At 40.2% G+C, this 72,089-nt stretch overlaps 1 protein-coding gene and 1 pseudogene across 2 annotated transcripts; both read left to right on the top strand.

The window, feature by feature from the left end:
• The first annotated feature begins 22,304 nt into the window (after positions 1–22,304).
• On the top strand, positions 22,305–24,038 carry LOC127214629 (E3 ubiquitin-protein ligase MSL2-like; annotated as a pseudogene).
• Positions 24,039–42,015: 17,977 nt separating this feature from the next.
• Positions 42,016–45,109, top strand: LOC127214628 (probable bifunctional dTTP/UTP pyrophosphatase/methyltransferase protein). Of its 2 annotated transcripts, none has more exons than XM_051174966.1 (8): positions 42,016–42,417; positions 43,185–43,399; positions 43,494–43,625; positions 43,721–43,765; positions 43,851–43,915; positions 44,056–44,280; positions 44,417–44,616; positions 44,749–45,109. In XM_051174966.1, the coding sequence occupies exons 2-7, from the start codon at positions 43,397–43,399 to the stop codon at positions 44,595–44,597; spliced, it is 651 nt and encodes a 216-aa protein (XP_051030923.1). In that variant the 5' UTR covers positions 42,016–42,417; positions 43,185–43,396; the 3' UTR covers positions 44,598–44,616; positions 44,749–45,109. The 2 variants fall into 2 exon arrangements, with proteins under 2 accessions (XP_051030923.1, XP_051030922.1); XM_051174965.1 differs by having other exon boundaries at positions 44,417–44,624.
• The last annotated feature ends 26,980 nt before the right edge of the window (positions 45,110–72,089 follow it).

The raw sequence follows: 72,089 nt of genomic DNA, 5'->3' as shown, positions 1-72,089 counted from the left end.
TCTCAAAAATTTCTATTCGTGTTTCCTGTTAGAAACCTGTTTAATGCAAGAATAGAGCTAAAACAAAAATGGTTTAAACATTTTTGCTGTCCAATGCTAACAGCCCTCATCTCAAAATTTATCTCTGAGCACTGGCCATTAAATTCAGATTATCAGAAAATCAGATGCCCTTTTAATGTAGATGACACTAATACTGTTTTATGTCTAAAGCGTTAAAAATTGAAACTAGTTAAACTGTTACAATTAGTAACACTGGTAATTAACATAAATTTAACAGTCACCAATGTCATAATGGGTTTAAAGACATAAAGGGTGCTTAAATTTGATATTACAAAAAGAAATTACACGATATTTAATTGCTTTATAAGACAGTTTTTAAATGTTTAAATTCAGAAAGTTACATTGTATTTGTGCTTCTATTACATTGTTAATGTTTGTAGTTAAATCAAAGGGATAAACATTAAGATCACAGCCATACAGTGCATATACTAACCAAAAGTTGAGATGCTCATTTTTTATGTTACAGAAGGCAATCCATCCTTGCATTTGCTAAATTTGGAAACGTAAGTTATTTAGATAAACTGAGACACACAGTTGTTTTATGTTTCCCTAAAAGGAGTTTCAAATTAAAATCAGTATTTTTAAAGCTAAAACTGACAATGCAAAGTTCTACTTTTATAAAAGCTGGTAACTTATTATAAATGTTAAGAAACACAAGTTACCAGCCATCCTTATAGATTAACTGTTGGTTATAGTCAAACTAAGTATTAATGATTAATAACAGTAATACACATCACTCTGTCTCCTATACATGTTCTAAATAATTAAGGTTAAAACAAGTAACTGAAAGCCAAGTTGTCTATTCAGATCTACCTAGAAAGACTTTGAATACTACAAAGATCTGTAGAATAAGGCATTTAAATGTTAACTAAAACACTGTAATACTATCAGGCAAATAATCAGAGAACCTAACAATGACCCAAGGTCTCTAAAGATGACTATGGGGCAGCATAGATTGTGATGACACTGAACAGGGAGCAAGATGTTCAAATACAATGCCTGCTGCAAGACAGGACCCAGCTCAAACTGTGTAAAGGCTACAGGGTACTGGAAAATTGTCTGTACCATCTTTGCCTAGACAAAATAAGGTGAGACATTTCCAAGTCAAAGTTCCACAGAGAAAAAACAAAAAACAACAACAACAAAAAAAACAAAAAAACAAAAAAGAATAGATAAATAAACCCTCTCACATTATGTACTTGGTGAAAAACTTCTCCCCTGAATGCCATAAACAATTGATTATGGCTAGTAATATAATGAATGGTCCCTGTCATTTTTTTAAATAGATTCAAAAGTTAAATAAAATTTATCCTTCTCAGGTCTCTGATACTATTGATGTCTTAGCTAACCAAAACTTTGTGAGCTTGGCAGTAAACGCGCCATTAACATGGCTCCTAAAAAGGATCTAAAAATATGAAGACATATGTCTTTTTTGAACATTTATTTATTAATTATGCATAAAGTGTTCTGCTTGCATACATGTCTGCATGCCCAAAGAGGGTACCAGATCTCATTATAGATGCTTGTGAGACACAAAGTAGTTGCTGTGAATTGAACTCAGGACTTCTAGAAGAGCAACAAATACTCTTAATCTCTGAGCCATCTCTCTAGCCCAAGACATATAAGTCTTAAAGATAGAAAAATAATTTACAATATAAAAATGCAGAGCTTAACATTTAATTAAGTTCTCTTAAGCTATTGGGCAGTGACTCCCAGCTGTTTAGACAAAAGCTCAAGGTTTTATGATTTATTTTGGTTGTCATCTAAGTGTAAATGTGAAGGACTTTTCATCAGGCCTAATGTACCTCTGACCAGTCTGTACATGGATCTCTCTTGACAGAAGAAAAATGTATAAGCTTTTCCCCTTGTTGAGATAATATATCAAAAGGTAACTCGTATACATACGGGACAAGATGACTAACCTTTAGGCCAAAAATCACCAGAAGACTTTTGCCTATTGGAGGCCCAAAAATTGGGCCTCTCATGTCCATAGCAAAGAGGGAATGTGATGGAAAAATTAATAACCAAAATGTATAAAATTAGGGCTTATTGGAAGAATAAAGAGAACAAGAATTTCTGCCAGTAGATAAATCCCTGATTAGAGTACAGAGCCCACAACCTGTTCTCAGGGGAAGAAGAAAATCCCCCAACATTTCAGGTGTGCTTATCAATCCTGCATAAACAAATGACAGACACTATTAACTTAGATCCATGATGACCTTGTAAATTAAATTTGTACTCTATGAACTGCCTGTATTTTGGAAACCTTGTCTACTGAAACTAATGGTTTCAAGCCTCCCTGTCTGTTTATCCTTTTAAAAACACTTCACTATTTTAGGCCACTACCTTACATTTCCCATAGAGTGAGGTCCCAGCTGGCTTGATTTTTAGCAATACAAACCTTTTGCTTGTGCAGTCAGAGTTACTTCCATGGAGGTTGAGGAAACTGGTAGACATAGAAGTAACAAGCTGCTCAAGGAGGCTTTATAGGCTATAGAACTCCAGGTGACAGCTATTTGAAAATCAAAACACTATTGTGTCAGGGATATGCCTGTATTACTTCATGCTTAATTTTGCTGTGTTTTCTTAGCTGTAAGTAGGCTAAAATGCTAGACAATACCAACAAAAGGAAGGGGGATGCAGGAAATGGAAGACTTATCACAGGCATTGGTTTGTAGACAATGTTGAAGATTCACATGGGCTGCACTGGTTCACCATAAGTCCAGGGAGAGCAATATTGAGGAGCAGGCTTTAGTCAGCAACTGATTATCATTTTCCAGAAGCACAAATCAGCTGAAACATGTTCAAACTGGGAACAGAAGTTAAAATGTATCTATTTAATTGCAACTCTTAGTTCCTTACCTTTAGTGATCAAGAAGGTCAGCAAGACCAGGGAGAAAATTCCATCCTCAGAATAGCTGTACTTATCTGCAGTCCTTTTGTCCTTTAAGCAGTGGATCCAAACTTTATGACATTTGATCCTCTGAAGCCTATATGAACTATGTTATATAAAAGGACATAAAAGTTTTAGATATATTATCATTACCAATATGTGCTGAAATCCATATTGTAGAAAAAGTAGATATTAGGTATCTGTAAAACAGCAGGCATGCACCTATGCCTTTGAGACATATATGCAGGCTGAACACTGTATGCATAATTAATAAATAAATGTCCAAATTAGACATTTATGTCTTTATATTTTTAGATCCTTATTTAGGAGCCATATTAAGGCTGCCTAATACTGACAAGCTGACAAAGTTATAGTTAGCCCAGCCAACTGAGAAGGATATATTTAATTAACTGTCCAATCTACAAAAAAAAAAAAAAAAAAAAAAAAAAAAAAAAAAAAACAGGGACCATTCAATATACTCCTAGCCATAAGTAATTGTCTATGGCATTGAGGGCAGAAGTTCTTCACAATGTACATAATGAGAGTTTTGTTGTTGTTGTTGTTTGTTTTTTTGTTTGTCTTTTCTCTGTGGAAGAGGAACATGGAAATTTCTGACCTTATTTTATCTAGGCCAAGGTGGTTCAAGCAATTTTTCAGTTCCCTGCAGCCTCTAAAAAGTCTAAGCTGGGTTTAACCTGTCAACAGACATTGTATTTGAGCATCTTGCTCCCTGGTCAGTGTCATAACAATTCATGCAGTCCCATAATCTTCTTAAGAGGCCTAGTGTCATTTTAGGATCTGTGATTCTACGTCTGATATTATTATTGCTTTTTAGTTAACATTTAAATGCCTTATTCTACAGATCTCTGTACTATTAGAAGTCTGTCTAGGTATAGCTAAATAGACAAATTTGTTTCAGTTACTTGTTTTAACCTTAATTATTTAGAACATGTATAGGTGACAGAGTGAAGTTTATCCCTGTCATTAATTATTAATACTTAGTTTGATTATAACCAGGAGTGAATTGATAAGGATTTTCTCATCATATGAATTTAATGACCAGAGCTCAGAGATAAATTTTGATCTGAGGGCTGTTAGCATTAGACCCCAAAAATGTTTAAACCATTTTTGTTTTAGATCTATTCTTGTAATAAAACGTAGGTTTATAACAGGAATCACACAGATAGAATTTTTTTTTCCAGTCCATTAACATTTGTAAGATATAAGGGAAATATTCTATGATCTATCCTATCTTTGTGAGTATAAAGTCCTATATGCCACTTTAAACCCAACCAAGGAATACTATAACCTTAACTATCAGTCTTCAACTCCTTCAAAGAACACAGAAGGATAATATATAAAATCTAGAATTGAAAGGGACAACTCCCCTGGTCAGATCCGATGTTCTTCTGTAATATTTCATCTTAAGCCTATAGGCCATAGTTTATGTATGGCAGATTTTTCAGCCAAGCAAGAAATATAAAAGTGTCCTACCTGTGTTGTCAGGTTGTCAGTACCTTTCCTCCACATCCTTCAGACTGTCTAGCAGACTCTTCCATGAAGAAGGAACCATATAACAATGTCCATCTTGTATCAGCAGTCACTTTCCTGTGTGTCCTGCATGTCCAGTCCATACAGCATAAATCCAAACAGTCCAGGGAAGAACAATATTTTGCCCAAATGGCTGGTCTTGCCATATAGGAGGCAAAATCCAGAACTTTTCAACAAGTACATATAATTGTCTTTAGAGAAATAAATGGAACTTTTAAGCAATTAACCTGGTATGGTCAAAATTTTAATGCATATTACTAAATTTAAATTTATATTTGTAGATATGAGAGCCCACAGCAAACAGTTTACATCTTCCTCTGACCTATTTACGAATTTTCTTTGAACCTCTATATTGCTTTACATTACCTTTTGTCTCTTTCTCTGATTTTGTCAAACATCCTTAACATTGACAACACTCTCCTTTTCTATTTTTCATTTTTCCTCTTATCAATGACTCTTACTAGTAGGTTTTGTGGCTGAAGTGAATATCTTATTTATTTATTTATTTATTTAAATCCTGAGTGTACCTTCTTACTGTGGTGCCTTCCCCTGAGCATCTCTGCACCCTCTGCACTTTTAACTTTTGGGTACACCAGCTCTCCTTTGTTGATGCTTAATAAGGATAAGGAGAAACAAATAGGCTGAATCGATTCAGGGAGAAATAACTTACAATATAGAAATAGGAATACTAGCTGTTCCTGGTCCCAAGTATGCCTCCAGATGTACTCCTGTCCCCGTGCTGCAAGCAATAGAGCTCTTTGAGCCTCCTCTTCAAACTTAGTTCCCCCATGTAACTCCTGCTCTGTCTCCACCCCAATTGACATGGTCTATGCCACAGGTGCAAAAAAAGTGATGATCTCACCAAAATCCCCATTTTAGTCTAAAGAAATGATTTAGCCTTGATACAAAAACTATATACAAAACAGTGAATAACAAGTGTGCTCTAAGAAAAGGAAAATTGAGGACATATAAACTTAAGACATAACTATCTAGAACTAGGATTAAGGCAAAATGGGGATTACAATAGTGTTGTCCAAAGCTGGAAAGCTTAAGTCTACGAAGAAATATATCTAACTAGGAAGAGAGAATAATACTTGTGATAATTTAATATTCAAACTCATCAAAGACCTGGGAAGAAAAATAACAATACTAGGGTAGGCAGGAAGTGTGGGTGGACAACTTCAAATGGTTCAGCAAGGACAGAAACAGCTACCTGGATAGTCAAGGTCTCACCTCAAGGTTGGTACAGCCAATTATTGCTAATGCCTAGAGTACCTGAGAGACCACAACAAAAGCAAGGAGGTAAAAAGTCTGTCTTACCCTAACTTGGCAAGGCTCAGCAGTCTTCTAAGGCCTGAAATCTACTCAGCATTGTTTCCTTGAGTATCTGATCTTGAATCACAAAACTTTCTAGAGACTTCATTGAATCAGTAAGGCTCTTGCTTTCTCCAACTACAAATGATTCCCTATTTTTAATATTCTTAGGTATTATCTGAATGGCATGTAAACTGCCTTCCAGAAACAATGTTCTATCTGATAGCTTTCCATTATCCTCAGACATGGAATGGATTCTGCTAGTCTTTCCATCTGATATTCCAGTTTTTTAACCTTATTAGCAGCTTCGTTCAACCAGGAATTAGCTGTTTCTGCCAGCATGTTAATGCAGTGCACTGTTTCTGTTTTGGTTATTGAAGCATTTGACATAGAACAAATTCTGTTTTCTAGTTGGTAATTTTTATGTTCCATGTTTTGTATTCTAGATGTCAGCTCTCTATTTGCATCTCTAATATTCTGAATCTTTTTTTCATCAGGTTGATACCCATTGTCTTTACAAAAAAAAAAATGTATATATTGGTTAATCCATGATTTTCTTCTGTTAAAATTCCTTCTATATATGAAGTAAAGGAATTTCCAAAATCTTCTATCATAAGATTACCCACCCTAGGTATGGAACAATTGATCTCATATATTATATCATCTTAAATTGTGAAGAATATTGTATTTACCTTAGGTGGAATTCTGCTGTCCTCGAACTTTGACGGTTTTAGTTGTTGAACTCAGCTTGTGGTGGTAATGCCTGGAGGTGACCCACCAAATCACATCTGGCAGCAGACAATCCTTCTGATCTTGGTCTCTGAAGAATAGCTCTTAACAAAATAAGGCAAGCAAAATTTTGTTAAACGAATGAGTGAAAGGAGCCTTGTGCAAATTTCTGAGGACCACAGAGCTAACAGGTGTTGCCTCTTACTGGCGCCTTTGGGCCTCAGGAAACACACCAGCTGGGCAGGCGCCAAGTGAGCCACAGCTGCAAATACAAAGTGGGGAATTGGCAAAAGATGAGCAGTGTGAGCTTTCTCAGGGCTGCGGTGGAGGTAAAGTTGTAGGGCAGTGGCAAATATTCCACAAGCTGTGGTGTGTCCACCTGGTTACTCAAGGAACCCTGCCCATTCGGGGATGATGTGAGAAGTGAGCGGAGTCTGCCACCTTGGTGAAAACCAGGTCCGGTAAAAATCCGGATTCCGCTTCTGACACCAGATATTGATGTTTGATAAGGATCAGGAGAAAAAAAATAGGCTGAATAGATGTTTATTCAGCGAGACATAACTTACAACATAGACAGATGAACTACAGCAGTTTCCTGGTCCCAAAAAGCTGTTCCTGTGCTGCAGGAAAGAGAGCTCTCCCAGTATTCTCCTCAAAATCAGTTCCCCCGGGTCACATCCGGCCCTGTCTCCACCCCCCAATGGGCGTGGTCTATGCCACAGGCTGGGACAAGGTGAATATCTCACTATGAATACTGAATGCTCCATTTAATTCATATGTCAAAATTTAGTCAACCAATGGTGGGGCAATGGCAGAGGTGTTCTATTAATATGTATAAAGAGTAAATAGAAATTGCTTCCCCTAATACTAAAGACACTCCATAACTGCACATATTATCTGCCTTAAGGAACCACATATTTGCACATATTCCCTGCCTGAAGGGTGTCTATAAGCCTGTATGTGCCCAAATATATTGCTTTTAGATAGGAGATATTCACCAAAAAAGGCCCAGAAAACCTATGGTAGGAAAGGTAATATATTAGGGACAATAGATGTTATTTGTGCTCTCTGTACCCATGACAAGTTGGAATGGGTTCCCATATAGGATTTCAGACAGGACAGGCAGGCAGAGTTTGTTCCAGAACTGTCACAGGCACTCAGAGAAGCTTTACATGGAATTAGATGATGAGATCCATCTTTAACTACTTGGTGGCAGTGCACATGTTTAATATCAGAACTAAGGAGGCTGATAGTAATCAAAAATGAAATACAATAATAAAATAAAACACATAAGGAAGAATTAGATTCACCTTAATATGAGTCTCACCATCTGGGGGTATCCTGCATGTATAAAGGGAATTGAATGAGTAGGCTCTCCTTCAGTTACTCCTTGCCCTATTTATGACTACCAAGTTTATAACTTTACTAGCTTTAGAGCTTTCTTCTTTGTACTTGAAGAGTATAACGATGACCAGGTGAGACATGCACCCTGGTGATTTAAACAACTGCTGTGGTCTTCAGATTCCCATTGCTGGCAGCCATTTTTGGAATACCTGGACCACAGCCTATGAGACATTATAATAAATCCACATTCTACAGATATGGAGAGATTTATCCTACCATGCCTGTTCAAGCAGAGAACTTCGAAAAATGAAATTACTTTTTGCTTTCTTTTGATTTTAACCTGCTACTGAACATGTGTCAACTATCAATATTGCTCACAAATGCAAACTTCCTAGTTCTGTTCCTCTCCAAGTATTCAATTTTCTAGGAAGACTACTTTTTCCATTACTATGTATTTTCCAAGCATTTCCTATGATTTTCAGTGATAAAACTCCTTCATTCGTAGAGCCATCATCCAGCTTTCTAGGAGGAAAAGATGATACTATCTTGTTTGTCATCTGAATGCAGCTTCTCTTTCCTGATGTAAGTGCCAGTGGTGGTCCAGTTTTCTTCCAGAAACACATAGTTCAGCCAGTTTGGCAAGATTAGCCAAGATGACAACTGTTTGAAAAGGTAAACACTGTTGTGTTGAGAGGTTGACTGAGCAAGCAAGACATCTGTTTAGGTCCTGACTCATAAAGAAGGAACATAGCTCCTTCTCAAACACATCAATGAGCTTAGGAGATTCATTATCAGCCTGGTGACCTAGACTTAGACCCTCAGGTATTGACAATGAAATAGATTCAGTCCTTTAGCATAATGAAGATGCTTAGGAGAGAATGCAATTGTTTGAATCCAGGGCCTTGGTGCAGGTGTTGCTTCATATCTTGTGAACACTACTTTTCTCACCACATGGAGCTGGGGTTATCGGTCGCAAGGGCACTGAGGGCTTATTCAGTAAAGTTCCTCAGATACACTGTGTTCTCCTCATGATACAATGCATGAGTAGCCTTTGCATGAGCTTGTCAAATTGAAAGATAACTCCCATTTCTTCCATCTCCCCCTGAAAGTAGGGAACTGGAAGAGATTCCTGATAAGAAGCTTACTTAGAATAAGACATAAGTCAAGAAAGATGTCCCTTCCCCAGGTTTTATCTTTTCTTTCTTCTGCCTTTCCTCTTTCACTCATCTTCACACACCTCTACCCCAAGACCTGTCAGTGAAGTGTGAACATCTGTTTCATGTTACTCATATACTATTAAATAATTATGATACTAATTTTCTGTTGAAGAATTTAATTGCCTTCCTGGCCTTACTTGCTGTTTCTTATTACTATTGAAATTCTTCAAAGTTTCACTTGTAATCTGACCCTGAAAGAATTTTAAAATGGCATTACCTATGTAATGCAAAAGTCTGCTTTATAAGCCAGGTTTTTGGCTGTGCTTTCCTTTAACCCCAGTACTCAGGAGACCCAGGCAGCTGATTTCTGTGAGATTGACACAAGTGTCATAAACACAGCTAGTCTCACTACAAACAGCCAGTTCATGCATCAGGGATAGCTCCTGGTTGCACTGCCAGGGTTCCTTGAACAGATCAATTCAAATAATTATCACAGACATTCACAGGGTTTAGTCTGATGCAAGGCAAGTCCTCCAACTCTCAGTCCACAGTCTGTGAATGCTACTAAAAGAGTATTAGGGGATGGGGGATTGTGGGAGTGGGCTTTTCTAGTTAAAAGAAGTATGTCACTGGATGTGGGCAGAGACAGGCATTGATGTTTCTTATATACAGGATGCTGGCCAGTGTGTTGGTGAACATCCTGTTAGCTCTGAGTGAAGATTTAAGGACACTAACCCCCAGTACCACATTCACCTGCAGGCTGCCTTGCCCTACCCATAATGATGATTAACTGAATCTTTGAAATATTAAGTGAGACAACTCAAAAAAATGTTTTCTTTTTAAGAGTTCCCATGGTATGTAGTATCTCTTCACAGCAATAAAATCCTAACAAAGACAGATGTGGGTACCAGGGGCTAGGATATTGCTGTGAGAGGCTGGCCCTATCATAAAATTACTTTGATTATTTTTTTATGAGTATAGTTGATCTGCTAGCTTGTGTCTCCCGTTATGTCTATTCATTTTGATTTTCTTTCCTCAGTGCTATAGGCTTTTTAAAGGGCCAAAGAAATATCTATGTGAACTTCCAATTCAGTTTCCTTCTAAGGAAACTTGATGAATACATTATAATGTCCATGCAATGAAATAATGTGGGAAGCACCAGAATTATATGACTATATTGTCAAAGAAGCAGACATTTACAATGTGTTTATCACACTTCCTGTTTGACCCCTGAGAGAACTTGAGCAAGCCTGAAGCTGTTGGCTAGAACTCCTTGCCCCAAGGCTGTTTTGGTACTCCTCCTGTTTTGATAGCACACCTCATGACAGCACACCTCATGACAACACACAGCTCGTAGGGAGGAGCTAAGCCTAAAATTCCTGTAATTTTCCACTGTGCTGTAAGTCAGTATTTAAGACCATTCTTTCCCCTCAGTAAACTGCATTTGGTGTTCCCTCATTGCCATTGAATGAATGACGCTCTGTCTTGTCTTTATTTCAATCTCTAGGCCTTCGCCCGATTTGTGGAACACATCCTGGCACAGGTGCTACATGTGTAGGTCCCACCAAGATTGGGAAAGAAAGGATCATCGATGAGATGAGATCACCCTTGAAGGCTGGCCCGCAAAAGTAAGTGAATGAGGGTGTATTGAAGGATGAGTGCCAGTAACTGTAAGGAAATGCTCAGTGGACTATTAGTGGCCCTATTGAAAGACAGGGCAATAGGTCTAAAACAAGACAGGTAAAGAATTCATTGCAACAATTTCAAAGAAAAAATGGCAGAGATGAATAGGACTTTTGAGGAATTACAAGATTTAGAATCTGAACAATCTATCAGGGGAAAAGAGGGATCCCAACTAAGAGATGATAGTCATGCTATAACTGATGAACTGGATACTTTGGAATCAGAAACTGAAGCTGGTGAGCATATATGCCAACTGCCAAGACACAACCCCTTTTGTGATTCTGATTCTTTTTGTAGGTCCTCTGTACCTCGAGTGTTAAAGGATGAGGCCAAAAATTTAATAACCATGGTAGAAGCGTTAGAATAGGAAGGACAAGTGTTTCCAGTGATTGAGACACTGAATCTGGAGGATACCATGGTAAGGGAGCACAGCCCATTAAATTTTAAGGATATAAAACAGCTTAAAGAGGCTTTCACTGTTTATGGGCCCCATGCTCCTTTTACTCAGACAATTTTTTATTCTTTTGCAGCATTAAATTGCACCCTTAGTGATTGGATGCAGTTCTATAGACTTGTGCTGAGTGGGGGTGACTATTTGCTCGGGAGAGGCAAATTTCAAGAATTTTGCAAGGAAACCACACAAAGTAATGCTGCTACTGGATTTCCTGCTAGGAATTTAGATATGCTCACACTCACTAGGCAATATTCTACATTTGCAGCTGAAATTTTTTTTGACCCAACAGTCCATGCACAAAATGCTGTTGCTGCTACTAGATCTTGCAAAGCCCTGCCTAATAAGGCTGTAGGAGATCAACTATCTAAGGTATGGCAGGGACTGTCTGAGCCCTATTCAGATTTTTCAGACCGCCTCCTACAGCTGCCAGGCCACATATTTGGTGATGTTGGAAATGCCGTGCCCATTGTTCAACAATTCACATTTGAAAATGCAAACAAGTTTTGTAAAGAGGCTTTAAGTCCCCATAAGGCCAAACGTCTTAATGAGTATGTATGCATATATTGGGACATAGATCTTCATCACATTTATGGGCCAGGTTATAGCTTCAGTCATGCAAATAGGTGGGAAGGATAGAGGAGCCAGACAAAAGAATTGCTTTGTGTGTGGACAACCAGGATATTTCAAAAGGAATTGCTGTGGCTCCAGAATGTAGTACTCAGTTTCCTAAATGGTCAGCTGATAGACATACAGGTCTTTTTTCAACTTTTGTAATAACTCATAACTCTGTTAATCTTTGGGGAAGAGATGTGCTTTGGCCATGTGAGCAGTTCTTACTACTGAGCCTGTGAAAAATATGCTGGCTGACCAAGGTTATATACAAGGAAGAGGACTGGGTAAATTCCCCCAAGGTGACCCTCAGTCTGTTGTATCTAAAAATTTAATTATCAAAAGCGAGTGAGATCACTCTGAACTGGGAAATTTTCCCTAGGGGCTATTGCTATGCACCTTGGTCCCATTTCTATTATCTGAAAAACTGATGACCCAGTATGGGTGGAGCAATGGCCACTATCTATTGAGAAATTACAGGCTGCACATCAACTTCTAAAGGAACAATTAGAGGCAGGACATATTGTTCCTTCTACGTCCCCATTGAATACTCCAATCTTTGTTATAAAGAAAAAATCTGGAAAATGGAGACTCCTACAAGATTTCTGAGCTGTTAATGATTGAATGCAAATTATGGGAGCCACATACCTGGCTTACCATCCCCTGTAGGTATCCTCAAGGTTATCATTTGTTATTTATAGAGCTAATAGATTACATTTTTAGCATTGCATTTTTAGCGATTTGCATCTGGCATACCTTCTATTAATTTTAAAAAGCCTTATAAGAGATATCAATGGGTGGTGTTGCTTCAAGGAATGGCCAATGACCCACAATTTGTCAAATTTATGTACCATTGGCCATTGCCTCCATTACAGAGAAATTTCAATCCCTGTATATTTTACATTATATGGTTGATATTTTTTTAGCCAGCCTGGATTCTAAGGAAATGAAAGAGGCTTTTGGAGAAATACAACATAATCTTCAACTAGCTGGCTTAAGAATAGCCCCAGAAATTGTGCAACAAGAATTTCCCTATCAATACCTTGGTCACCTATTGTTATATTCTGGTATCAGTCCTCAAAAGATTACTTTAAGCCTGGATAATCTGACCAAAATTAATGATTTTCAAAAATTATTGGTAGATACAAATTGGGTTTAATCTAGTTTGGCCCTAACCACTGGACAGCTTAGACCCTTATCTGATATTTTACAAGGAGATTCTGATCCCACTTCTCCTCACTCCTTAATGCCTGCTGCATGAGAATACATACAATATTTGGCAAATGGATGTCACTCACCTGCCTTAAGCTAGAAAATTAAAATATATGCAAGTTTATGTGGATACATATTTTAAGGTGGTTTTTTGCATCTCTAACCTGGGGAGAAAAGATTAAAGATGTCATGTCTCATTGTTTACAGGCCTTTGCCTATATGGTGTTCCTGATATCTTAAAAACAGACAATGGCCCCACATATGCTACTCATCGCTTCTTGGCCTTTTGCAAGGAACATCATATCAATCATGCATTTGGCATCCCACATAACTCTATGGGACAAGCCATCGTGAAACACACTCATGCCACACTTACACAATATTTTAATAAAATAAAAAGGGGGAATATAGGCTCTTCCTCAATTCTCAATTATCCACTATACTTTATAATTTAAATTTTTTGACTGTAGATAAAAATAACTTGCCTGCCATGGAGAAACATTGGAACAAACCCTCCCAAACATTGGGATGGGTCAGATGGAAAGACATAATTACACGACTATGGCAACCGCCCACCCCCACTATTAGCTAGGGTCTGAGGGGCTGTTTGTGTTTTTCCCCCATAAACAGAGAAACCTACTTGGATACCAGAACAACATGTTCATCCTGTGGATCCTAATCAGGAACTTAATCCTGCTGTACTGGAATCCCTGGCCCATGGAGGAACAAGTGGTTTGGGCCTTGGTGAGGAACCCCAAATCCTGATGCCAGTTAGTCAGGAGAGAACATTCCCTGCGACTACTGGTTGCCAATGTGCCAATAGAAACTTCATTACTGAGTAATTTGACCTTCCTGACTCAGGGGAGCCTTAGCTTCCAGAGAGTGCTTAATTTTTCTCAATTGCCCAATGGGTGATTCTTGGTTTTATGCATAGCTTTGAGTAATGCCTCCCTTGCTGATTTTCACCCCAATGCCAGCATGAGCAATTGCTGGGGACTCAGAGGTCCTATAACATAAACTTTCAGCAGGAACAGGAAAATGCTGCTATTTGGACCCTATATCAGGGCCCCTATGCTGGAAGCTCCCCAGGAAGTTATGACTTGCATAGGCACTTGCCTTGGAGACACTGTGCTCCACCTTTAAAGGATCCTTGCGGGAGGGAAAAATCTTTCAATAGTTCTTCCACAACCTTCTTCCTGAGCAATTTATGGTCCCCGTGAGACACCAGTGCCCTGGTAGTTCCAGTTCCTGACCTCGCCCCAATGATAACAGAAGACCGACTTGGGGGGAGAAGAAATTATCCTCTACAGCCAAGAAGGGACTTTGATTTCACTGCTGCCATCATTCCTGTCATTGCTGTGTAGGTAACTGTCGCTTTCATTGCAGGGATTGCTGTCGCTCAGTTCGCTGCCAATGTAGAGACTGTTAACCAGCTGGCGGGCAGAATTAGTGAAGCCCTAACTGCAGAGAATGCCCTGCTTGAATGCTCTTATTGGATTTGGACTCTCATATTCAGTTTTGACTCTGACTTAAATCAGCAAACTGCCTCACTTCAGGAACAATTAGGAGTTTTGGGTTGGTATAGCAGGCCTCCTGCTTTCATTCTGTGATTCCTCTTGTATCACCTTGATTGGAATGCAAATGTCTCTGTAGGGGTCAACAGCCTCAATGCTGGCAGGGCCTTGTCTTTTGTAAATTTTACCAGTGTTTTGGCTGACCAGAGAGTAGAGGTCAATAAGACCTGAATTTCTCCTATTTCAGCAGATGGCAGGTGGAATGCCATGGCCCAGATTGGAGGTTGGTCACAGGTTTTGAATGGCACATTGTCTCTCAGCAAGTTGGAGCCAGTAGTGGTTGGGGTAGGGATTCTTGTGCTATGCATGGTCTGACAGTTCTTTTCACAAAAGAAACACAGTCTTTCCCAATAATCATGAGGTCTGTTAACAGATGCTGCAGAAATGAGGTACCCCCATGACGGGCAACTTGCAGTGAAGCCCCCCCCCCAGCCTAAAATATGAGGTTTCTGGGGCTCCTGAAGACCGTTAAGGGGTGCCACACTCTGCGAGTCCTAAGCTAGGGGTCTCTCATAGAAAATAAAAAAGGGGGAATTGTAAGAATTAAGACCTAGACTAAGAATTTACTCCCCCTCCTTCTGCCCTCAGGGCAGGCATCTGTAACAGCTGGAAAACAGGAGACATATTTTGTAATGCAAAATGCTATTGTTCCTTTGGCTTCTGCAACCCTGAAAGCACACTAACTTGTTCTTGGAACCTGAGATGACTAACCACAGGCTCTGGTTCCCCCTCCTCCATCTAGTGCTGTGGTATATAAGCTAGCCCCCAGACTAAAAGGAAAATAATAAAGAAGCTTCTTAATATAAAGCAAGAGTCCTGTGTTCTCAACATCTACACAATCCCCAGCTTCTCGGGTTTGACAGCAGTGCAGGCGCCACACAGAGATGTGTCATTAGATAGCTACACACCTGGTTAAGCGCCAAGTCACTAGTTAGCCACACAAATAAGCCATTAGTTAGCCCACCCACACAAAGCCACTAGTTGCTACATACACTCAGTCACAAGTTAGTCACAAACCTAAGACTTTAGTTACCCATACAGGTAGGAAATGAAGTATGCAAGGTCATCCATAAACAGGCAGCAGTGGGACACAGATTTAATCGCACCTCTGAGGAGAAAGATACATGTATCTATTAGCTCAATGCCACTCTGGCCTACTAGAGAAAGAGCGATTGGAGAAAAAGGGAGACAGTTAGGGAGATATCTACAGAGAAACATAGGGAGAGGAAGCCATTAATAAGGGGAGAGAGGGAGGGATCCACCTAAAAGTGAAACTGCTAACAGAAATGTTATCCCAGCATTGAGATGGCATGCCTTTAATTCCAGCACTGTACATGGTGAGATAGGAGGGATATGGCTGGACAGAGGGGAATATAATGTGGGAGGAGACAGGAGGGCTTGCAGTGAGGGTGTTCAGTCTGAGCAGTCATTCTGAGCTTTCATAAAGACAGCAGTCAATCGAGAAGGCCTTGTGACAACAGGATCGCTCCTTTGGTCTGAACACTGGTAGAGGTAAGAACTCTAGAGGCTCACATGGCTCTGATTCTGAGATCCATCAGCTTTCACCCTCTGAGAGCTGACTCTAAATTTTATTATTAATATCTATCAGAACTTGTGCTGCAAATGTTGTTCTCTCTAGGGAAGTGTGACTTTTTTTGAAGTCAGTATAAGCAAGTTTTCAACATATTAAAAATATGTTATTTTGATTTTCAAAACTATCAATTATTGGTATATTTTTAATATCTGATTTAAGTGCATTATTGCTTTTATCTGTGATTGTTTATGCTGTCCAATATTTCTAGGTTTTACGTGTTTCATTTCCTTTCCCTCATGTGATGATGATTATTTATTTCTGTGTAGAAAATTCTCCGGTAGTTTAGTCTTGCCTCATTAATGTAATTGATAATTGCACTAAACTTTTTTTTTGTTATTTTGGCAGAAAATTTTTTCTACAGATACTCAACCATTTATAGAATGTAACAAATAAGGACGATAAATATTGTATTCTCAAAGTAAGCTGCTTCCTTTTTTTTTTAGAGCAATCTTGATCAAATATCAGTTCCCTTTAAGTTGGTTGCAGTTTTTTGTGGGGGGAATATATGACAATGGCAGGCAATAATTTTAGTCCATAGAAATGTAACATCTCAAGGGCAACAATTGAGGGAAATGTCAGGTAACAGTGCCTTAGAGCCTAACGTATTTTGAGGCTATATATATATATATATATATATATATATATATACATACATACATACATATATATATATATATATTTAACATGTTGATCCCAGTTCCCACTCCCTCCCTCCTGCTGACACTCCCCCCCTCACTTGTACCCTGACCTCCCTCCCCTCCCATCCCACAATACACATTCCACAGGTAGGGCTATGCTATCCAGGTGGGGTCATGTAGATCTGTCAAGTAATTTGAAGTAGGGACTAGGACTTCTCTCACTAGGTTAAAGCCATATCGCTCCATGTGGGATGTGTCTGCAAGGTCATTTTGTGCACCATGAATACATCCCGGGCCCACTCTATCAGGTCCCTTAGACTACTCAGTCCTTCTAGCTGAGATCCATATTTAGTGGGTTCTGAGTCAGTCCCATGCTGTATTCCCAGCTATAAATCTGGGGGGGGGGCAATTAGCTCCTCCTAGTTCAGGTCATCTGTCTCTAGGTGTTGGTGCAATCTGCTCTTGTTGTCACTCTCTACATCTGGATTCTAGTATGACTCACTGTTTAGTTATGGGTGTTTTATTCTGTTTCAAACAGGGACTAGATCAGGACGCCATGATGGTGGATAAGTCAGTTGTTGATCGCACTATTAGGGAAGGACATTTATGGTAGCCTTTTCAAGGTTTCTCTTATTATTAGTTGGAATCAGTCTTGTAGGTGTCTAGAACTTTATTTTGGTTCAGTTTTCTCTTCAAACCAATAATGGCTGCCTCTTTTATGTTCCCTCTGTCTCTCTGTCTCACTGCCTCTCTCTCTCTCTCTTCTGTCTTTATTCCTATGCAGACTGAATCTTCCTTGTCACACATGCTTTCCTCTCTTCCCTTTCACTTTCTCCTATTTCTTTCTCCATTCACTGCCCCCCCCCCCCATTTCCCATGTGCTCTGGTGATCTTCTCCTTTCCCCCATGTCTGAGGGACTTTATAGGAATCTCTGTAGTCTTCTACACACCGTCATCCAATTGTTCCAGCACCATTTGTTGAATATGCTGTCCTTGCCCCCATTGTATAATTTTAGCTGTTTTGTCGAAAATCAGGTGTTCATAGGTGCGTGGGTTAATATCGGGATTTTCATTTTGATTCCATTGGTCTACCTGTCTTTTTTTTTTTGCCAATACCAGGCTGTTTTCAGAACTATAGCTCTGTAGTAGAGCTTAAAGTCAGGAATGATGATGCCTCCTGAAGTTCTTTTATTGTAAAGGGTTGTTTTGGCTATCCTGGGTCTTTTGTTTTTCCATATAAAGTTGATTATTATCCTTTCAAGGTCAGTGAAGAATTGAGTGGGATTTTAATGGTGATTGCATTGAATCTGTAGATTGCTTGAGGGGCATCTAGGTTGTTTTCAGGTTCTTGCTACAAACATAGTTGAACAGATCTTTTTCTTGTATGGATGTTGTTCATTTAGATATATGCCAAAGAGTGGGATTGCCAGATCCAGTAATTGACTGATTTTGATTTTGCTGAGCACCCACCATAATTATCTCCAAAATGGCAGTACAAATTTGAAATCCCAACAGCATTTGAGGAGGGTTCCCCTTTCTCCACATCCTCTGCATCATAAGTTGTCATTGGTGTTAATTATTTTAGCAATTCTACCAGGAATAAGATATTATCTAAGAGTTGTTTTTATTTGCATTTCCCTGATAGCTAAGGATGATGAGCACTGTCTTAAGTGTCTTTCAGCCTTTTCTATTTCCTCTATTGAGAATTCTTTATTCAGTTCTATACCCCATTTTTTTTTTTTTTAATAAGGCGATTTGGTGTTTTGGTGACTACGTGTTTTCTCTGTATATGTTTGAGATCGTCCCTCTGTCAGATATAGGGTAATAGAAGACCATTTCCCAGTCTGTGGGCTGCTGTGTGGTCTCATCAACTGTGTCCTTTGCCTTACATAATCTTCTCAGTCTTTCTGCAGTCTTATATACACACCAACAGCCAGTTATGCCACCAACATTTGTTAAAGATGAGTTCCTCCTCCCATTGTATAGTTTTAGCTGTTTTGTTTTGTCAAAACTCAGATGATCATAGATTATCAGGGTTTTTGATTTAATTCTTTTTGTTTACCTATGTGTCAATACAAAGCTGTTTTCAGAACTATAGTTCTATAGTACAGTTTGAAGTTGAGGAAGGTGATGCATCATGAATTTTTTTTATTGTACTTGTTTGTTTTGGCTATTCTCAGTCTTTTGTTTTTCCATTCAATACAGGTTATTATACTTTCAAGGTAAGTGGAGAATTGTGATGGGATTTTGATGGGGATTGCAATGAATTTTTAGATTTCTTTTGGCAAGATTTCTATCTTTACTATATTTTTCCTACCTATCCATGAGCATGGTAGATCTTTCTGTTTTATGGTATCTTTTTTAATTTACATCTTTAAAGACCCAATGTTCTTGCTATATAAATCTTTCACATGTTTGGTAAGCATTAAAGATAATTTATGTTTTTTTGTGGCTATTGTAATGGGTAATGTTTCTCTGATTTCTTTCTGCGCTCCTTTGTCATCTGTATATTGTAGGGCTACTGATTTTTTTGACTTTCTCTTGTATCCTGCTAGTTTGCTGAATGTTTATGTCAGCTGTAGCAGTTCCCTGGTAGAGCTTTTTGTGTCCTTTATGTAAACTGTCATATCATGTGCAAATAGTGATAGTTTGACTTCTTACTTTTCAATTTGCATCCTGTTGATCTCCTATTGTTGTTTGACTCCTTTTGCAAGAACTTCAAGTACATTATTGAAGTGCTATGTACAGAGAACAGACTCATCTTGTTCCTGATTTTAGAGGAATCACCTTAAGTTTCTCTGCATTCTGTTTGATGTTGGCTGTTGGTTTACTTGTTTATTCCTGTCTCTCCAAGACCTTTATCATGAAACGGGGTTGAATTTTGTCAAAGGCTTTTTCAGCATCCAGTAAGATGATCATGTGGTTTTTCTTTTTCAGTTTGTTTATGTGGTTGATCACATTGATAGATTTTCAAATGATAATGTAGAGAGCTGTGAAGTGCCACGCCTTAAAGATGGCGCTGGCTTCCCCCTTCCACCTTCCAGATGGTGAGCACTCTCTGTCATAAACAAGTCCTTATTTGGCTAAGCCTGCTCAGCTTGCCTGCTTCCCTATAAGAGCAGCCTATCTGCAGGGTCCACATTGGTCACTAGAGTTGTTTAGCGCAAGGGGGTTTAACTCTGTTTCACCGGAGTTAGAAGAAGCATGTTCAAGGAACATGATTAAACTACTAGAAGAAGATCTCCCCTGAGTTGCGTCTTCCTTGTTGATTGAGGTTGGGCGTGACATGATAAACCATCCCTGCAATGCAGGAATGAAGCCTCCTTTGTCATTGTGGATGATTTCCCTCATGGGTGCCTGGATTTGATTTGCTAGTATTTTATTGAGGAGTTTTTCATTCGTGTTCATGAGGGATATTAGTCTGTAGTTCTCTTCCTTATTTGTATCTTTTTGTGTCTTGGGTACCTAGGTACTTGTGTCCTCATAGAGTTTGGTAATGAGCCTTCTGTTCCTATTTTGTGGAACAATTGAGGAATATTGGTATTCGCTCTTTGGATTTCTGGTAGAAGTCTGCACTGCAGCCATCTTGCCCAGGGCTTTTTTTGGTTGGGTGGGTTTTGATGACTGCCTCAATTGTGTTAGACTCTATTGGTCTATTATCCAGAGATTCCTCTCTCCCACAGCAGTGGGGCCTGGCTGGGACCCCAGGCCCTGCACCACAGTGCACTACAGGGACAGCCCAAGAGAAGGGACAATGTGCCTTCTATCGAATCCACCAAAACCCACACAACCTTGGAGAGTGAATTTGAGAGCATGTGTGGGAGGAGCAGAGAGAGCTTGACAATTGCACTGAGCATGCCCTGTTCAAGGAGCCAGAAGTGGAGATCAGGTCATGCGTAGTGTGCTCATTTTTATATGGGGGGGTTGTGCGTGGGGGAAGGGGTCGCAGCGAGGCAGGCGGCGATAGTGTGCATGGGCTAATGTGTTTGTAGGGTTTTCTAAATGGACTGTCAAAGTGCACTATTAATGGCGAAAGGCTATATTAACGAGAGGTGAGGGGTGTGTTGCACATGACATGAGCCAGTCGGTAGCTCCAGGAGGGCATGGAGGGGGCTTTTAGAGACAAATCAGGTGAAAGGGGAAGCGGATGGAAAGGAAGCTGGAGGGGGTGGTGTGGAGGGATTGAAAGCATGCTGTGCACATGCTAGCTAGGGATAGCCACATCAGAGTCTCAAGGATGACAGTGTCTCTGCCCCTTGAGTTAATGATATCAAGGTGGCGAGACATAGGGAGGCCCCCTGGGACCCTGGGCCCTACACCACAGTGCACTACAGGGACAGCCCAAGCAAAGGGACAATGTACCTTCTTACTAATCAACCAAAACCCATACAACCTAGGAGAGAGAGTATTTGAGAGCACCTGGGGAAGAGCAGAGTGAGCTTGAGTCTTGAACTGAGCATGCTCTGTTCTAGGATACCAGGTGGGCCTGAAGCACTGCACCATCCATCACAAACAGAGCAGTATGTGCCCAAATGAAGTAGAGCTGTGCATGAAGTGAAGGTGAGGGCAGCCAGGCCCAAGGAAGGGGACTGCAGAAGGCCTGTTTGCTGGGCTGTGGTGGTGGCATGGTGTGGTGAACTCGCCTAAGCCATGGCTCAACAGACAGTGGCAGTGGCAGTAGAGCTGGGATGAGTCATCAGTGCTGTGCTGAAAAGATGGCAGGGCTGTGAGTGGGCTGGGGCTGTGAGTGGCCTGCACTAGTGCTGGTGATTCTGAGTTTGCAACCTAGGAATGAGTGGTGCAGCCACTGCTTTGCTGGGCCTGTTTTCTGCCCACTCATAAAACCTTGGGCTTGCACATTTCCTCCTGGGTCTCCCTTTTTTTGGTAGGGGCCTCCTTCCTGCTGCATGAGGCACAGAATGGACCCCATATCTAGCATTGCAAGATTACAGCAGACACACCCACCACTGCCTAAACTCCTGGCACTAGACTCCTGCATGGTAGTCCTTGTCATACCACTGCCTCTGTGAAGGTGCTGCAATGGAGTAAGGGCCCATGGCTGGAGATACGGGTGCTCCTGGAAATTATCTGGTCCATACCGTTGCTTACAGCTCCATCCAATGGTGCCTCTGTGGCCAGATATGCTGCTCGAGCCCAGGCCACCAGGAGAGTTGCAGGGCTAAACCAAGTGCCATTCCAGGCCAGATCATACAATCTGTGGCTACCTTGGTTGAACTCCATAGCTGATTGCTCACTAGTTTCCTCTCTCTTTATTCTGCTCGACTAAGGGACAGAGGAGGGGCACTGAGGCCCCATGTGTGGGAGGATGCTTTAGCTTCACACACTTGATGGATTTTGGTTGCTGCTTTGGCCAGTGGTTCTGCTCAGATTTCTCCTAATAGTTGTAAACTCACAATCGTTCCCTGGCTGCTTAGAAACTTGCATCTGGAATTTCTTTTCAACTGAGAGCCATTTGTGTCCAAGGGTTTGTAATGAACCCCATGAATGCTACTGCTCTCTACATTTCCACCAATCGCCTAATGTTCAACCATGACCCTGGAGACCCCAAGGCATTTCAAGAGATTATCAGGATCCTTCCTTACTTGCGACAGTCTCTCTCTTCCTGTGTTTGTGGACATTTGCTACAAGATCCTATTGCACCCACCAAATCCACCTGTCAACAATATGTCTGCAAAACATGTAAAGGCAAGAAAATGATAATGAAAACTTCATGTAGCTAGTGCATAGATTATGAGCACTTTGAGGGAAACAAGCAGTTAAGCATCCTGGTAAACTGCTACAAGAAACTATGTGAATATATAACCCAGACAAGACTGGCACAGGACATAAGACAAACAATTGATTGTTCTTTTGATATTTTAGCTTTACTCAATGAAGGATCATTGTTTTGTGAGGACATAGAGAAACCTTCAGACTCATCCTTCACTCTGTGTTTGACACAGTCCCCTTTACCTTCAACCTCAGAACCCATAGCAGATCCCCATGCTAATTTATCTCCAAAGTCTGAAAGTGCCCTCAGCATTGCTATTGGCAGTACTGTTGTCAATGGTTTGCCTACTTACAAAGGGCTTCAATAGATAGATTTGGTATAAATATGCCCTCACCCGAACATCCAAATATGATCGACATGTATAATACTGTTGATATAAAAACTGAGGATCTGTATGAGAGCCTGTCACCTGTCTGTGACACGGTAGCCACTGATTTGTGCTCCACAAGTATTGATATCTGGAGTTTCTATGAAGAGCCAAAACCTGGTGACTCTCTTTTGCTGAGTGATGAGAAAGTAATCCGCAGTTTAGAAACTGTTTCAAATACAGAGGTTGGATGTCCTAATTTGCATCCAAATTTGGAAGCCACTGTATCCAGTGAACCTTTTTTGCAGCTTTCTTCCAAGTCTCTTAGCCATAATATTTTTATGTCTACCAGCACTATACCCCATGTGTTATCATGTACAGCAGGAACTCCAAAGGTAGCAAAGTTGAATCAAAAAAGAACCAGATATGAAAGATACAGTGAAAAAGTTAAGCCACTTCCAATTTCTACCATAATCAGAGGCACAACCCTTGGGGCATCTGCTCCTGAGACAGTAAAGCATGAAAGGAAAATCTTCCTTCAACCTATAGCTACTGTTTCCAATTGAGGTACAACACCCAAGACCACCAAAACTGTACTTTTATCTACTAAAAGCATGAAAAATTGTCATGAACATGGATCCAAGAAATCCCACTCTAAATCCAAGCCAGGTATTCTTTAAAAAGACTAGGCAGGAAAGGCAAAGATTCTTAGTCATCATGTTATGCCAGGAAGTCCTACCAAGTCTGTGTGCAAAAAGCCCCAGGGAAAGAAAGGATGTAAATGTGGGCATGCTATGCAAAATCCAGGTAATCTTACATGCAGCAGCCAGTACTGACATTGTTACTCTAACCAGAAAGCCTGTATTCATTGCAGATGCTGAAGGCTGCCAGAACTCCTACCCGGCCAATGGGGAGAAGAAGCTGGAGGCATTTGCTGTGCAAGTGAAGGCCTTGGAGCAGAGCAGACTCACATTGGGTGTTAATGTGACCAGCAATGCTGTGCGCAACACAAGTACCAGTACCAGTGTTATCAATGTCACTGGGTCCCCAGTAATGACATCTTTAGCTGCCAGTACAAATGATAACAAAAGTTTGAATGAAGCTATGGATATGAGATTTGAATGTTAACTCAATGGGTCTTGAAGCCTACCCTTGGTAGGAAATAGCTACAGTTTTATGGCAGCTATTCTGTTGGTTTAACTTGCCGGAATTCCTGCATATAGATCACTTGTATCATGTGTTTTCATTGCTAAGTTATATGTGTTAGTGTCGTGGAAACAGTGTGCAGATAATGGAGGGGTACCCTACAATTATATGTTCTTAGTTCTTACAGAACCTGAGAGTTTGAGAACAAATGCTGATACAAGATGCAACTGATTTATACAAAATGAACTTTGGCAAGGAAAATAACCTCATTGTTTTTGATCATGCTTTGTGCATAATCAAAGTTGATGATTAAATGTAAGGAAGTAGCATCAAGTAAGTTCATTAGGATTGTGCTAGTTTTTTTTTTTTTTTAATAGTGATTAGTTTATCAGGCACAGCCTTCTGATTTCTGATGCCACAGAGAACTTTCTCCTGTTGAAAATTTGACGTGTTCAGCTCAACTTTTGCACTGACATAATACCGATTATGATCATGAAAATTGGCTACTGGCTTGTATGAAGCAGTTCTTAAATCAGCAGCATCAGCAGTATTATGAAAGAAAATTTCCCACTCATTAGGATGTCTTAAGAAATCTGTCTTTTACCTATATAATAAGAATTTTGTGACTCTAAAGACCCAATAAACTCTACCAGGGAAGTCCTACAGTTGATAAACACCTTGATCAAACTAGCAGGATACAAGATAAACTCAAAAAAATCAGTAGCCCTATTTTTTTCAGACGACAAAGAGACAGAGAAAGAAATCAGAGAAACATCACCCTTTACAATAGCCACAAGCAACATAAACTATCTTGGTGTAATGCTTACCAAACAAGTAAAAGACCTATATAATAAGAACTTTGTGACTCTAAAGAAAGAAATTAAAGAAGATACCAGAAAATGGAAAGACCTCCCATGCTCTTGGTTAGGTAGAATAAACATAGTAAAAATGGCAATCTCACCAAAAGCAATCTACAGATTCAATGCAATCCCCATTAAAATCCCACCACAATTCTTCACCGACCTTGAAAGGATAATAATCAACATTATATGGAAAAACAAAAGACCCAGGATAGCCAAAACAACCCTTTACAATAAAAGAACTTCAGGAGGCATCACCATTCCTGACTTTAAGTTCTACTACAGAGCTATAGTTCTGAAAACAGCTTGGTATTGGCATAAAAATAGACAGGAAGACCAATGGAATCGAATTGAAAATCCTGATATTAATCCACACACCTATGAACACCTGATTTTCGACAAAACAGCTAAAATTATACAATGGGGCAAAGACAGCATCTTCAACAAATGGTGATGGCACAAAAGGATGAGGGTGTGTAGAAGACTGCAGATAGACCCATGTCTGTTGCCAAGCACAAAACTCAAGTCCAAATGGATCAAAGACCTCAACATCAATCCAGCCATATTGAACCTCTTAGAAGAGAAAGTAGGAGGTACCCTTGAACAAATTGGTATAGGAGAACATTTCTTGAATATAACTCCAGGGGCACAGACACTGAAAGAAACAATTAATAAATGGGACCTCTTCAAACTTAGAAGCTTCTGTAAGGCAAAGGACAAGACCAAACGGCAGCCCACAGACTGGGAAAAGATTTTCACTAATCCTATATCTGACAAAGGGCTGATCTCCAAAATATACAAAGAACTCAAGAAACTAGTCAACAAAACACCAAATAACCCTATTAAAAAATGGGGTGCAGAACTGAAGAAAGAATTCTCAATGGAGGAAATCAAAAAGGCTGAAAGACACTTAAGAAAATGCTCCACATCCTTAGCTATCAGGGAAATGCAAACCAAAACAACTTTGAGATACCATCTTAACCCTGCAAGAATGGCAGGATTATTCTAAGAGATTCACATAAAGTCCCTCACAGAACTGGGAAGGGACAAGTCCCCCAGAGCTCAGGTGAAGTGGGGGAGGACAGCGAATGAGAGAGAAGTAGAAGAAAATGAGGGGGAGGAAAGGAAAACATGTGCGACCAGGAATATTGAGCCTGGTTAGGAATAGAAGATAGAAAAAAGAGAGAGACAGACAGAGACAGAGAGAGAGAACATAAAAGAGGGAGCCAATATTGGTTTGAAGATAAAATTGAACACAAAGAAAGGTCGAGAGAAGTATAAGACTGCTCCCAACTAACAAGTTGAGCTTACGGGGAAAGGCTATCATAAATGCCCTTCCCAGAGAGTGAGATCAACAACTAACTTCTCCAGGGCGCCCTCAACTAATGCCTGTTGAAAACAGGATGAAACACCCATACATAAACACTGAGTCAAACTAGAACTGAGATGCAGATGGAGAGGACAAGACCATGCTGCAGAAACACATAGAGACAGCTTACCTCAACAAGGAGGAGCTAATGGCCACTAGACTGATAGCTGGGAAGCCAGCATGGGACTGACTCAGGCCCCCCTGATTATGGGTCTCAGCCAGAAGGACTGAGCAGTCAAAGAGACCTCAGAGAGTGGATCCAGGAAGTATCCCTGGTTCACAAAAGAACTTTGTGAACATATCCCCCATGGAGGGATAACTGCTTAAACTAGAGACAGGAGAGAAGTCCTAGTCCCTACTTCCCAAGACCTGTCAGATCTACATGACCCCAACTGGATGGCACTCCCCTACATATGGAATTGGGGTGGGGGGGGATTGGAGGGGAGGGTGTTTAGAGTGCATGTGAGAGGGCAGAGAGGGTAAAAAGGGAGGGAAGGAGGGAGGGAGGGCTGGGGGGGAGGGAGCGATGGAGGGAGAGGGAACTGGGATCGACATGTAAAATAATAAAAATGCTTTGACTCCAAAATTTAAGTTGATGGACAAGTTACTGGGGAAAATGATTTCTATTTTTGTTTCCACAGAAAATGAAAAGATGTGGATTCCTTTCAGCCTAATGTGGTTTGATCACGCCAGACCGCCTGAAACAGAGTACAAGCTGATCCTACATTCAAAACAGCTGGACAAAACAGCCCTACAGACTACAGCCAGGATATCTGAATCTTCTTCGAATCCCCCAAGACAGCGCCCCTTACTAGCAGGAAGTATTTTGGAAATAACGACGCCCAAATTCCCAAATATTGTGTATAAATGTTTGTTTTCATTTAATTGGACTGTTATATAAAATTAAATAAAATTAAAAAAAAATTATAAAAAAAAATCTGTCTTTTAAAAGAAAGATGTCTTTAAAAAGTGAACAAATAAGTTCTGTCTTACCACTAATGTTAAGCAGTTTATACTTTAAATATTTGAGGTCAGCCCCCTTTCTAATTTCTGACTCACTTCTATGAAAAAATTTTAAGTCCTTTCATTTGAGCAATGTTCTATTTGTTAAATAAAGTGAAGGGTCGTTTTATTCTGAACATAATTGAATTTATATAGTTCATAACATATTTTATAAAATGTAAAATTATTTAAAAATTGGGTTATACTTAGAATAATTTTGGAATAATGCCCTAAATGTTCCCAGATTTGTACATTATATTTATAGCCATTGATGATTTATTTATTCCTCCTTGTCTCCTAGTCCCACCTATCTTATTTCCTATTGGCCAACAGTGTTTTATTCATTAAACAGTATGAGAAACATATACAGAATGACATCTCCCATCATCTCCTCTTTTCTGTCTAAATAAAAAGAAGGGTTTTAAGCTTAACATATCAAAATATATCACATAACAGTTATCAAATAAGAATCACAGTTAACAATATTTAGTCCATTAACATTTAGCAAGATTAAAAGAAAGTATTCTATCATCTATCCTATATTTGTGAGTCTAAAGTCATATATGTAACTTATCTTTAAGCATAACTAAGGAAAACTCTAACCATAACTATCTGTCTTCAAATCAACGACCACAGAAGGATAATATATAAACTCTAGATATGATAGAGACATCTTGCCTGGTTAGTCAACCGAAGTTCTTCTGTAATTTTCCATCTTCAGCCCATAGGCCATAGTGTGTCTAGTAGACTCTTCAGCAAAGCACCAAACTTTAAACTGTCTTCTTGTATTGGCAGTTCTTCAGTCACTTTTCTCTGTGTCCTTCAGACTGTCTGGCAGACTCTTCCATGAAGCAGGAACTCTATAGCAATGTCCATCTTGAATCAGCAATCATATTTCTGTGGGTCCTTCATGTCCAGTTTATATAGCACAAAGTCAAACAGTCCAGACAAGAGCAGTGTCTTGTCCAAATGGCTCGTCTTGCTATATTGAAAGTAACCTCCATAACAAGTTTCTTCAAAGTCCATCTTTATCTTCCTTTTTGACGAAGGTGGTATTGCCAGGAGCATTTATGTCTCATTGTCGAGAAAAACCCTAAACCATTTTAAATGCCATATTCTGTAGGTCTTTGAAAGGTTTGAAGAATTCCTATCTCAAATACATCTCTGTGTATCTTGAAAACCTAACTAACTTAACTCTAAGCTTTGACTATCATAGATAATTATCTATAATCTGTATGTACTACATTATACATTATACATAAATGAGCTATATAAACACAATACCTAAACAAGAGAAATATACATATCACAAAATTGACCTTAAATTGTATCAATAAATGAACATCCATTCCAAAATACATATCTATACCATAATTCACTTTTTACCTTTAAAAAGATATTGGTTGTGATCATTATCCATTTATAACTAACACCATTTTAATGAAAACAAACATTTATAAACAATATTTGGGAATTTGGGTGTCGTTCTTTCCAAACTACTTCCTGCTGATAGGTGGCGCTGTCATGGGGGAATCCTAAGAACACGCAGAAATCCTGGTTGTAGTCTGCGAGGCTGCTTTGTCCAAGCTGTTTGGAATGTTGGATCACCAGCGACTCTGTTTCAGGGGGCTTGGCTTGATCAAACCACATTACTCTGGAAGGAATCCACAGCTTTTTATTTTCTGTGGAAACAAAAATAAAAATCCTTTTCCCCAGTAACTTGTCCTTAGACTTAAATTTTGGAGTCAAAGCATTTTTAAAATATATAAATTGAATTAATTCAGCAGCATTTGTTTTACCAGCAGTCAAACAATGCAAAGACAATGTAATACCATACAGTAACCAGATTCTCTCTGAGCTTTTCATCTTTGCGTGGCTTTATTATTACTCTGTTTCTTTTACTTTTTATTTATTCATTTTTTGAGACAGGGTTCATCTGTGTAACTCTTATCTGTCCTGGAATTCACTCTGCATACCAGGTTTACTTGGAATCACAGAGATCTGCTTGCCTCTGTCTACCAAGTGCTGGGATTAAAGGTGTGTGCGACCACACCTAATTCCTGTCTTTTTAAAACCATTTTCTTTTTCTCTCCCAAACCTATGTATTTTTTAAAACACACTGTAAAACTTTAGAGGTTTTTCTTCATATGAATCTGTCTTTACTGTAAATCTTTAACTTTTTCTGGCCACAAGTCTTTTGTCTGGTAAACAACAACATTGCTGAAATGAAAATCATAGCTGTGTCAGCCACTGTTTAACAAAGATGGCGGTGGCGGGTACTTTTACTGCCAGCACTGAAAGCTGTGCTCACCGCCTTGGTCTGCGCTGCCATCTCCAAGCATGCTGCCAGCTTGGAGATGTGGTCATTGCCATTGGCAGCTATCATACACACCAATAAATTGTTAGCAGAGTTTCTTAAAAGCTATGCGGTTTTTTTGCCGCTCATGCTGAGTCAGGAATCCTCCCTTAAAGGAGCCGCGCAAATATCTGCTTGTCTCTTGCAAAGCAGATTCCAACCAAGAAAAATGCTGCTATCAAAAAACCTTGCTTGTCTCTGTTCTTTTGTTTGTAAAACCCCTTTTAAGCTTTTGTTAAATTTTAAGTGGAAGTTCTTATTAGCCACGTGGGCGCCATTTGTAACGAGTAGGCTTTTTCTGCCCGCCGACACCTGGTCTTGTCCTGCTGCCAAGAAGCCAGCCCCAAATAATGCACAGAGACTCTGTATTTGATACAATGCTATTGCCCAGGTGCTAGTTTCTAATCGCCTAACTCTGTCTTAATTATTAACCCATTTCTATGTATTTCCACATGGATGTGGATCATATGGATATATACCAGAGAGAGGAATTGCTGGTATATGTGGTGGACTGATTCCCATTTTCCTGAGGAACTGCCACACTGATCTACAAAATGGCTGTAGATGTTTGCACTCCCACCATTAATGGAGGAGTGTTCCCCTTTCTCCACATCCTCTCCAGCATAAGTTGTCATTGGTGTTTCTAATTATAGCCATTCTGACAGGAACAATTTGGTATATCAGAATTGTTTTGATTTGCATTTCTATGATGACTAAGGATATTGAGCACTTTCTTAATTGTCTCTTAGCCATTCTGTTTGCCTCTAGTGAGAATTCTCTATTCAGTATGTACCTCAATTTTTAATTGGATTAGTTGGTAATATGGTGACTGGTTTCTAAAATTTCTTTGTATAATTTGGAGATCAACCCTCTGTCAAATGGAGGTTTTGTGAAGACCATTTCCCATTCTGTGAGTTTCCATTTGGACTTGTCAACTGTATCCTTTATATTACAGAAATTTCTCATTTTAAGGAGGACCATTATTAATTGTCAATCTCAATGTCTGTGCTATTGGTGTTATGTTCAGGGAGCAAACCCATGAAAAATTTTTTTAAGGATACCTCCCACTTTCTCTTCTAAGACCTTCAGTGTGGCTGGATTCATGTTGAAGTCTTTGATCCATTTGGACTAAAGATTTGGGCATGGCAATTGACATGGTTGTATCTGCAGTCTTCTACACACCATTATCCAGTTGTGCCAGCACAATTTGTTGAAGGTACTTTCCTGCTGTCATTATATTATTTAAATGTCTTTGTCCAAATCAGTTGTTCAGAGGTGTATTTGTTAATATACGGATTTTCTATTTAATTATAGACCTGTGTGTCAATTTTTGGGACAATACCAAGCTGCGTTCAGGACTACAGCTCTATATTAGATCTTGAAGTTGATGATGGTGATGACTCCTGATGTTCCTTTATTGTACATGGTTGTCTTGGCTATTCTGGGTCTTTCCTTTTTCCATATTAAGTTGACAATTATTTCTTTCAATCTCACTGTAAAATTGTGATGGGATTTTGATGGGGATTGCATTAAATCTATAGACTGCTTTTGGAAAGATTGCCATTTTTATTATGGTTATCCTACCTATATATGAACATTGAACATCTTTCCATTTTCTGGAATCTTCTTTAATTTATTTCTTTAAAGACACACACTTCTTGGTATATAGGTTATTCACTTGTTTGCCCAGAATTTCCCCAAGATAATTTATGTGTTTTTGGCTATTATAAAAGGATTTTTTGAGTTAATCTTATCATTTTTTTTAAATATTACATATCAATCCCAGTTCCCTCTCCCTCCCTTTCTTCTTCCTTCACTCTTATCCTCTCTGCCCCCTCACATGCACCCTGACCACCCTCACCTCCCATCCCCCCTACCCCAATTCCACATGTAGGGCAATGCTATCCAGGTGGGGTCATGTATCTGTCAAGTGATTTGAAGTAGGGACTAGGACTTCTTTTCTCTCTCTAGTTTAAGGGAGTATCCCTCCATGGGGAATGTGTCCACAAGGTGCTTTTTTGCACCAGGAATACATACCAGTTCCACTGTCTGAGGTCCCTTGGACTGCTCTATCCTTCTAGCTGAGACCCATATTCAGGGGGTCTGAGTCAGTCCCATGTTGGATTCCCAGCTATCAGTCTGGGGGTCCTATTAGCTCTTTCTCCTGTTCAGGTACCCTCTCTCTATGTGTTTCTGCAACCTAAACATAGTAAGAGAAATATAAAGTAAAGCAACAGCCAACATCAAACTGAATGGAGAGAAACTTAAGCCAATTCCTCTAAAATCAGGTACATGACAAGGTTGCTTACTCTCTCCATATCACTACAGTATTGTACTAGAATCTCTAGCTAAAGCAATAAGAAAACAAAATGATATCATGGGGATCCAAATTATATCATGGGGATCCAACCTGTCTCTATTTGCAAGTGATATGATAGTTCACATAAGCGACCCAATAAACTCTACAAGGGAACCCCTACAGATGATAAATACTTTCAGCAAATCAGCAGGATACAATATAAACTCAAAAAAAAAATCAGTAGCCCTACTTTATTCAGTTGACATAGAGGCAGAGAAATAAATCAGAGAAACATCACACTTTACAATAAACACAAACAACATAAAGAATCTTGGGGTAAAACTTACCAAACAAGTGATAGACCTAAATAATAAGAACTTTGTGCCTTTAAAGAAAGAAATTAAAGAAGATACCAGAAATGGAAAGATCAAGCATGCTCTTGGATAGGTAAGATATATACAGTAAAAATGGCAATCTTGCCAAAAGCAATCTACAGATTCAATGCAATCCCCATTAAAATGCCACCACAATACTTCAGTGACCTTGAAAGGATAATAATCAACTTTATATGGAAAAACAAAAGACCCAGGCTAGCCCAAACTACCTTGTACAATAAAAGAACTTCAAGAGACATCACCATCACTGAGTTTATGCTCTATCAAAGAGCTATAGTTATAAAAACAACTTTGTATTGGCACAAAAATAGACAGGTAGACCACTGGAATCGAATTGAAAATCCTGATATTAACCCACACGCCTATGAACACCTGATTTTCAACAAAACATCTAAAAGAATACAATGTGGTGAGGAAAGCATCTTTTTTTTTTTTTTTTTTTTTTTTTGCATATAGAGTATTTTTTATTTAATTTTATATAACAAAGTCCAATTAAATGAAAACAAACATTTATACACAATATTTGGGAATTTGGGTGGCGTTCTTTCCAAACTACTTCCTGCTGGTAAGGGGCGCTGTCTTGGGGGATTCGAAGAAGATTCAGATATCCTAGCTGTAGTCTGTAGGGCTGTTTTGTCCAGCTGTTTGGAATGTAGGATCAGCTTGTACTCTGTTTCAGGCGGTCTGGTGTGATCAAACCACATTAGTCTGGAAGGAATCCACATCTTTTCATTTTCTGTGGAAACAAAAATAGAAATACTTTTCCCCAGTAACTTGTTCTTCAACTTAAATTTTGGAGTCAAAGCGTTTTTTTTTTTTTTTATTATTATTATTTTACATGTCGATCCCAGTTCCCTCTCCCTCCCTCCCTCCCTCCCCCCAAGCCCTCCCTCCCTCCTTCCCTCCCTTTTGCCCTCTCTACCCTCTCCCATGCACTCTAAACACCCTCCCCTCCCAACCCCCCACCACAATACAATATGTAGGGGAATGCCATCCAGTTGGGGTCATGTAGATCTGACAGGTCCTGTGAAGTAGGGACTAGGGCTTCTCTCCTATCTCTAGAATAAGGCAGTTATCCCTCCATGGGGGATATGTTTGCAAAGTCCTTTTGTGCACCAGGGATACATCCTGGCTCCACTGTCTGAGGTCTCTTAGACTGCTCAGACCTTCTGGCTGAGACCCATATTCAGGGGAGTCCGAGTCAGACCCCTGTTGGCTTCCCAGCTATCAGTCTAGTGGCCCTTAGCTCCTCCTTGTTCAGGTAAGCTGTCTCTATGTACTTCTACCGCATGGTCTTGTCCTCTCCATCTGCTTCTGGGTTCTAGTTTGACTCAGTGTTTATGTATGGGTGTTTGCTCCTGTTTTCAACAGGCATTAGTTGAGGACTCCATGGAGAAGTTAGTTGTTGATCTCACTCTCCGGGAAGGGCATTTATGATAGCCTTTCCACGGAAGCTGAGATTGTTAGTTGGGAGCAGTCTTGTAGTTCCCTCGACCTTTCTTTGTGTTCAACTTTATCTTCAAACCAATATTGGCTCCTTCTTTTATGTTCTCTCTCTCTGTCTCTGTCTCTCTCTCTCTTTCCTATTTTCCATTCCTAACCAGGCTCAATCCTCCTAGTCGCACATGCCTTCCTCTCCTCCCTCTCATTTTCTCCTACTTCTCTCTCCATTAGCTGTCCTCCCCCACTATACCTGAGGTCTGGGGGACTTGTCCCTTCCCAGTTCTGTGAGGGACTTTATATGAATCTCTTAGAATACAACTTGTATCCTAGTTCCTCTGGTGATGTGAATTATAGGCTGGTGATCATTTGATCTAGGTCTAAAATCCATATATGAGTGAGTACATACTGTGTTCCTCTTTTTGTGACTGGGTTACCTCATTCAGGATGGTTTCTTCAAGTGCCATCCACTTGCCTGCGAATTTCAAGATACCATTATTTTTTTCTGCAGAGTAGTATTCCATTGTGTAGATGTGCCACATCTTCATTAACCATTCTTCAATTGAAGGGCATCTAGGTTGCTTCCAGGTTCTTGCTATTACAAATAGTGCTGCTATGAACATAGATGAACAGATGTCTTTGTTGCATTGATGTGAATCCTTTGGGTATATGCCTAAGAGGGGGATTGCCGGGTCCTGTGGTAAACTAATTCCCATTTTCCTGAGGAACCGCCATACTGATCTCCAAAGTGGCTGTATGAGTTTGCACTCCCACCAGCAGTGGAGGAGTGTTCCACTTTCTCCACATCCTCTCCAACATAAGTCATCACTGGTGTTTCTAATTTTAGCCATTCTGGCAGGGGTAAGATGGTATCTCAAAGTTGTTTTGATTTGCATTTCCCTGATAGCTAAGGATGTGGAGCATTTTCTTAAGTGTCTTTCAGCCTTTTTGATTTCCTCCATTGAGAATTCTTTCTTCAGTTCTGTACCCCATTTTTTAATAGGGTTATTTGGTGTTTTGTTGACTAGTTTCTTGAGTTCTTTGTATATTTTGGAGATCAGCCCTTTGTCAGATATAGGATTAGTGAAAATCTTTTCCCAGTCAGTGGGCTGCCGTTTGGTCTTGTCAACTGTGTCCTTTGCCTTACAGAAGCTTCTAAGTTTGAAGAGGTCCCATTTATTAATTGTTTCTTTCAGTGTCTGTGCCCCTGGAGTTATGTTCAAGAAGCGGTCTCCTATACCAATTTGTTCAAGGGTACCTCCTACTTTCTCTTCTAAGAGGTTCAATGTGGCTGGATTGATGTTGAGGTCTTTGATCCATTTGGACTTGAGTTTTGTGCATGGCGACAGACATGGGTCTATCTGCAGTCTTCTACACACCCTCATCCAATTGTGCCAGCACCATTTGTTGAAGATGCTGTCTTTGCCCCATTGTATCATTTTAGCTGTTTTGTCGAAAATCAGGTGTTCATAGGTGCGTGGATTAATATCAGGATTTTCAATTCGATTCCATTGGTCTACCTGTCTATTTTTATGCCAATACCAGGCTGTTTTCAGAACTATAGCTCTGTAGTAGAGCTTAAAGTCAGGAATGGTGATGCCTCCTGATGTTCTTTTATTGTATAGGGTTGTTTTGGCTATCCTGGGTCTTTTGTTTTTCCATATAAAGTTGATTATTATCCTTTCAAGGTCGGTGAAGAATTGTGGTGGGATTTTAATGGGGATTGCATTGAATCTGTAGATTGCTTTTGGTAAGATTGCCATTTTTACTATGTTTATCCTACCTATCCAAGAGCATGGGAGGTCTTTCCATTTTCTGGTATCTTCTTTAATTTCTTTCTTTAGAGTCACAAAGTTCTTATTATATAGATCTTTTACTTGTTTGGTTAGCGTTACACCAAGATACTTTATGTTGCTTGTGGCTATTGTAAAGGGTGATGTTTCTCTGATTTCTTTCTCTGCCTCTTTGTCGTCTGAAAAAAATAGGGCTACTGATTTTTTTGAGTTTATCTTGTATCCTGCTAGTTTGCTGAAGGTGTTTATCAGCTGTAGGAGTTCCCTGGTAGAGTTTATTGGGTCGCTTATGTAAACTATCATATCATCTGCAAATAGAGACAGTTTGACTTCTTCCTTTCCAATTTGGATGCCCTTGATCTCCTTTTGTTGTCTTATAGCATTAGCTAGAACTTCTAGTACGATATTGAAGAGATATGGAGAGAGAGGACAGCCTTGTCTTGTTCCTGATTTTAGAGGAATTGGCTTAAGTTTCTCTCCATTCAGTTTGATGTTGGCAGTTGGTTTGCTGTATATTGCTCTTATTATGTTTAGGTATGTTCCTGTTATCCCTGACCTCTCTAATACCTTTATCATGAAAGGGTGTTGAATTTTATCGAAGGCTTTTTCTGCATCTAGGGAGATAATCATATGGTTTTTCTTTTTCAGTTTGTTTATATGGTGGATCACGTTGATAGATTTTCGTATGTTAAACCATCCCTGCAATCCAGGTATGAAGCCTACTTGATCATGGTGGATGATTTCTCTGATGTATTTTTGAATTCGGTTTGCCATTATTTTATTGAGTATTTTTGCATCGATGTTCATCAGGGATATTGGTCTGTAGTTTTCTTTCTTAATTGTGTCTTTGTGAGGTTTGGGTACCAAAGTTATTGTGGCCTCATAAAAAGAGATTGGCAATAAACCTTCTGTTTCTATCTCGTGGAACAGTTTGAGGAGTAGTGGTATTAGTTCTTCCTTGAATGTCTGGTAGAATTCTGCACTGAATCCATCTGGCCCTGGACTTTTTTTCGTTGGAAGGCTTTCGATGACTGCTTCTATTTCATTTCGGGTTATAGGTCTATTTAAGTTGTTTGTCTGTTCTTGATTTAATTTTGGTAAGTGATAGTTATCCAGAAACTTGTCCATTTCCTTTGAATTTTCAATTTTTGTGGAATACAGATTTTCGAAGTATGACCTGAAAATTGTCTGGATTTCCTCTGTGTCTGTTGTTATGTTCCCCATTTCATTTCTGATTTTGTTAATTTGCATGTTCTGTCTCTGCTTTTTCGTTAATTTGGATAAAGGTTTATCAATCTTGTTGATTTTCTCAAAAAACCAACTCTTTGTTGCATTGATTTTTTGTATTGTTTTCCTGGTTTCTATTTTGTTGATTTCAGCCCTCAAGTTGATTATTTCCTGGCGTCTGCTCCTGCGGGTGAATTCGCTTCTCTCTGTTCTAAGGTTTTCAGTTGCGCTGTTAATTCATTTATGTGACTATCCTCTGTTTTCTTCATATGGGCACTTAGTGCAATGAACTTCCCTCGTAGCACTGCTTTCAAGGTGTCCCATAAGTTCGGGTATGTTGTATCCTCATTCTCGTTGAATATTAGAAAGTCTTTAATTTCTTTCTTTATTTCTTCTTTGACCCAGGAGTGGTGCAATTGCACATTGTTAAGTTTCCATGAGTTTGCAGGTTTTCTGCTATTTGTATTGTTGTTGAATTCCAATTTTAAAGCATGGTGGTCCGATAAGATACAGGGGACTATTTCTATTCTCTTGTATCTGTTGAGGTTTGTTATGTCTCCTAGTATGTGGTCGATTTTAGAGAAGGTTCCATGTGGAGCAGAGAAGAAGGTATATTCTTTTGTCTTTGGATGGAATGTTCTATAGATGTCTGTTAGCCTCCAGTTGAGACATAACTTCTGTTAATTCTTTTGTTTCTTTGTTGAGTTTCTGATTTGTGGTCCTGTCTAGTGTTGAGAGTGGTGTATTGAAGTCTCCCACTATAAGTGTGTGAGGTTTTATATGAGCTTTGAGTTTTAGTAGTGTTTCTTTTACGAATGTGGGTGGCTTTGTATTAGGGGCATAGATGTTCAGAATTGAGACTTTGTGTTGATGGATTTCTCCTGAGATGAATATGAAATGACCATCTTCATCTCTTTTGACTAGTTTTGGTTTGAAGTCTAGCTTGTTAGATATTAGGATAGCTACGCCTGCTTGCTTCTTATTTCCATTTGATTGGAAAATCTTTTCCCAACCCTTTACCCTGAGGTAATGTCTATCTTTGGAGCTAAGATGTGTTTCTTGTATGCAGCAGAAGGATGGATTCTGTCTTCGTATCCATTCTGTTAATCTGTGTCTTTTTATAGGTGAGTTAAGACCATTAATGTTGAGGGTGAGTAAGGACCATTGATTGTTGATAGTTGTTTGATTTAGGTTTGTTGTTGGCAGTGGTATTGTGAATATATTTGTTCTGCTTCACCCTAGGTTTCTGGTGTAGTTGGATTATCTGTTGCCTACATTTTTGTGGGCGTAGTTACCTTCCTTGGGTTGGAATTTTCCTTCCAATACTTTCTGTAGGGCTGGATTTGTAGATACATATTGGGAAAATCTGGTTTTGTCATTGAATATCTTGTTCTCTCCATCTGAGGAAAGCATCTTTAACAAATGATGCTGGCACAGTTGGATGATGGTGTGTAGAACACTGCAGTTAGACCCATGTATATCGCCATGCAAAAAAACTTAAGTCCAAATTGATGAAAGACCTCAATATCAATTCAGCCACACTGACCCTATAAGAGGAGAATGTAGGAGGTACCCTTGAAGAAATTGGTATAGGAGACCAGTTCCTGAACATAACTCCAGGAGCACAGACACTGAGATCAATAATTAATAAGTGGGACCTGCTCTAACTGAGAAGCTTATGTAAGGCAAAGATCACAGTGGACAATACCAAATGGTAGCCCACAGACTGGGAAATTATTTTTACCAATCCTACATTTGACAAAGAGCTGATCTCCAAAATATACTAAGAACTCAAAAAACTAGTCAACAAAACACCAAATAACCCTATTAAAAAATGGGGTGCAGAACTGAAGAAAGAATTCTCAACAGAGGAAATCAAAAAGGCTGAAAGACACTTAATAAAGAGCTCCACATCCTTAGCTATCAGGGAAATGGAAATCAAAACAACTTTGAGATATCATCTTACTCCTGCCAGAATGGCTAAAATTAGAAACACCAATGACAACTAATGCTGGAGAGGATTTGGAGAAAGGGGAACACTCCTCTAGTGTGCTGGTGGGAGTGCAAACTCGTACAGCCATTTGGGAGATAAGTATGGCAGTATGAACAGAGAGTTGACACACATCAGATATTTTTCTCTCTGGGATCTCATGTAACTGAACATCTTTTGGCTGAAGATCTTACCAAACATCCCCTTCCATGTGAATTTTCTCTAGCCCTCAGAGTTTATTGTTACATGAAAAGTGCACAACTTCAGCACACTGCTCACATACATGGGGTTTCTGTGAAGGGTGATTTTTCATGGTTTTAAAAATTAAAGGTACATATGAAGGCTTTAGTGTTTGATTCCTTCACAGAGTTTCCTCAATTATGTGTTATTTTATCACTTTTGAGATACAGTAGCCCATCACTCACCATGTTGTGCCTTTCTGTTTTCCCTTGCTCAAAGCACAGAACACAAAATGAGTGGTGCCAGATTCTCTCCAATCCAAGCCTAAAGCCTGGGACAGGAAAGGCCCTGCAATTGGCAGGTTGCTGAGGGCCCTGATTGGCTGATAAGGGTGGGTGACTGGAGCACCACCCAGATGGTTACAGTGGGCTTAAAGACACACCCCAGACAAAGGACCTTTTCAACATGAGCAGTGACATGATTTGTATAGCACTTGGCACTGACTACAAAGCAGGCGCTGCTCTCTTGCTGCACTCCATAGGCTTTTCCCCTTCTTCCTCCTGGGTACAAAGTGGCTAGCTAGCTTATACAGCCCACTAGACTTACTACTATGTGCATAGAGTAATTTTCTGTCAAAAAGCTGAGAGCCCAGAATGTTAACTACAAAGAGAGATTTGGGGATACAAAAAGTGGTGTTTTTTTGTGGCATTAAACTGAGCTCAGTGTAAACACAATGAGGTTGTCACAACAGCCCAAGTGGGGACTGTGTAGCAATGGCTGAGAGGAATCTCGAATGGCTACCTGTCCAGAGCATCACACCACATGTGTTTATGTCTCCTGGGAAAAAATGGCCATGTCCCTGCAGGCTCTTACTTGGTGGGTTGATTGGAATGGGTGCTGGGCGTATTTTGTGCTATGGCCATGATAACAATAATGCTTTTGATCCTGGGTGTTTTGGCCTGTAGCTCCACTGTTAGTTCAAAGATGCCTGGAGAACACTTAGATATAGTTTCAGAAACTGAAAGAGATACAGACTTAACAATCAGTAAATGGATGTTGTCCTCTGTGTCCTTACTTACAATACTCACAGTGCAGGTTGAGACTCCAGGTGTCAGCCCTAGGCCTGATAAATTAATATAACTTAAGCTTTTGAAATTCTCTCCCTAGAAGACCCTGTGTGTCAATAGCCAACCCTCAGCAAAGCTGCTGTGGAATTTAGTAAAAGGAAAACAGTACAAGAGTTCTTAACAATACTGTTATAAGTTTATGACTATCCTCTAAAATTAGTAGATCAATGTAAGAGTTCTTATCAATGCTGTTAAAAGTTTACTGCTAAAAGACAATTACTTTTCTCTAAACTCAGTAAACCAAATCTCTGGTACACTGACCACAAGCAGGCAAAAATAAGTGTTTTTTTGATCTCATGCTTCAAAGGAATTACTGATATTTTTATAATATGTCTGTAAATTGCGACTAAAGATCTGTTGAACTTTCTGTATAAATACCCAATACTCTAAAGTAAAAATAGCAGCAGTTGCAAATAGCAGCATCCTCGAGTGTGTTAGTGTCTGTCTGTCAAACCAAAGCCACTCCTGACCTGGTCATCTGAGTTTTAGTCCCCATGCAGACCCATAACCCACTGACCAGTCTGTAGAATGAGGTGTTATTGGACAGGTTGTACAGGAACTTCCAACTGTCAGGAAATAAAAGCAGGTACCAGATCAAAAAGATGATAATTTTCTTTCTCTCATCAGAAAGCTTGGTCATTGCTCTATAACTGTAGGAGTTTTATTCCTGAACCTCATAAAAACCACTTAACAAACACAAAATTATAAAAAGACTATTCTTCATGGAAAGTTGAAAATTTAGAGAGGAATGGAGCTAGGAAGATTTTTGTGTATGACCACTACTGCTAGCCAGCACATCTTACTCAGTGAGCAGTTTTAAACAATCTGCATTATTCAAGAATTCAAGCTTTGTAAGACCCTCAGAATGAGGAGTCTCCCAGTTTCCGTCAGTATCCCCAAGAACTCAATGTCCAGTCCAGTTGCTGCAACATGCAAGAGGCTTTAATGAACAGGAAACATTTGTGCAAAGGGGCCCCTCCATCATGCAGACTAGTGAGAAGCCATCTCCCCCTCCACCGGGCACAGGTGTTTTTAAAGGCAAAACCCCCAAGCTTAGGGAGGGGGTGGGACCCTCTGTCCATTGAGTACATGACCCTTTGAGGCTGGTTTCCCTATTAGGGTCAACAGACCTTAGGGCCTCAGGGTGTGCTAATTAATCTTGTCTGGGCAAACCGGAGGTGCAGTTATCTCTTTGCTTCTTAAGGACCCCATTCACCACCTGCTGACTCACAAGAAAGGAGGGGCAGTGTAAATTCTTGGAATCTTGTTTTCTCAGGTCCGTGTGAGGGGAAGTTAGCAGATTCCAAGGAACAGATATTGCTAGGGGTTAACTTTCCAGGTTAGTATGTCCTTCATTTAAAGTGGGGCGTTTCTCTAACTTTACTTTTTTGTCTTTCACGCCCTGTATCTTATCTCTAGAGAGTAAAGTTCTAGTAATCTGATCTACAAAGCACCCCACCCAGAACCCGCACTTTCCCCACCCTGTGTCCTACTGCGCCCACTGCTCCACTGGTCTGGTTGAGCACTGGGACAGAGAGCGGGTCAAAAAAAAACACCTCCACCTCCTGAAAATTTCTTGGACCTGCTTTGAAAATACTGGACCCATCTATCCCGCTGGAGCAACCAGAGTGCCCGCCTGCCTGATGTTTATCCGTCATTACTGAGGCTCTGCCAGGGGAGAGACCTCCTAGAGTGACTGGAACAGACAGAGTTACAGACATTGAGCACCTCTCACAACTCTGTCCCCAGGAACTCCTTCTCAAACACACGGTTCCGGGACTGTCCCCTGCACCGCTCACAAGCGGCTGCGATCTCAGGACTTCCGCCTTCCGGTCACGAACTAAAGCTTCCGGTTCGTGGCTGTCAGTGTCCCCGGAAGACACACATGGAAAACATGCTTCTAGTTCCACCCGGCCAAACTGACACACGATTTCCGCTTGTGAACCAAGGACGTCAGGCTTCCAGTCACTGACTTGAGCTTCACACAAAATGGTCCCCAGGAAAGGTTGCAACGAAGAGATGCACAACTTGAGTTCCACCCGTGAAGTAAACAGGACGGAGTGCCCTGCGGCCTGAGTTCCGCTTCTGGCACATTACTTCCGCTTACGGATGGTGCAGCATGCGATTCCCTGCCCACCGGGCGGCGATTAAATCGGATCCGCTTTCGGCCCAGGAAGGGAATTGATCGCATCGGACATTGCGGGCCCGATAGGAAACGCCTTAAGGGACGGGACTAACAGGTCCAAGTGAACAGGTCAGAAACGGCTGATTCCGACCGCAAAAGAGGCAGCACAGAGCATATTCCCTGTCACTTATCGAGGCGGTAGGTGGGACTTCCGGGTGCGGCGAACAGGGCAGAAACAGAGATCGCAACCCTAGGTCCGTGCCCCCCTCTGGTTTTCGCTGTTTCCCTGTTTATGCCACGGTTGGCAGCAGGGTTCCTGTTGCCGGGGAAACCGGGTTGGGACTTCCTGCAACATGGTAAATCGGGGCGGGACTTCTGCATGGGAGCATTGACAAGGAATTAATGACTTAGAGAGGTTCCCAGGGGATGGGCGGTGTCACGGGAGCCGTGATGTCAGAGGAGTTACAGGCGTGGCCTGTAGGGCACACAGATGTCAATCAAACACCTGTCATTCAGTCATTCATTCACTCATTCATTCAGTCATTCACTCAGCCACTCATTCATTCAATCACTCATTCATTCAGTCATTCATTCAATCATTCATTCATGTAGTCATTCATTCATTGATTCAGTCATTAATTAGTTCATTCAGTCATTCATTCACTCATTCAGTCAAAGGTCAGTCATTCATGAAGTAATTCAGTCATTTCAGTCATTCATTCATTAGCTCATTCATTCATTCATACATTCATTCATTTACTCATCCATTCAGTCATTAACTCATTAATTCATTGTACAATCATTCATCCATTCAATCACTTCCTGTGTGTGCTGGAGGTGGGACTTGCGGTCCCTGAGGCTAAGGCTCTGACATAGACAGGCAGTAGGCAGGATTTCCTGTTTCCTTTTACCTACACTGTAGCCAATGGTCATCTTGAACCCCGCCGTCTTTTTTGTACACCCAGGGGCAGGAAATAAGTCCCATCAACTCAGAGGAACCGGAATTGGTTGTCTCAAGCCGGAAGTGGACAATTTCTGGTCCCTCCCAGAACGGAAGTGAACCCCCCAGACTGGAAATGTGTGATCCTTTCAACATGGAGCTGGTTCCACTCACCAGGCTGCTGCAGGGGAAGTGGGTGGTGCTGGCGGTCCCAGGAGATGGGACATCCTGTCCTCCATGGTGACTTCCAGGGGCAGGGCCTGCTCTGGGATTGTCAGCTGTGACTTCCAGGGGTGGGGCCTGCTGTGACTGACAGCACACCACCACCCCCCAGGGACTGCAGTTCGAGGTCGTACCCTCCCACTTCCAGGAGTCCCTGGAGAAGGCGAGATTTCCGGCTCCGCCCGAATATGCCCGGGAGACAGCAAAGCTGAAGGCTCTGGAGGTGGCTTCGTGGCTGCTCAGGGTGAGGAGGGCCCCATCCCTTCTGGTCAGGTGGTAGGCCACACCCCTTCCTTTCGAGGCCCCGCCCACAAGCCTGCCCCGCCCTCTGCTCTGCAGGACCTGCACCCTCCTGATGTCATTATTGGAGCTGACACCATTGTGGTGAGTGAGGCCCTGCTCCTTCCGGCCCTGCCCGCCCTGCCCCTCACTGACCCGGCCCCTTGGCGTCTGGCTCCGCCCACTGCAGGCCGTGGATGGCATCATCCTGGACAAGCCAAAGGACAAGGATGATGCCTACAGGATGCTGCGCAGGTGGGCGGGGCCTGAAGGGGCGGGGCAGACCCACCCAGGGCAGAGTGTGCGGGGCCTCTGCATGGAGCTCCAGCCTCTGCCCACCCCAGCCCTGCCCCTTGCCAACCACGCCCTGTCCCGCCTTCCCTGGCCCCGCCCAGGCTGAGTGGCCAGCAGCACAGTGTCATCACCAGTGTGGCCATCTTGAGGCCACTGTGGCGGAGGCAGCTTCAGGAGCCAAGTTCCATATGCCCAGAGGCCCCAGAGGCGGAAGGGGACCCAGAAGCAGAAGTGGAATTGTCACTGTTCCACGAAGAGACCCGTGTGACATTCTCGCGGCTATTGGAGCCACTGCTGTGCGAATACGTGGAGAGCGGGGAGCCTCTGTGAGTGGGTGTGGGGTGGGGTGGGTGGGGCCAGGAAACCTGGAAGTGAGGCCTGAAAAGGAAGAGCTGTCCCCGGCGGGCGTGGGTGTGGCTGAGCATGGCACCTGGTGTGACTTCGTCCCTGCCTTGCACCCAGGGACAAGGCTGGCGCCCATGGGCTTCAGGCGGGAGGTGGTGCCCTAGCAGAGCGCGTGGAAGGAGATTTCTTTAATGCCGTGGGGTTTCCACTCAACCGCTGCATGCGTGAGCTGGCTGCCATCTTCCCTGATGTGGGACCACACGTCCCTGTCAGCCAGCGTCCGGCCACACCCCAATAATGAGGATTGTAGATGGAGAGTGAGTATGTGAGTGACAGTCTGGGCGGGAATTCTGGTGAGAGAGTGACTGAAGGGGCGGGACTTCTGGTGAGTTTGTGAAGCAGTGACCCATTTCCCATTATGCCCTTGGTGCATTGTGTTTGATTGACAGAGCAAGGTTCCCTCAAGTGCATCACTTCCCAGTGCTAGGACACAGGACATGGGGTGAGGTGTGTGGAGGCAGGGTTAGGGGACAGGCCCACCGAGGGGAGTACACCTAAACCCGCCCCTGTGGCCCTGCCCCTCCTGATGCCCCGCCCTCACCATCTCCATGGGCCCTGCCCTTGCCCCCACTGGGTCCTGCATGAGCAGCTTCACTATCAGATGCCTGTGATGGACATTTGACATCAGGAGCAGGGTCAGGGGAGGCCCCACCCCCTGCCCGCACTCTGATTTGCATATTCAAGAGCTGCCTGGAGACTCAGAAGACATCAAGTACAGAAACTGCTGGGGTTAATTTGCATGGCCACACCTCCAAATGACCTAACCTGCATGTATTTGCAGGTCAAAGTCCCAAACAGATGGGAATACTTGCATTCATTTGCATAGCAAAAGCATGCAAAGCAGCACAAATTTGCATATTAAAGTGTATTTCCGAAACTGGGGTTTGCTCATTTACATACTCAAATGTGAAGCCCCAATCAGACTTCCAGATTTTCAGGCACTGTGCTTATTTGCATAATCAAAATTACTAGTGCATCCTTTACATAACAGTTTAGTAGCCTCATTTGCATATTTAAATGAGTGGCATGTTTTTACTGCTCAGCATCAGGCCCCACCCCTTCAGCACTACCCTAGCTCACCTGTCCCCTACCCCGAGGTCACAGTGTCCAAGGTCACAATCAGTGACCCTCTCCAGGCCCTGCCCTCAACCACACCAGGCCCTTCCCCACTTTCTCTCCTAGGGTCCCCGAGGGCAGGGCCGGGGTCTGGGTATTACCTATGGTGCAGACAGGACTTGGTCCAGGCAGTGACATCACAGGAAATTGTGACTGTGAGCAGGAAGTGCCCTCCTTCCCTACCCTCACCATCTCCACCCCCAGCTGGGCATGGCAGGAGTCTTCTACCAAACTCTTAGGTTACCAAGCAGCAATGCTAGGACCCAGAGGGCGGTGGCCATGGTGAGCAGGTTATGAGAATAAAAACCCTGAGGATGATGAGTGTGGCCCCTGTGACATCACAGAGCTCACCCCTCCTGGCCCTTGTAATGTCAGTCACCGCATACCCTGCCCCTCCAGCTGTCAATCACTACAGACCCCACTTCCTGCCTCTGGGCCATGAGGTCTGCTGAGGGTGTGATCTACAGGCTGACTGGGCAGGGCCATGTCAGCTATCTTCATAACGGTAGAGGGGCAGGCTGCAAGCCGAGGGCAGAACTTCCTGGCAAGGGAAACCTGGCAGTAGAGACTCAGGTCAATCATCAAGGGTGGGGCATGAATTCTGTTCCCAGATCGCAGCCAAGGCTGACCTGAGACAAGGCCATCAGGAACTTTTGTAACTGCTGTGGCTGGGACTGCATTTCCCAGCATCCTATGCGGCTGCTTACTGCTTCGCTGCCCAGAGACTTCTGGGTTTGGATGTTCATGTCCAGGACTGCATTTCCTAGCATTCTGTGCAGTCGATTCCTGCCTTTATGCCCAGGGACTTCCGGTTTTCATCTGTACCGGCCAGGGACTGTAGTTCCCAACATGCTCTGCGGTGGCTTTCTGTTTTTCAGCAATGAAACTTCCAGTTTGTAGTTTTTGGAGGCCCAGGACTCCATTTCCCAGCATTCTCTGTGGCCACTTCCTGCTTCCCTGCCCAGGGACTTCTTATTTTCATCTTTGGCAGCCAAGGACTATATTTCCCAGCATCATTTGTGTCCGCTTTTCTATGAATGGACTTCCGGTTAAAAACTTTGGGGTCCAGAACTGCACTTCCCAGAATGCTGTGTGGCTGCTTCTTTCTTTTCTCCCCTTGACATTCTCTTCTGGACTTCAAGGCCCCTAACTACAGTTCCCAGCATGTGCTGGGCTTGTTTCCATCTTTTCATTTCCTAAACTTCTTCTGGTCTCTGAGGCTCCAGGACTCCATTTCCCAGCTTCCTGTGGTGCTGCGTCCTTTTTTTCAGTCCTGAAATTCCACCATTTAAAGGCACATAATAATTTAGAAATATTTGAGACTTAGAACAGTTGAATTTAAGTTGTATGAAGTTAGCTTACATTTACATAAAGTTAAGTTGAAATCGAATGTACAGATATATTATTCAGGACTGGGTAAATTGAGAAGGACAAGAGTGTGAAGCTATGTATAACATAGTCAGAGAAAAAAGATATTACAGACAAAGAATAAAAGGCAAACGGTAACTGACTTACAGGTTCTGTTGGCGGCAGAAGCTGGCTAGACTCTTTCTGCCTAGATGGCTGATGTAGCAGAAAGAAGAACCATGGTGGGTAAAGCTAGGCCACATGGTCAAGATGGTGGCTGCCTTAAACACATTCCCAACAGCTGAAAGAAATCGTAAAGTTTTGAGATATAATTTTGTCTTGAGCAGATGCTGCCTCAGCCCAGCCCACCATGCTGAGACAGGTTGCAGCTGGGGCAGGCAGGAGAATTTGAGCATGCCGGGAAGAGAACCAAAACAAGTTTAGGGAAAGAGATTGTTTAGCAGAGATATAAAAAAAAAACGCCTTCCATCTATCTGTTCTCTGGCAGTAATTTGAAAGATCCCATAAAATATCGGGATCTAGAGAGCTGTTACGTGGCCAATTTAAATTATTTTCTAGGGGATATCTAGGCTACTTTTCAGTACAAAGGTAAATAAGTCTGGGTGACTTTACAAGTGGCATTAAGTGAAAGGGTTTTAAATTTTCTATCAGGCATCCCAGTGGAGTGGTGGGGGATATTTCCTTGGTCGGTTTATTCCCCATGAGTGGAGTGAAAGTGACCATGCAGTCTTGGAACTCATCAGCCCAAGAGTGTGGCCACACGATTTGCAAGAATGGCAGAGTGTTATTCGAAGCTCGTTAGCCCGAAAACGTTGCCAGGACCAACAGAGGCCGGAAATACTCAGCAGTCTGAGAGCAGAGCCGATATACCACACTGGGCTGTATGTCTTCCACCCATGGAATGTACCTGACCTTAAGGAATTGGGTTAAAATGTAAAAGGGTACCTTACCTAATTGAAGCCTGTGTGGAGTGGTATTTCCAGTGAACGGGGGGGGGGGGGGGGGGTGGTGGAACGCTGGTATCTGAAACAAGATCCTGAGTGTTTCTGGCTGGCCGCCCACCGGCAGACAGCTGTCAGTGACCCTCACATAGAGTCTGCCTGGGTTTCGGCACCAATGTTGTTCTTTTGCTGTGCAGATAATGCCTAAGAAACACAAATGCGAGACTCAGGGCCCACGTGGAGATTTTTGAGAGAAGGGAGAGAAAGAGGGGGTAGCTGGTGGCCAACTGAAAGCAGGAGAGAAAGGGGGGGGTGTGGGGCACTTGCTTTAAAAGGGGAGGCTTGCACATGTGTAACTGAGTCCTCTGGCAGCCAGGTAAACCTTGAGCCATCAGGTAAAGCTGATGTAGCAATGACATGGCCATGAGGGTCCCGCCCATCATCAGGATGGGGGGGGGGTCAAATGGCTGCTAGTTCCTAACAATCAGATTACTAAGCGGAGTCACTATTTAGCTACACATGTAGTTAAGTGTAAGCCACTAGTTAGCCACAAACTAACCCACTAGTTATCCACACATACTAGCTCACTAGTACCCACACACACCATGCCACTTGTTAGCCACATACTTAACTCACTATTTAGCCACACATATGAAGTCACTAGTTAGACAAACACCTAAATCAATAGTCAGCCCCACACCTTTGTCACTAGTTAGCCACAAAAACTAAGCCACAAGTCCATCACACAAATAAAGCAGTACTTAGCCACACACACTAAGACAGTAGTTAATCATACACCTAAGTTACTATTTACCTACATGTCTAAGCAGTAATTAACCACATTGCATAAGTCACTAGTTAGCCACAAAGCTAGGTTACTAGTTAGCCACAGTCTCTATGTCTCTAGTTAGTTACACACAATATATCACTACTTACCCACCCATACTAAGTCAGTAGTCAGCAACACATCTAATTTACTAGCTAGTCACAAACACCAAGAAAATAGTCAGCCACACACACACTGAGATAGTAGTTAGCCATGCACCTATGTATTTCTATGTATTTAGTCAACTACACACCTAAGTCACTAGTTAGCTACCAACACTAGGTCACTAGTTATCCACACACATTAAATCAGTAGTTAGACACACACACTATGGCACTAGTTAGACACATACTAAGTCTGTCTAAAAGAAAAACAGCTCACACTAAGGTGGTCCCAGGACATGGGAATCAGGCCTTTATTCCCAGCAGCAGGCATTTGGAGATAGGAGTGACATGGCTGGACAGAGAGAGGAAGATAAGGTAGAGGAGCGAGAAGAGCATGTTGTGAGATGATTTTGTTTGAGAAGTTAGTCTGAGGGATCGAAGTGATAGGAGTCAATCTGAGGAGGCAGTGTGAGGACAGGAACACATCGCTTGTCTGAGAATAGGTAGAGATAACAACTCTAGTAGCCAGATGCTCTGAATCTGTGATCCTTCAATTTTCACCTTCCCCTCCCTGTTAGATTACTGTGAGTTTTTATTATTAAGATCTATTAGAACTTGTGATGGAAGTGATGATCTCTCTGTGAAGGTGTGATATTTCAAAGTCAATAGAGGTAAAAAATTTAAATTATTAAATTATATTAACTTTGTTTTTTTAAAATTACATTGGTATCGTTTAATGTTGTTAATTTGTAAAATTTTTTTATTATACTTATAAAACCAGTTCCCTCCAACTTACTCCCACCCTCCTTCTTCCCCTCCCAACTTCCCGGGCTCCCAGCCATTCTCCCCTCCCATCCAAACAACACTATACACGTAGGTGGATGCCTACCAGGAGGGGTCATCTAATTCCTTCAAGTCATTTTAAGTAGACACTAAAATGTCTCTCCTGTCTCAATGTTAATGGAGTATCCCTCCATGGGGATTTTCCCCCAATGTGCTTTTTGTAACATGGATACTTCCTGGTCCCACTTTCTGAAGACTGTTAGACTGCACAGGCCTTTTAGCTGAGACCCATGTTCAGGGGTCTGTGTCAGTCCCATGTTTGATTCCCAGCTATAAGCCTGGGGCCCCATTATCTCCTCCTTGTTCAAATCAGCTATGTCTTTGGGTTTCTGCAATATGGTCTTGTCCTCCCTCTCTGCATATGGATTCAATTTTGGCTCAGTGTTTAGTTGTCCAAGGTTGCTTCTGTTTCCATCAGCTACTAGTTGAGGTCTCCATGATGGTGGATAAGTTACTCATTGATCTCATTGCCAGCGAAGGGAATTTATGGTTGCCTTTACACTGTTGCTCAAATTGTTAGTTGGGGTCATTCTTGTAGGGCTCTGCACATTTCTCTAGGTTCTATTTCCTCTTCTAACCTATAATGGCTCCCTCTTTTATAGTCTCTTTCTCTCTTTTTCTTTCCTCTGTTCTGCTCTCCTCTCTTCTCTTCCCTTCTCTTCTCAAGACTATTCCTCCCTTGACCAAATATTCCTAGACCCACAATCTTTCATCTCCTCCCATTTTCATTGTGCTAGTTCCCTCTCCACTCACTACCCGCCAATACCCACCCATATGCTCTGAGGACCTTGTCCCTTCCTGCTCCTGCGAGTGTCCTCATGTAAAACTGTTAGAATCATCCTTCTATTTTCTCTGGCAGTTTGTTTTGTAGGCTGGTGAACCTTTCCAATATGTCTAAAATCCACATATGAGTGAATACATACCATGCTTCTCTTTCTGTGATTGGGATACCTCATTCAGGATGGTTTCATCAAATTCCATCCACTTGTCTGGAAGTTTCAAGATTCCATTGTTTCTGCCCACCCCCACAGAGTAGTATTCCATTTTGTAAATGTGGCAAATCTTCTTTATTTATACTTCAGTTGAGGGGCATCTAAGTTGAGGGACAATGATTCCAGGTTCTTGCTATTATAAATAATATTGCTATGAACATATGTGAGCACAAGTCTTGGTTGCATGGATTGGGATCATTTGGGTATGTACTTAAGCAGGAGATTACTGGGTCTCGTGGTAGACTGATTCCCATTGTCCTGAGAAACTGCCATGCTAGTCTCCAAAGTGGCTGTACAAGTTTGCAGTTCCACCTGAAGTGGAGGAGTGTACCCATTTCTGCACATCCTCTCAAGCATAAGTTGGCATTGCTGTTTCTAATTTTAGCAATTCTGACAGGAGTAAGATGGTATCTCAACGTTGTTTTAGTTGGCATTTCTTTGACAGCTAAGGATGTTGAATACTTTCTTAAGTGTCATAAATCATTTTTTATTTCCTCTATGGAGATTTATCTATTCAGTTCTGTAGCCCATTTTAATAGAGTTATCTGGAGTTTATTGACTAGTTTCTTGAGTTCTTTGTATATTTTGTAGATCAGCCCTTTGTTGGACATAGGATTGGTGAAAAACCCAGTTTGTGGGCTGCAGTTTGGTCCATCATCCAGTTGTACCAGCACCATTTTGATGGGAGATGTCATTCTGAAAATATGTTTCTCATACTGGTTAATGAATAAAGCACTGTTGGACAATAGGAAAGCTAGATAGGTGGAACTAGGAGATAAGGAGGAAAGAGGAAGGAGGAAGGAGGAAGCAAGATGGAGAGACTGGGGTGACGAGATGCCCGCCCTCTTCCCCAGTAATAAGAGACCACGTGAAAATACATAGATCAACAGAAATGGGCTAATACTTAAGACAGAGCTAGTTGATAAGAAACTAGTACCTGGCCAACAGCATTATATCAAATACAGAGTCTCTGTATATTAAATGGTGCTGGCGCAGCTGCAGGATAAGTCCAGCAGCAGGCAGAAAACCTTACTCAGCATTTTTTGAAAATGCTTTCCTCATCCCATTGTATACTTTTAGCTGTTTTGTTAGTATGTGTGTGGGTTAATATCAGGATTTTCTATTCAATTTCATTGAGGTACTTGTCTATTTTTGTGCTAATACCAGGCTGTTTTTAGGACTATAGCTCTGTAGTAGATCTTAAAGTCAGGGATAATGATCCCTCATGAAGTTCCTTTATTATATAGGTTGTTTTGGCTATTCTGGTTCTTTTGGTTTTCAATATAAAGTAGATTATTATCCTTTCAAGGTCAGTGAAAAATTGTGCTGGGATTTTAAGGGAGATTGCATTGAATATGTAGATTGCTGTTGGTAAGATTGCCATTTTTCTATGTTTTTTTCTACCTATCCATGAGATTGGGACATCTTTACATTTTCTGCTATTTTCTTTAAAGACAAAAATTCTTATTATATAGGTCTTTCACTTCTTTGGTAAGTGTTACCCCAAGATACTTTATGTTGTTTGTGGCTATTGTGAAGGGTGATGTTTCTCTGATTTCTTTAACAACCCCTTTGTTGACTGAATATGTAATGGCTACAGATTTTTTTTTATTTAATCTTGTATCCTCATATTTTACTGAATGTATTTTTCAGCTGTAGGAGAATACTGGTAGAATTTTTTGGTTGCTTCTGTAAACTAACATATCATCTGAAAATGGAGACAGTTTGAGTTATTCCTTACCAATTTGCATCCCCTTGAACTCCTTTTCTTGTCTTATTTCTTTAGCTAGCCGTTCAATTACAATAATGAAGAGATATGGAGAGATAGGGCAGCCTAGTCTTTTTCTGATTTTAGAGGAATCACCTTAAGCTTCTCTACATTCAGCTTGATATTTGCTATGGGTTTACTATATATTGTTTTTATTGTGTTTACATAAATTCCTGTTATCCCTGATCTCCCCAAGACCTTTAACATGAAAGTATGTTGAATTTTGTCAAAAGGTTTTTGTGCATCTAGGGAGATGTCGTGTGATTTTTCATTTTCAGTTTGTTTATATAGTGCTATATTTGATATATTTTCATATGTGAAACAATCCCTGCAAGCCAGAGATGAAGTCTACTTGATCATGGTAGATGATTTCTCTGACATATTCTTGGATTCAGTTTTCCCATATTTTCTTGAGTATTTTTGCATCAATGTGCATGAGGGATATTGGTCTGTAATTTTCTCTCTTATTTATGTCTTTGTGTGGATGGGTATCAAGGTGATTGTAGCCTCATAAAAACAGTTTGGTAATGAACCTTCTTTTCTATTGTGTGGAACAATTTCAGGAGTATTAATATAGCTCTTCCATGAATTTTTGGTAGAATTCTTCACTGAAGAAGACATCTGGCTCTGGGATTTTTTATGTTGGAAGGCTTTTCATTATTACTCCTACTTTGTTAGTTGTTATAGATCAATTTAAGTTGCTTGTCTATTCTTGATTTAATTCTGGTAAGTAATAGCTTTCCAGAAATTTTTCCATATCCTTTGAATTTTCAAATCTTGTGGAGTATAGGTTTTCAAATATGACCTTAAAATTGTCTGCATTTCCTCAGTGTCTATTGTTATGTACTACTTTTTGTTTCTGATTTTGTTAATTTTCATGTTCTCTCTATGCTTTTTGGTTAGTTTGGATAAAGGTTTCTCTACCTTGTTAATTTTCTCGAAAAACCAACTCTTTCTATCATTGATTTTTTTTTGTATTGTTTTCCTGTTTTTTTATTTATTGTTTTTTAGAGAACCCCATTTCTTTTGGCACTGTTGCCTGTCCCACAACTATATCTTGTGGAACAAGTTCGTCTTGAACTCACAGAGATAAGTTTCCATCTGCCTCCTGAGCACCAGAATTAAATTCATTTGCCACCACCACACAGCTTTTGGTACCTTTTTAAATGTCTTCTTTAAACATAATACTGTTTTTATCTCTATTTTGCTGCACTCCTATGATTCTTAGATTTTACTTATTTCATTCCTTTTCTCAAGTAATGCTGATTATTTATTTCTGTGTAGAGCAAAGTGTCTTCTAACTGTGGCTTGTCTTATGCTGTGCAACTGAGAATTGTTTTGAACTCCTAATCCTGCTTCTCCTGTACAGTGCTGGGAAGAAAATCCTACACTTTGTTCCAGTTCAGCCCTTGCCTGGTCAGGGAGAAGGAAAATAGACCAGAAAATGAGTGAACTCCCTAGATCTCTGATTATTGTGGGGTCTTATAAATGAAGAGGAATTCGTGCAATGATTGAGTTCTTGTCCCACTTGGATACTTGTGGAGTCACAGTGCAGAAAGGGAGGGGCAGGATGGAAGATGAGATTTCCTACTTCAACAGTAGTTGAGGCGATCAATGTGGAATTAGATAATCATTCTTAGAAAATCCATCATTGTCTCGGAGGGTAGTTTCTTGGAATCCACAGATGAGGGCTACCAAGACTTTGAATAGAGGAGAGACCTTATCATGTATACAAATTGCTATAATTACAATATTTAGCCAAAACCAGTCTGTGTGAACTCTTGTGGACTATGTAACAGGACTATTATTTTTTTTTGGTTCGTTTGGATGTACAGTGTGAGAGAAAAGGTTTGAGGAATACTTGGTGTGCTCTAAATGAAACCCCTAGTCTCTGGAGCACATGGCCATGAAGCTATTTTCAGCTTTTCAAAATATTTTTTTCAGATCATAGCTACATCATATCCACATATACTTTTCTGCCCACAAGCCCTGCTATGAATACTCAGTGTTCTCTAATTCACAGCATACTTTTCTTAAACAGGAGTTTCACATTAAACACAGTGAATATTAGAAGGTGTCATACATTTGGCTGCAGTATTTCCCCGCTATGAGGTCAATGGTTAATGGCCAGTAACAATGAGTGTGTAACAAAATGTGCACACAAGGTACACTGTGATTTTAATAATGAGAAGCTTGACTACCAGGACAGTAGAAGAATGTATACTAAAACACAAACTTTCTGGATTAGGCTGCTATCTGCTGGGTGGGTAGTGCAGAGCTACAAGGACTATGCAATCTGAGTCATTGATTTCTGATTCCCTGGTAGTGGGATGCAAAATTTTAGGTCCAACTGGGAGGACCCAGCCAATGCTGGACTCTGAGAAGCCTTCTTTCCATGATTCTCTTTTCCTTATGCTCTATCGAGTTGTAAGGAAGAACACAGGTTACACTATTCTGAGTGTAGGGTTTGCAAAGTAGGTCTGCTCAGATGTCATTTCTGCAAAATTTGTATGGACCATGAGAAAGACTGGGGTTCTCTTGGTCCATGTGGTGACCTGGGCAGTTACCCTTGTCCTCTGAGCCTTCCTCTCCATGTGTTTCTTGGTTTGGGGGAGACTCTGCAGCCCTGGCATGGGTGGGTATGTTGCTTATTATATAACTGTCCAGTGTGCATATGCATGCAATGCTGTTGGTGTGCATTGGGGGCTGACGCTGGATAACTGAAGGTCTGATTTCTTGAAGTTCTGAATATTCCATTCCACTTTCAGGTTTGCTTTATAAATATTTTAGAAAGTAGTAAAAAATGGTGATGTGGATGTCTCTCAGCAATACAAGATTATAATGTTTTTAACTCTCTGCTACCAAGAGTTACAATACTGTGTTAACTGACATTAAATTCCGGTGTACAAAATGATTCTCTATTCTGCAGAGATATCTCAGGTGTGTATGGTTTTGGGTAGGGATTTAGGTCAGGATCTTCACCTTGGGCCATAAACCACTTGGCAGGAAGTTGATTTTAAATTATTCTCCCATGTTGTCTGTGGAGTGCGCATCAGTGCGGCTAGGTTTACCTGAAACAATAAAGGGGTGTAAAGGTCTACAGAGCCATAGCAGAAGGTCAGCTCCTTTTGCATGGAGAGCTCTAGAACAGGGACATCCTGTCTTTGGAATAAATATCCATAGCTACAGGGTCAAAAGTGTCTAAGGGTCACTTTTATTTGAGTTAATTGGAGTGTTGAAGTCTGTGTTTATTTAATCTCTGTACACATGGATTCATAGATATTTGAATAACATTGGTCAAGATCACACTTTTCTTGGCTAAGTTTCTTTTGTACTTTATATTAATAGTTGATATTTGTTGACCTTTGCTCTTGGGATATTCTCTCTATCTCTTTCATTCTTTTACACATATTATACATATTTTGATTGTTGTTGCTTTGTGGTAAGTATAAAAGTCATATTATGTTAGTTTGTGTACTGTGTTTTCATAATTCCATTGAGCATTCTGAGTATTTCCAAAAAAAATTGTTACTGTGCCTTTGCAATCTGCATTTTGTTATTAATTGTTGTTCATTGTCATTGGATTGTATTCATTTCATGTTACAAACTTACCATGTATAGGATCTTAAATTCTGATACTTCATGTTCTGAAAACCATTATATAATTCTTTATTTAATTTGGTTTTATTGTTAATCTGTGGAAGAGATTTGGTTCATCAGGTAAAACATGTTGTGTATCTTGGCAAGAGACTCTGCACATTTTTTGGAGATGACCAGAGTTCAGATACTTACACTCAACTTCACATCATTATCTACAATCCATAACCTGTATACTTATACAAACCATTTTTTTTCAAACTCATACATACAAAATATAGCAATAAACTTGAGAAAATGGTAAAGATAAGAATATCAATATTATTGCCCTAAATTCTAGTCATGTACACTACAGTTTAGATTTTACACACTGCGCTGGAAATTGTAAAGCTACTTCTACTTGTACTTAATAATCAAAACATGGATTCAGATATGTGATTAATGATGAAAGATCAGAGAAACAGAGCAGTCAAACCCTAGCTCTTATTTCTACTGAAGTACTCATACCAAAGGGGAGGGCAATTCTGATACTAGGAGTCTTCCCTCAGAAAACAATGAGCTTTTTTTTCTTCCTCCTTATATTTCTTTCTCCTCCCATCCATATCTACCTCCCAATTTCAGGGAAAAAGGAATGAGCCACCACTTGTCTCTCTTTCTCTTTTACACTGGATCAATGTGGTGTAGCCTGGGGTGGGAGTGAAATTACAGACATGCACCTGATTATGTCTCCCATAGGGATTATGTATCCCTATGTGCTAGGATTAAAGGTGTACTCCACCATGGCCTGTCCTCTATGGCTAAGCACTGCATAGCTCCACATTCTATTCTTAAAACAAGTTTGTTTTTTGTTTATATATGTTTATGTTTGAAGAAGAGAATAGTTTCAGTCTGAATTGTATAATGATCTTTGCAAGCTCTTCACATTGTGTGGAGAGAGAAAGAGAGTTTGAAATTCTCCTCTGCAGGAACAGAGCTGGGCCATCTACTGATGACATGGGAAAGTGACATTGAAATTAATGTCTGACTATGCAGTGTTGGCTTTTGCCTTTGGTTCCAGCACTGAGGAAATATATGCAAGTGGATCTCTCTGATTTAGAGGTCAGCCTGGTCTACAGAATAAGTTCCAGGACAGTAGGGCCACAAAAGGAAACTCTGTCGCAAAAATAAAAATAAATAAGTAAATAAATGTATCAATAAATATTAGACAGTTAATGAAAAAAACTATTAGAAAACAACAACAACAAGATTAAAATTAAAATAAGAAATTCACCAGCACAGTTTACTAAGGAAGGAATAGGATGGCAAGAGCCACACAGGGAAATTCTGTCAAAAAAAACCCAAAAACCAAATAATTTCCTATTTGTGCAGATCTCTGAAATGTCTAGGTCTGGAGTAAAAGCCAGAGTCAAAGGAGGTGCTGGGCCTGGTGTGTCTTTACGAACACGCTAACCCTTTAGGAAGAGCTCTTGGCAATCCAGCCTCACTAGCCAGGTACACTGAGCCAACACACAAGTCGCAGGTCTGGAAGGAGACTTCCTGGAGTCATGCTGCAGGCTTGCTTTTATATCAGAACAGGCACCAGAGGAATGATTGCTGCTCTGTGAGTGCTGCTGGGGAATGAAGGAGAACAGAAGCTGCAGCATGGTGAGTGAGTGGATTCAGAGGGTGGTATGGGGAGTCATGAATGTCTGTTTTGCAGGCCTTCTAGGAGGACGCTGGGCTTGAAAGTGCTGTCAAATTCAGTGTTCTGTTAGGTCCATTGTGGTTCTAGGAGCTTCCCCAACCAGGGTGTGGCCCAGGAATACTTTTCCTTGTGGGCTGCATCTGTGGAAAGGATTTTGATTATGCAGCAAGGTGAATAAATACTTTGAAGTCAGCTCCATTATGCTTTTGGTGCACAGGGATGGCAAGTTACCAAAGAAGGAGAGGTTCAGTTTGTTCAGTGCCTTCCAGAAGCTTTGCCCTTCACATCTAACATTTATGGGTCAGATACATGCAGAGTTATTACCATTTTTTTTTGCCATCAAAATAACTTAACTTCTGTTGTAAGAAATGAATAGAAAGATCTTATTTTGCATATCATTCTCACTTCCATCTCCCTCCCTCCTCCAGTGACCTCCCCATCCCATCCCACATACATTTCTCTGGGAGGCTGAGTTATTTAGGAGGATTCATCTAAACCTGTCAAGACATTTGGGTTTGGCGCGGGCCCTCCTCCTTGTCTCTAGGCTAAGGGAGTATTCACACTTGGAGTTAATTTTGTGTATGCTCTAAATGGCATTCTTTTTCTTAATATATATATATATATATATATATATATATATATATATATATGGATTTTTGTGTTACAGCATGATCTGGAATTTTCTTTTTTTACTGCTTGTTGTATTTTACTTTTCATCTTTTAATCCATTTGTTTATGCTTACTGATTCATCATCGGCAGCGCCTGAATCTCTGTTTGTGGTGTGGCAGGACCTGAGATAATGGGCCCATTCCTGGCATAGCAGTAGTAGCCAAAATGCTGATCCCAGCTGAAAAGATGGCTGCAGCAGGGCATCAGCAGCTTTGCTTCTGGACTCTATCATCTAGCATCCCTAGTACAATGTGAGATGCATTGATCATTCAGAAAATGCTCTGCCCATGTCTACAACTTTCCTAAACTTCTCCCTGACAGATATTTGCACCCTAATCTTAATCGGTGATGGGTTGGCATTGTCTGTCGTTTAAACAATTCAAAGAATTAAATAAGTCAGTAATAGATAATTGTCACAATAAAAAGGTGATGTAGCGTTTAACTGGCAGGGAAGCATGGCCAGACGCCAGACGTGAAGGATGTCATCATCATCAGTTGAAACAGTGAATCATGAAATGTGATGATATTGCACATTACCGCCACAAGAGGGTGCTTTACAGGTCTCTTCATGGAATGGAACATTTGGTTTACATAACTATACAAACATTTACATTATCTTGGGTATTAACAAGAATTGACAATTTAAATACTTTATTTATGTAATTAGATGATCTGTGGCACCAAATTCCAGGTGTCATGGATGATATAATCATTGTTTTATATAATTTAATAATCAAATAATGAGTACATATAACATCATCCACTTCCCTAACATGGCTCCAACCAGACTCGTGAACGATCCTGTCGTGATTAATTTTAATATTTTAACTACATAATTAATACTTAGATGTTCTATAATAATTGACTCCCACATCGTGGAACCAATATCCACTGATCATCGATTATCTAATGTCCTATTTTAATAATCAAATAACAACGTAATCAGAGGATGAAGTGGTCTGTAATTTCAACTCGACACAGTTGACTCTCACTTGACTCCCACATGTTTCAGTGAAACAACCAGGTTCATCCCTTATTTAATCGCAGAGTTGAGTAGTAAGTGGTTTAAATGCTGATATGTCGTTGCGCATGCAGGGCTTTAGAAGACATCACATATTTAATGTTGGACGGCAGCCTGCAAAGAGATGGCTTCCAATCCAATAATCCCTAGGTCTACTCTAACAAATGGATTATCGCCATCCTGAAGGAAGTTAACAATGGAAAACTCACCTTTTGATGAAAAATTGTGAGTCTTATTATCTTTTGTTCCATAGCTTTACTTCTTAGGATAGAGAACATTCATAAAGACAAACCTTTGGACTGTTTCTCCACAGACTGTGTTCTCTGAAAATTAGGGAATCTTGAATTTGGTAATCAGTAAAAGCTGTAGGCAAAATTCCAGAGATTTGGCTATGACTTGGTTAGGCGTATCAAATGCTGTCATGAAAAGTTTAGGAGATAGTTATCTTGGGAGACTGTAATGTCCCATGATAATACTTTCTCAAAGCTGCTCTCTTGTCCTTGGCCCATGATACCAGGATACAGAAAGCAAGCAGAATTGCCAGGCAACACTCATGATCCAACATTCTGTCACATTCTAGTGCCCCTCCCACATGCTAAATGTAGCATACCCACGGATGAACTCACCTTACAGCCTCACTGATTTTCGCACAAAAACAAAGCAGGGCTCTTTCCTTTTAGTTATACATCGTATTTACCAGTCTCTCAAACTACAACATGCCTATAGTGAAATAAGCATGAAAAGGAAAGCATCATTATGCCATTCAAGTACATTGATGAGTATTTTAAACCTGTTTTCTATGCTTCAGTTTTCTAATTTCTGGAATGGAAACAATACAGTCAATCGCCTCTACCATAATCCTTTTCCCTTTATTGAAAATGAAGTTAACTCCTCTGCATCCTCTTATCTTTAGAGGAGCTTGATCCCATGGTATCTCAGAGTGGTTTCGATTTGCCTTTGGCTGATGACTAAGGATTTTGAGCAGTGTCTTATGTTTCTTTCAGTCATTTTGAATTCCTCAATTGATAGTTCTCTATTAAGTCCTGTATCCCGCTTTTTAATATGGTTACTTAGAATTATTTATTGTCGGTGGTGTGTCATGTTCACAGCCCAACAGAGTTCATTAGATGAGATTCCCTGATCAAGAGATTATTTAGTTAATCCATTTTTCAAATCGGTGGTGACTGTGTCCTTCATGGGTCAGTTCTGTTGCAACCTCGCAGATAATGATGATGTGAAACAATACAGTTTTTTTTTTTTTTGAATCGTGTATTCATTCGATTGTTAAAAATCTCCAATTACTTAATCAGTAATCACTGGGTAACACAGTGTCCCTCATACTCTGGGCACTGCTTCTGGTACAGACCTCCTGCTGTGTCAGTCCCACAGCAGCCAAATGACAGATGACACCATCATCCATTGAAACCATGAATCATAAACTGTGATGATATTGCATATTAAAGCCACAAGACGGAGCTTTACAAGTCTCTTCATGGAATGGACAATTTTTGGTTTATATAATTACACACATATTTACATTATCTTGGGGATTAACACAGATTGTCAATTTAAATACATTAATTATGTAATTAGGTGATCTGTGGCACCAGATTCCAGGTGTCATGGATGATATAATCATTGTTTTATATAAATAAATAATCAAATAATGAGTTCATGTAACATCATCCACTTCCCTAAGGTGGCTCAAAACCAGGCTCATGAACGATGCAGTCGTGATTAATTTAAATATTTTAACTACATAATTGATATTAAGATGGTCTATAATAATTGCCTCCCACATCACATCACCACAATCCACTTATCATGGATTATCTAATGTCCTATATTAAACAAACAAATAACAACATAATGAGAGGATGAAATTGTCTGCCATGCTCCACACAATGGAGTCTCAGTTGACTCCCACATGATTGTGGGAAACTCCCAGGTTCATCCCTTATTTAATCGCAGAGCAGAGTAGTAACTTGTTTAAATGCTGAACTCTCATTGTGTATACAGGGTTTTTAGAAGATATCACATATTTAATGTTGGACGGCTGCCTCAAAAGAAATGGACTGAAATCGAATATTCGCTAAGTCTACTCTAACAAACGGATTATCACCTTCCTGAAGGAATTCAACAATGTCAAACTCACCTTTTTGATGAATAATCGTGAGTCTTATTATCTTTTGTTCCATAGTTTTACTTCTGAGGAGAGAGACTATTCATAAAAAGAAGTCTCTGAACTGTTTCTCCACAGCCTATGTCCTCTGATGAGGTAATCTTGCATTTGGTAACCAGTAAAAGCTGTAGGCAAACTTCCAGAGGTATGGCTATGACTTGGTTAGGCGAATCAAATGCTGTCATGAAAAGTTTTAGGAGATAGTTATCTTGGGAGACTGTAATGTCCCAAGATAACTCTTTCTCGCAGCTGCTCTCTTGTCCTTGGCCCATGCTACCAGGATACAGAATGCAAGCAGGGTTGCCAGGCTACATTTATGAACCAACATTCTGTCACATTCTAGTGCCCCCCACAGGCTTAAAGGAGTATACCCACCAATGAACTAACCTTACAGCCTCACTGAGTTTCTCACAAAAACAAAGCAGGTCTCTTTCTTTTGAGTTCTACATATTTACCCGGCTCTCAAGCTACGACATGCCTATAGTGACATAAACATGAAAACGAAAGCATCATTATGCCATTCAAGTACAATGATGAGTATTTTAAACCTGTTTTCTATGCTTCAATTTGCTAACTTCTAGAATGGAAACTATACAGTTAATTGCCTCTACTATAATCCTTTTCTCTTTATTGAAAACAAAATAAACTCCTCTTCATCCTCTTACCATTAGAGGAGCTTGACCCCATGGTTTCTCAGAGTTGTGTAGATTTGCATTAGGCTGATGATTAAGGATTTTGAGCAGTGTCTTCTGTTTCTTTCAGTCATTTTGGATTCCTCAATTGACTGTTCTCTATTAAGTCCTGTTCCCCTCTTTCTAAGATGGTTATTTAGAGTTATTTATTGTTGGTGGTGTGTCATGTTATCAGCCCGACAGAGTTCATTAGATGAGATTCCCTGATCAGGAGATTATACAGTTATTCCATTTTTAAAATCGGTGGTCACTGTGTCCTTCATGGGTCAGTTCTATTGCAACCTCTCAGAAACTGATGATGCGAACAGTACAGTTTTTTAAAATCGTGTAATCATTTGATTGTTAAAAATGTACTACTACATAATCAGTAATCACTCTACGAGGCAGTGTCCCCCATTCTCTGGGCACTGCTTCTGGTACAGATCTCCTGCTCTGTCAATCCCACATGACCATCATTACTTACACAATCAAGTAAGTTAATAATTGGATAGTCCTCCATACTTAACTTTCATAAGATTGAACCAAACTCCAGTGATTGTCAAGGAAGGAGTATTTAGATGATTAAATACTGCTACGTGATTAAGTCCCATGGAGGAATGGCCCTACTCCAGTCAAGAAGAACAACATCTTCATCGATTCAAATAATTAATATATAATGAAAATGATTGAATAATGTCATTGTGGTGCATATTTAAATCCCACATGGAGTAGTTAGAATGACCTCTTCCTGGAATAATGATTTATTTATAAAATTAAATTGATAATTAATTAGCTGGCATTTTATATTAACACTGACGAGATGGCACCAAAGTCCTAAAACTATCGCTGATGTAATGACCTACTTACAGAGCTAAATGATGAAGTAATGAGATGATGTTACATCGTCTACTCACAAAATCTGTCTCCAAAAGGGACTTAGGGTCCATAACATTACCTGTTTTTCAAATACATTAATTAAATGATGAATTATTATTTAATTTCCTAGTTTAACAGGTAAATAAGTAAGTGTACTATTAGATGATGCTAAGTTCTGGCACGATGGACTCCCCTAAGGAGGCTTAAATCTTCCCTGGTAACTGAATACATAAGCACAGATTTTCATAATTCAATGAATAAACATTAAACTAGTGGATGGTGTTTTACGTGTGAAACCTAAAGATTGATCAATACTGAAGAGTCATTGAGTTCTTAATCATACATTTGAACAATAAAATGAATGAATGAAAAGATAATTTCTCATAATTCACCCCTAGAGAGATAACAAAATGATATCAACATTGATTTAAATAAATAAATAATGAAACCACAAGAGACAATTTAACACCAACAAGGGGGCTCCAGACTCCATTCTTCCTGGAGTAGAAGAAGGCAGATTTAAATAATGAAAGCATCAGATTGTTAGATCGTCTGTCACACTTGAGTCACACAAGGTGGCACCACACTTCAGGGTTCACAGATTATATAATGAAGCAATTTAATGATTACATCTTTACATATCTAAGTCGTTGAACTTTTTCGTATCATCAATACCTGGGCAGACTTGCCAGATATGAAAACGGATGGTGTCAACACGGATTTTTAATATTCCATCAGTTATTCGTCAGATAATAATACTTTCTTGCCTGGTGAATTCTGTTGGCCTGACATCCTCACCGGTGCCTGAATCTCTGTTGTGTCGCAGCAGGACCTGAGGTAATTGGCCCATTCCTGGCATACCAGTAGTAGCCAAAATGTTGATATCAGCTGAAAAGGTGGCTGCAGCAGGGGCATCAACAGCATAGATGAGAGAGAAATGTTCTTCCGTGTTCTGAGTCGTCATCCTTTTGCCAGGTCTCGGTGATGGTGCCGAACTGCTAGTCCCACTACATATTCTAGACGTAGACCACAACCGATGTGAAGATGTGGAGGAAGAGCAAGTAGTCAACACCCAGACCACCAGGCAGACCTTGGTAAAGTTCTTTTACTTCTCGGAGGGCACCAAGCAATCTTCTGGACTCTGTTCTCCAGCATTCCTAGTGGTCTGGAAGACGCATAGACATTCAGAACATGCTCTGCCCATGTCTACAAGTTACCTAAATTGTTGCTGACAGATATTTGCAACCTAAAAATGATCGGTGTTGGCATTGTCTGTCGTTTAAGTAATTTAATGAATTAAATTAGTCAGTGATAGCTAACTGTCCCAATAAAGAGGTGATGTAGTATTTAACTGGCAGGAAGGTATGGCCAGACTCCAGTCATGAAGGATGTCATCATCATGGAGTCAATGAATCATAAAATGTGTAGATATTGCACATTATCTCCACAAGAGTGAGCTTTACGGGTCTCTTCATGGAATGGAGGATTGTTGTCTACATAAGTATACAAATGTTTACATTATCTTGGGGATTAACACAGATTGTCAATTTAAATTCATTAATTATGTAATTAGATGATCTGTGGCACCAGTTCAGGTGTCATGGACGATATAATCATTGTTTTATCTAATTAAATAATCAAATAATGAGTTCATGTAACATAATCCACTTTCCTAGGTGGCTCCAAACCAGGCCCATGAATGATGCTGTCGTGATTAATTTAAATATTTTAACTGCATAATTGATATTAAGATGGTCTATAATAATTGCCTCACACATTGTGTCACCGCAATCCACTGATCATGGATTATCTAATGTCCTATTTTAATAATCAAATAACAACATAATCAGAGGATGAAATGGTCTGCCATGCTCCACACAATTTCCTCTCAGTTGACTCCCACATGATTGTGGGAAACTCCCAGGTTCATCCCTTATTTAATCGCAGAGCAGAGTAGGAACATGATTAAATGCTGAACTGTCATTGTGTATGCAGGGTTTTTAGAAGATATCACATATTTAATGTTGGACGGCTGCCTCAAAGAGATGGACTGAAATCCAATAATCACTAAGTCCACACTAACAAACGGATTGTCACAATCCTGAAGGAGTCAACAATGGCAAGCTCACCTTTTGATGAATAAATGTGAGTCTTATTATCTTTGTGTCCATAATATTACTTGTTAGGAGAGAGAATTCATAAAGAGAAGACTTTGAACTGTTTGTCCACAGACGATGTTCTCTCATGATTAGGTAATCTTGAATTTGGTAACCAGTAAAAGCTGTAGGAAAACTTCCAGAGATTTGGCTGTGACTTGGTTAGGCGAATCAAATGCTGTCATTGAAAGTTTTTGGAGATAGTTATCTTGGGAGACTGTAATGTCCCATGATAACTCTTTCTCCAAGGTGCTCTCTGGTCCTTGGCCCATGCTACCAGGATACAGAATGCAAGCAGGGTTGCCAGGCAACATTTATGAACCAACATTCTGTCACATTCTAGTGCCCCTTCCACATGCTAAAAGGAGCATACCCACCGATGAACTAACCTTACCACCCCACTGAGTTTCTCACAAAAACAAAGCAGGGCTCTTTCTTTTGAGTTTTACATATATACCCATCTCTCAAGCTACAAAATGCCTATAGTGACATAGGCATGGCAATGAAAGCATCATTATGCCATTCAAGTACAATGATGAGTATTTTGAACCTGTTTTCTATGCTGCAATTTTCTAATTTCTAGAAAAGAAACAATAAAATTAATTGCCTCAACCATAATCCTTTTCCCTTTCTTGAAAATAAAATAAACTCCTCTTCATCCTCTTACCTTTAGAGGAGCTTGATCCCATGGTTTCTCAGAGTTGTGTAGATTTGCATTAGGCTGATGATTAAGGATTTTGAGCAGTGTCTTGTGTTTCTTTCAGTCATTTTGGATTCCTCAATTGACTTTTCTCTATTAAGTCCTGTATCCTGCTTTCTAATATGGTTATTTAGTGTGATTAATTGTTGGTGGTGTGTCATGTTATCAGCCCGACAGAGTTCATTAGATGAGATTCCCTGATCAGGAGATTATTCAGTTATTCCATTTTTAAAATCAGTGGTCACTGTGTCCTTCATGGGTCAGTTCTGTTGCAACCTCTCAGAAACTGATGATGCGAAACAGTACATTTTCGTGTAATCATTCGATTGTTAAAAATTTACTATTACGTAATCAGTAATCACTGCATAAGGTAGTGTCCCCCGTTCTCTGGGCACTGCTTCTGGTACAGATCTCCTGCTCTGTCAATCCCACAACAGCCACATGAGGGATGACACCATCATTACTTACGCAATCAAGTAAGTTAAAAATTGGATAGTCCTCCATACTTAACTTTTAAAAGATGGAACCATACTCCAGTGATTGTCAAGGAAGTAGTACTTAGATGATTAAATAATGCCACGTGATTAACTCCCATGGAGGAATGGCCCGACTCCCGTCAAGAAGAACAACATCTTCATCGATTTAAATAATTAATATATAATGAAAAATGATTGAAAAACGACATGGTGGTGCACACTTAAATCCCACATGGAGTAGTCAGAATGATCTCTTCCTGGAATAATGATGTTTTCAAAAAATTAAATTGAAAATTAATTAGTGGGCCTTTTATAGTAACACTGACGAGATGGCACCAAAGTCCTAAACCTATCGCTGATGTAAAGATCTATTTACACAGCTAAATGATGAAGTAATGAGATGATATTACATCATCAACTCTCATAATCTGACTCCAAAAGGGACTTATGGTCCATAACATCACCTGTATTGTAAATATGTCAATTAAATTATGAATTATTACCTAATTTCCTACTTTAACAGTTAACGAAGCAAGTGTAGTATTAGATTATGTGATGGTCTGGTACAACGGTCTCCCCTAAGAAGGCTCAAAACTCCAGTAATCACTCAAATAATGAATATATAATATGGTATTTAGAGTGATTTATTGCTGGTGGTGTGTCATGTTATCAGCCCGACAGCTTTCATTAGAGGAGATTCCCTGATCAGGAGATTATTCAGTTATTCCATTTTTAAAATCGGTGTTCACTGTGTCCTTCATGGGTCAGTTCTGTTGCAAACTCTCAGAAACCGATGGTGCGAAACAGTACAGTTTTTTTAAAATCGTGTAATCATTCGATTGTTAAAAATCTACTATTACGTAATCAGTAATCACCGTATAAGGCAGTGTCTCCAATTCTCTGGGCACTGCTTCTGGTACCGATCTCCTGCTGTGTCAATCCCACAGAAGCCAAATGAGAGATGACACCATCATTACTTATGCAATCAAATGAGTTAATATTTGGATAGTCCTCCATACTTAACTTTCTTACGATATAACCCAACTCCAGTGATTGCCAAGGAAGTATTACTTAGATCATCAAATAATGCCACGTGATTAACTCACTTGGAGGAATGGGCCGACTCCAGTCAAGAAAACAACATCTTCATCGATTTAAATAATGAATATATAATGAAAAATGATTGAATATTGTACTGGTGGTGCATACTTAAATCCCACAAGGAGTAGTCAGACTGATCTCTTCCTGGAATAATGAGGAATTTAAAATTTTGAATTGAAAATTAATTAGTGGGCCTTTTATATTACCACTGATGAGATGACACCAAAGTCCTAAATCTATCCCTGATGTAAAGATCCATTTATATCGCTAAATGGTGAAGTAATGAGATGATATTACATCATCAACTACCAAATTCTGACTCCAAAAGAGACTTATGGTTCATAACATTACCTGTACTTTAAATACACATATTAAATGATGAATTATTACTTAATTTCCTAGTTTAACAGTTAAAGAAGTAAGTGTAGTATTAGTTGATGTGACGGTCTGGTACAACGTTCTCCACTAAGGAGGCTCAAAACTCCAGTAATCACTGAATACATAATGACAGATTTTCATAATTAAATGAAGAATCATTAAACAGGCCGATGGTGTTTTATGCGTGAAGCCTAAATGATTGCTCAATATTGAAGAGACTTTGAGTTCTTAATCATAGAATTGAACAAAAAAATGAATGAATAAAGAGATAGTTTCTCATAGTTCAACTTTAGAGAGATAACAAAATGATATGAACATATATTTAAATAAAGGAAGGAAGTAAGTAAGAAAGAAAGGAAGGAAGGAAGGAAGGAAGGAATGAAGAAATGAAGAAAGAAAGAAATCTCAAGATACAATTTAACAACAACAAGGTGGATCCAGACTCCACTCTTCCTGGAGTAGAAAATGACAGATTTGAATAATGAAATAATCAGATAGTTAAATTGTCTGTCACACTTGAGTCACACTAGGTTTGGCCAAACTTCAGGGATCACAGATTATATAATGAAAGAATTTAATAATTACATCTTTAAATATGTAAGTTGTTGATATTTTTTTTATCATCAATTTCTGGACAGACTTGGCAGGTATGAAACTGTATGCTGTCATCACGCATTTTAAAAAATGCCATCAGTTATTCGTCAGATAATCATACTGTCTTGCCTGATGAATTCTGTTGGCCTAACATCATCACAAGCACCTGAGTCTCTGTTGTGGTGTGGCAGGACGTGAGATAATGGGCCCAAACCTGTCGTAGCAGTAGTAGCTACAAAATTGATAACATCTGAAAAGTTGGCTGTAGAAGATGTATCACCAGCATAGCTGAGAGAGAGATATTCTTCTGTGTTCTGATTCGTCATCCTTTTGCCAGGACTCGGTGATGGTGTGGCCTCTTAGTTCCACTCCTTCTTCTCATGGCAGATCACAACCGATGCGATGATGTGGAGGAACAGCAGGTAGTTAACACCAGACCACGATGCTGGCCTTGGTGAAGTCCTTGTACTTCTTGGAGGACACAGTGCAACCTTCAGGAGTCAATCACCCAGCATCCCGCGTACTCGGGTAGTTGCATAGATTATTCAGAAAATGCTCTGCCCATGTCTACAACTTTCCTAACCTTGTCACTGTCAGATTTTTGCACCCTAACCGTAATCGGTGATGGCACTGTCTGTCGTTTACATAATTTAAAGAATTAAATAAGTCACTAATAGCTAACTGTCACAAAAATAGGGGATGTAGCATTCTACTGGCAGGGAAGCATGGCCAGACTCCAGTCATGAAAGATGTCATCATCATCAATTGAGTCAATGAATCATACAATGTGTAGATATTGCACATTATCTCCACAATAGGGAGATTTACAAGTCTCTTCATGGAATGGAGGATTGTTGTTTACATAACTATACAAATATTTACATTATCTTGGGGATTAAAGCAGATTGTCAATTTAACTTCATTAATTATGTATTTAGATGATCTGTGGCACCACATTCCAGGTGTCATGTACGATATAATCATTGTTTTATATAATTTAATAATCAAATAATGAGTTCATGTAACATCATCCACTTCCCTAAGGTGGCTCCAAACCAGCCTCATGAACGATGCTGTTGTGATAAATTTAAATATTTTAACTACATAATTCACATTAAGATGGTCTATAATAATTGCCTCCCACATCGCATCACCACAATCCACTGATCATGGATTATACAATGTTCTATTTTAATAATCAAATAACAACATAATCAGAGGATGAAATGGTCTGCCATACTCCACACAATTGACTCTCTGTTGACTCCCACATGATTGCGGGAAACTCCCAGGTCCATCAGTTATTTAATCGCAGAGTAGAGTAGTAACATGTTGAAATGCTGAACTGTCATTGTGAAGCCGGGGTTTTTTAGTAGATATCACATATTTAATGTTGGGCGGCTGCATCAAAAGAGATGGACTGAAATCCAAAAATCACAAAGTCCATTCTAACAAATGGATTATCACCGTCTTGAAGGAAGTCATCAATGGCAAACTCACCTTTTGATGAGTAATTGTGAGTCTTATTTGTCTTTTGTTCCATAGTGTGACTTCTTAGGAGAGAGGGTATTCATAAACAGAAGACTTTGAACTGTTTCTCCACAGACTACTTTCTCGGATGTTTAGATAATCTTGAATTTGGTAACCAGTAAAAGCTGTAGTCACACTTCCAGAGGTGTGGCTATGACTTGTTTAGGCGAATGAAATGCTGTCTTGAAATGCTTTAGGAGATAGTTATCTTGGGAGACTGTAATGTCCTATGATAACACTTTCTCGAAGATGCTCTCTGGTCCTTGGCCCATGTTACCAGGATACAGAAAGCAAGCAGGGTTGCCAGGCAACATTTATGAACCACCATTCTGTCACATTGTAGTGCCCCTCCCGCATGCTAAAAGGAGTATACCCACCAATGAACTAACCTTACATCATCACCGAGTTTCTCACAAAAAGAAAGCAGGGCTCTTTCTTTTGAGTTCTACATATTTGCCAGTCTCTCAAGCTACAACATGCCTATAGTGACATAAGCCCGAAAATGAAAGCATCATTGTGCCATTCAAGTACAATAATGAGTATTTTAAACCTGTTTTCTATGCTTCAATTTTCGATTTTCTAGAATGGGAACAATAGAATTAATCGCCTCTACCATAATCCCTTTCTCTTTACTGAAAATAAAATAAACTCCTCTTCATTCTCTTACCTTTAGAGGAGCTTGATGCCATGGTTTCTCAGAGTGGTTTAGATTTGCATTAGGCTGATGATTAAGGATTTTGAGCAGTGTCTTACGTTTCTTTCAGTCATTTTGGATCCCTCAATTGACTGTTCTCTATTAAGTCCTGCACCCCGCTTTCTAATATGGCTATTTAGAGTGATTTATTGTTGGTGGTGTGTCATGTTATCAGCCCGACAGAGTTCATTAGATGAGATTCCCTGATCATGAGATTATTCTGTTATTCCATTTTTAAAATCGGTTTTCACTGTGTCCTTCATGGGTCAGTTCTCTTGCAACCTCTCAGAATCCGGTGATGCGAAACATTACATTGTTTTTTTTTAAATCGTGTAATCATTCGATTGTTAAAAATCTACTATTACATAATCAGTAATCACCGTATAGGGCATTGTCCTCCATTCTCTGGGCACTGCTTCTGTTATTGATCTCGTACTGTGTGAATCCCATAGAAGCTAAATGACAGATGACACCATCAAATGACTTAATAATTGGATAGTCCTCCATACTTAACTTTCATAAGATGGAACCCAATTCATGTGATTGCCTAGGAAGTAGTACTTAGATAATTAAATAATGCCACGTGATTAACTCCCATGGAGGGATGGCCCAACTCCAGTCAAGAAGAACAAGACCTTCATCGATTTAAATATTGAATATATAATCAAAATGATTGAATATTGTCATGGTGGTGCATACTTAAATCTCACATGGAGGAATCAGACTGATCTCTTCCTGGAATAATACGGAATTTAAAAAATTATATTGATAATTAATTAGTGGGCCTTTCACATGTACACTGATGAGATGGCACCAAAGTCCTAAACCTATCGCTGATGTAAAGATCTATTTATATAGCTAAATGGTGAAATAATGAGATGATATTACATCATCAACTAACGAAATCTGACTCCAAAAGGGACTTATGATCCATAACATTACCTGTATTTTAAACACATAAATTAAATGATGAATTATTAATTAATTTCCTAGTTTAACAGTTAAAGAACTAAGTGTAGTATTAGATGACGGGACTGTCTGGTACAACGGTCTCCCCTAACGAGGCTCAAAACGCCAGTGATCACTGAATACAGAATGACAGATTTTCATAATTAAATGAATAAACATTAAACAAGTGGATGGTATTTTATGCGTGAAGCCTACATGATTGCTCAATACTGAAAAGACATTGAGTTCTTAATCATAGACTTGAACAAAAAAATGAATGAATAAAGAGATAGTTTCTCATAATTCACCCCTAGAGAGATAACAAAATGATATCAACATTGATTTAAATAAAGGAAGAAAGTAAGAAAGAAAGACAGAAAGACTGAAAGCAAGAAAGAAAGAATTCACAAGGTACAATTTAACACCAACAAGGTGGATCCCAGACTCCACTCTTCCTGGAGTAGAAAAAGACAGATTTGAATAATGAAATAATC

The sequence above is a fragment of the Phodopus roborovskii genome, unplaced genomic scaffold, assembly GCF_943737965.1.
Source record: "Phodopus roborovskii unplaced genomic scaffold, PHOROB, whole genome shotgun sequence".
NCBI classification, from domain to species: Eukaryota; Metazoa; Chordata; class Mammalia; order Rodentia; family Cricetidae; genus Phodopus; species Phodopus roborovskii.
The sequence above is the reverse complement of the archived record's forward strand: the minus strand, read 5'-3'. Positions and strand labels throughout refer to the sequence as shown.

Coding starts and splice junctions, on each gene's coding strand:
- LOC127214628 (XM_051174966.1), top strand. Junction 43,766..43,850: donor TTGGAGCTGACACCATTGTG/GTGAGTGAGGCC, acceptor CGCCCACTGCAG/GCCGTGGATGGCATCATCCT. Junction 44,281..44,416: donor GTGGAGAGCGGGGAGCCTCT/GTGAGTGGGTGT, acceptor CCTTGCACCCAG/GGACAAGGCTGGCGCCCATG.